Raw genomic sequence first — 71,007 nt, 5'->3', positions numbered from 1 at the left:
TAGAGTTTCTTAGGAAAATTAAGGTATTTAGTAGAATTTAGTTTTTTTTATTATTTTTCTATGTATATATATATATATATATATATATATATATATATATATATATATATATATATATATATATATATATATTTTTTTTTTTTTTTCTCTCTCCTCGCTCTGACTCACACTCCTGCACAGTAGGTGGCGGTAATGCACCTTAAGTTGGTTGCCACCCGCCATTTAAACCGGAAAGGAAGAAGAAGAAGAAGGACTGGGGAAGTCGCCTGGCAGCTAGCTCTGGAGAGAGCTATGTGTCATTTCGGTGATCTCCCCCTCATTTGGCTAATTCAGTGTAAAATGTCTTCCTTGTTGTCATGTGTGTTTATTTCAGGTTCCAGGGTTATGGAGGTTAAATATTATCTACCAGATAATTGAAGAATGCAGGTATACAGAGCAGGTGAGGAGAAAGCTTTGAGGCTGGAGCAGAGTGGGGGCTGGTTGAGCCACACACATGGACATGGGGCCTGGTTGAGCCACACACACATGGACATTACAAATAATCAATTTACTCTCTCTCTCTCTCTATCAAAGGGTGTGTCGTCCTTTAAGGTAATATAGGATGAAATCAAATTACCTATCAGTGTCTCTTTGTGTTCTTCATGTGTCTCCTGTTTGTAGCCCTTTAGATCATTCCTCCCAGGTCCTGTGTTCATTCAGTCATCCCCAGCCCCTCCAGGTGTTCCTTCACGTTCTGTGTCCTTGTAGCTCCAGCCTTTTTTGTCACCAAGTCCCTCCTGGTTTTCTTCATGTCTATTAGTCTCCCCACATTAATTTCTATAGGTCTTTTATTTCAGTTGTGCGTGTGTGTGTGTGTGTGTGTGTCCTTCCCTCAGCTCGGTGTGTGTGTGTGTGTGTGTGTGTGTGTGTGTGTGTGTGTGTGTCCTTCCCTCAGCTCGGTGTGTGTGTGTGTGTCCTTCCCCAGCTCGGTGTATGTGTGTGTGTGTGTGTGTGTCCTTCGCCAGTCAGGTCTGGTGTCCTCCCCTGCTCCTTTCTGCTCCTCTCAATTAACGGTTTGACCTGTGCCAGTTCCCCACACACCTGCTCCTCATCTCCTATCACTCCTGCCCCAGTGTATAAAACCCAGTCCATGTCTCAGTGTTGCGTCGGTCCATTGTGGTACTCTGTCAGTCTTCTCGTGTCTCTAATGTTTGGATCTCTAGTTCAGTAATTGGACATTTTTGGATTTTTGGCTCCCAGCCTTTGGATTTGGGTTCTTCCTAAATAAAGGATTTTTCTTAATTTTCACTCCTGCCTCGTGTCATCCTGGGTATCTGCATTTTGGGTCCTAACCATCCTCCTGGCTCCTATCGTGACAAACATTAGCGTAGATCCCACCACCTGTCAGCAATAGAGGAGCAGTAGCTTTATTCTGAGTTCCTCCAAAGTTGCTGAACTCCCAGTTTCAACAGCCAATCAGGGATTGTGTGGGCGTGGTCAGCAAAATTTTTTTGAATAAAAGTAACAGCCCCCTGAAACGGGTCCATTTAAATCCATTTAAAACTCAAACTGAAAAAACAGAATAAATATCTAAATACAAAACTTGTTGAGGACAAAATTTTCCCTTTACTCACCAACAAACAGCTCAACAAAATATTCTTTTCTGTCTTTTGGAAAGTAGCATCTGTATCTTCCACCGTCAGAGAATCTGACTTCTGAGAGCTTCAGTGAAGCGTCTCCATGTTTCAGTTTAGAAGCCGACAGCGATGCTCGTTCATTTCTATGTCCATGCTCCCGGCCCTCGTGCCACACATGCACAAATGTGTGTCTCAGGTCCAGTTTCTCCCACTTCACCGTCATCAGAGAAGCATCTTTAGGAGGCTTCAGGAGGCACGGCAGCAAGACGTCATCACCAACCATCGCTGTTATGGTCTGAGGCAGATCCTTGACCGCAGATTGACCTGCAACATAAAATCTGCTGTTTTATAACTTGAAATGAATCATTTGTCCACAGCCCTTTAAGAAAGACTGAACTAAAGCTGGCTCAAGCCGGATTGGTAACATTTAAAAGATACTGGTTTGGACTGCTTCAACGTACACAACATAACAGCTAGCCACATGCAGCATGTTGCTCCAGCAGAACTGGGCTAATGCTAAGAGTTGGTTCTAATAAAACTTACCTGTCCAGGTGTGGGTCAGGAGAAGAATCTGAAAAACCACAGCAGTCCCAGTCTGAAGGTTTAAAGATGACTTCCCTGGCTGGTGGCCCATCCTGGAGACCGTACTCTTCAATCAGACACGTACAAAACTATATCAGGTTTAAAATGAGCCACAGAAGAACTGATGATGTAACCAGGAACTAAACTGCACACATTTATCATCAAATGATCTAAATGTGTTTCTCAACACAAAACCCTCACATTACCTGAATCAGCAGGTTCTTTCTGATGCCTCTTATAATAGTTTACTAAAAATAAAACCGTGTTTAAGACCTCTGCAGCAACGACAGACAGAAAACTTCATGGAAGGAAAAATTTCCTTGTTTCTTATCAATCGTGTTCCTCAATGCTCAAAGTCCTCAGATAAAGTAAACGTCGGTCAGAGCTGTGGAAGGTTTCTCTTTTGTTTTTCAAATGAAAACGCCAGTCTCCTTTTAAACCCTGGTAAAATTAAAAATAACAACCAGATCCCACTCACCCTTGTACGCATCACTAAATTCAATTCATTTATTTATATAGCACCAAGTCACAGAGTCGTCTCAAGGCATTTCACACAGTGAACGTTCCAATACAGGTCAGTTCATTAAGCCAATCAGAAAAAAGTTTCCTATATAAGGAACCCAGCAGGTTGCATCAAGTCACTGACTAGTGTCAATACTCAAAAGAAGGAAATTAAATTAATTCTAAAACAAGTCACTTAACCCTGTAGGAACAAAGTAATGCCCAACGCTAAAAGCTGCCCTAGTTCAGGCTCTCCAGTTAATAAACTGTGTGAAACAAATGTGAAAGAAAAAAACGGTAAACTGGACGCTACCGGAAAAGGTTGTACAGATAGATAGATAATCTTTATTGACAGACTCTTAGGTCCAGATAAAATACATATAAAACAACAGATCAATGAAACAAAATAGATAAGTAGAAATAAAAAGATAACAGCATAAAATTGAATAAAAATCTAAATGTAATTAAAAACACCCTGTCGCTCTGATTATTATATTTGACTCTTAAATAAAAAATACGATCACTGCTATATTTTACTCCAAGGCTAAAATGAAAGCAGATGATTCTGTAGGAGTAAAGATGAACAGATAAAATACAAGCTGTGAAGTTGAAAATAAAAGCTAAACAAGAAGTTATAAGGGGTTCAAGTATGAAGTCAAACTAAGAATTCAAAAGAGAATGGTGCATTTGCTGTGTGTGTGTGGGAGTTCAGTCTGTGTGTGTGTGTCAGAAAATGCCTTTGAAGAGTATACTGGAAGTCTGTGTGTGTCTGTCTGAGCACAATCTGTGTGTGTGATGGGGCAAAGTTGGTATACGGTACTGACATGGTTTCCTAAATAACGGCTTCGATAATTGCTTTCAATATCAACCTGATTCTGATTGTAGTAACAATTGTCCTCAAAATAACGGGGGTTTTCCACCTGAGTGAAGTTGCCCCCCCACCTTCTTCATACCCAACAAAAGTGGTATCAAACGTTTGTGCTACGTTTGTGCTACGTTTGTGCTACGTTTGTGCTGCTAAAATTTTCGTTTGTGCTGCTTTCATTTGGAAACCAAAAGTTTCTAAAGCTCAACCAGCCCCTTTCTTTAATATAACATTTTAAAGATATTAATAAAATTCCATCCATCCATCTATTCGCTTCCACTTATCCTTCTAAGGGTCGCGTGTGGCCGATGGAACCTATCCGAGCTGTCACAGGGCAAGAGGCAGGGTACATCCTGGACAGGTTGCCAGTCTGTCACAGGGCCAACACAAGGGACAGACATCCATTTACACTCACAGCTATGGGCAATTTGGATTAACCAATTAACCCATCCCCACAAGCTGCATGTCTTTGGAGAGAACCCACGCAAACACGGGGAGACCATGAAAACTCCACACAGAAAGACCCTGTAACAGTGCTAACCACTGTGCTGCCGTAATAATAACATTAAATAACATTCATGAAGAAATTTAAAGGGGCATGCCAGTAGGTGCGTATCAGTTTATAACTAGATAAGGTATTTTGAGCCAATAAGCTGGTTGTGGATCACTGACTACCATGTTTCTTACCATTACCTTACTCCATCTAGTGTGATACCAGCAGGGTATATGGTAAAATGCTAATGGTTGTTAAAACATTAACCTAATAATATGTGAACTGTAGCTTTTAAGTCAAATGCTAATATTAACAAAAGTGCTGTCATTTGCATGTGGGCTGTCATGAGCAAGTTGTATAAAATTAACATACACAGGAGTGCACTTCAGTGATTCAGCAAATCTGAACTCAAAGGCTCCAAACAGCCTGCAGAACTGTGAATCTTATGTAACTGTCAATGTTACCTGAAAGGGCCAAACTATATATTTTTTTGCAAAGTCAAACTTCTGTAGCCATGGTCACAAAGGGCTATTAAATGAGTGGACTATTAAACACGTGTGGGATTGACACAGACACAGATTTATCTCAACAGAGCCTAGATTTATCTACAAGTATTTTGATGATGAGCTATGAACATTGACTAAATTCATTTTTATACCGATCAAATGAATTTTGAACTAGATCTTGTTAAGGATAAACTGGTACAACTCTGCCAAAAAAAAAAAACATAGCGACCTGTGTTTGGTTTGTGATCACAAGGGGGTGCTATCACACACATTCTACTTCTGAGAGAAAAAAACAAGAGTTGAAGAAAACATGTGCTAGCTAACTTATCTGCATTTTTAAGCTAGATTCCAACAGCAACAGCAATCATCAACACTTCAATTCACTACGTCAAAACAGTGTATCAAAGTAAGTAATTTTATGTCCACTTAAAGATGTAGAATTAAAGTTATAACCAAATCATAGCGGTATTATATCACATTTTTAATTTTTGCTTGACAGATGCCAAAGAAATCAGTCGTGGATAAAATTGCAGTATTTGAAGTCCTTTGCGCTTCTAAAGAAGAAGTCATAAAAAATGGAAAATTTTTCAACTCCAAGTGATGACATTTGGCAAAATCTATGCAAACAACTTGGTGAAAAGATGACACCAAAAGCTCTTTACACTTTTGTTAAATTAAACAGACACAATGTATGGGCTGCTCTGGATTACAGTGATGAAGAGACTGACTGACACAGACACCAGTGACAATGATAATGATTTTGAAGAAAGCAGCTCTCCTTTTCAAAACAAAGATGGCAAGTGTCACATTGCGGGTGTGGAGATGATGGACCAAGTGTGGTGGAGCAGATTAGGAGGTACAGATGCAGGCTTCAGGTAAAGTAAAATGGTTTTACTGGTGGAACGGGAACGAACAGTACAAGACAACGATGACAAAAAACTACAATGATCTGACAAAGACTGATAAAAGGAGGGAGGTATAAATACACAGGGCAAATGAGGAACACATGGGCAGGTAAACAAGGGGCAGGTGAAAACAATAAGGACTAATCAAGGGCAGGAGAGAGACACAGTCAGGGAGGCAGGGGCAGACCGTGACAGCAAGACGTTCAATGTGGAGCTCCCATTTGAACAGTGGATGCATATGATTCCATACAAAGTCACATACAAAAAGAATACTTTCAAGAAACGGGAATACACCCATTTTGAAGCCAGGTACATGGAGTCATGTTGTAAACCAGGGAATCTGGAAAGAGGTTAAAAGTACATGCACCATTACTTTTAAACGAGCCAAGGTGTACCCCAGAACTGTATCTTGTTTTATTAAAATCAGAGGCTTTTGCAAAGAGCGTAGTGGCCAGCTGTACATTACATGTGAAAAGGAACCTGAAAATCACTGCCCAATGGTGCTGAAGTGTGTAATGGCAAACACGGATCGATCTATGCACACTGGCTTTTCTAACCCCCAAATTCCACTACCTCCGCTCCGCTCCGGCACAAACTCCGGAGCAAAATCGGTCCCGTTGTAGTCAATCAGAGCAATTCCACTACTGCGGCCAAGCTCCGGCAGTGCCTATTTTCGCCGGACGCCGGAGCACCTCCGCAGTCAACGGACAGGAATCACAACAGCCCAACAGCAAAAGGAGCAAGCACAATTTCCGTTTTTCACAATAAATCGATAAACAAAAGGCGTTTTTTGTTTCATATGCACAGGTTTAACAACTTTTAACAACTATCAATGGCGGCTGAACTTTAAATGCACAAAAATAAGCCATAAATACAGTTTCCACTATCAAAGTAGTCACACTTTGTTGATCCAAACACTGCTGATCTCTCAACACAAATGATGAGCAGATTAAACAGTTTATTTCGATGCTTCTCCCACACAACGGGTGTTTGGATCTAACTTCTGCGTTTATTGCTCGGACTGTATCGCAAGATCGCGAGAATCCCACGCATGCTTGTTTGCCCCCCTCAGGTCTCCGCACCGGAGCAGAGCCGTTGTAGAGCGGGTACCAGTAAAAATTGAGTTTGGAAGCGAGCGGCTGCGGAAGTCGGGGGCGGACCGGAGCGGAGCGGAGGTAGTGGAATTTGGGGGTAAGATAGCCATGTCCGGAAGTCTGAGGGCAAAAGTAACAAAGGAACTTTGTGAAGGCAGACTGCAGCCCCATGTGTGGAGAGGATCAGTGGCAGCAAAGCTGATGGATTTTGGTGATCCAGAGCCAAGCCATCTACCAAATTTGACAACTCTGCGCAAAGCCAAACACGAACAAAATCAACTAGAAGTTGCTCATAAAAACCCAATACTGTCTCTCCACTCATTAAAATACAGTTCCCATCACAGTGGAAGCATTTGGGACATTGGATTAGACAAGTTCTTCTGTCACTACTGGAGTCAAACTCAAATGCTGACGTACAAGACTGCAAAGCACCCCATAGTCATCTTTAATGCGACTGGCTCAGTTGTAAAAAAGCTTCTCAGGCCTAATGGTTTGTCTGAAAATATCTTCCTGTATCAAGGTGTGTAAACAGGAAGCTACAACTCTCACGTCCCTGTGGTGCAAATGTGGTCAGAGACATGATGTCCAGGCAATCACAAGATGGTTATCAGAGTGGATTCATGCTGGAGCACCAATCCCAAAGGAGGACATCTGTGATTTCTCCTTAGCTTTACTTGGTGCTTTAGTTAAGCCTTTATCACATCATTCAGATTTGAAGAGCTACATTAATGAATGCTTTGGTGTTTTGCTTCGGAAAAAATCCTACAAACTACCACCATGTTTCATCAGAGTGGATGTGGCACACGTCATCAAAATGATTTGCCAGTGGGACTGTTTGAGAAAAAAGCCTCGTCAGGTGAGGGATTTCTACGTGCGATCAATGGCACAACTTGTCAAGTCCCAATCCTTGGAAGAAGCAAAGGTCCTAATACGCAGCATTGCTATTGTGGCATTAAGTGAGACAGAAGGCTGTGACAGTTTTGGAAACCCCATTATGTCAGAAGTGTCCAAATTAAATCTGAAAAGAAAAACTGCAGATGAGACTTTGTCTGTTTCTGATGACAAGGAAGAAGAAGACATTAGATTGGATCCATGCACAGAAATAAACACTGACTTAAGGCAGTGGGTGGTGGATATTTGTGAGGGGAGCAGGTGCCATGCTGAAGTTCATGGTGATCGAGACAATATGCACTATCTACCTGAGCTCGTCCCACACCTAATTAGATTGGGAGGATACCTACCACTTTGGACTGGAGTAATGGTTCCCCTGTTTCAGAGCGAAAAGCTCACTGCAACTTCAGCTAATGTTGAAGCAGAGTTCAAGAACATTAAACATGGTCTGTTCAAACATGAAAATCTCCCTATAAGGATAGATAAATTTACTGCACGTCATCTTGGTTTCATTGAAGGGAACATGCGGATCTGTTCTGCAAAACAAATACGGAAAGAAGCAGAGGTTGCCAGACAGGATGGTACAGTAAAGCGTCAGGATCCACACAAAGCCTTTGTGGAGCAGGAAGTGGATGATATCCCCTCTCAGGAGCCCAAAATCGACACAGACATGGACAATGAAGAAACAGCAGCTTTGGAAAACTGGGGAGGCCTTGCAGTTCCGCCAAAGAAGAGGAAATTGACCTCATACCTCTCCCCTTGTCCTGAATGGCTCCACTCAGATCCAGCTGTGAAAAAGAAAAAAAGTAAAGCTAGGGCTATTAAAAAATGGAAATAATCAACAACCAGTAAAACTTGGCAAAGGACAATACTGTGTCACGAACACCTGTGCCTTTGATGCCTTCTGTCAAAGTATGTGCCGCACTTTCTGCGACAGTCTTACTGCTCAAAACATGTTGAATAGTTCAGAGGAGAATAAAGTATTCCAGCTTGTGAAATCCCTTGCTTCAAAGGGTGTCACTCAACATGCCTATTCATTGAGGGCAGAGGTACTGAGCTCAATATTCTGCCCCGTTCAGTTGAAGACTGGTGTTCATCGTGTTGATGAACAGTGCCATGTGTCCACAGTAATTAAAAAAACAATGACAGAAAATCCAAGTGTTCACTTCACAAGACCGTGTTCCTCCCAGTACTGCCAACTTTACACACCAAACACAAGGCAAATACCTTTTGTTTCCATTGATCTGTCAGTCCTCTCAGCTCCTGGCATAGCTCGCCTTCAGTCTGCTGTTGAACAAGGGCTCAACCTTCCAGAATCACCATGCCTAAGACCAATCAAACGTCCTGATCCATCTCCAACAGCATTTAAAACAGATTCATCAGGAAAGCAACTTTGCACAGGGACTGTTTGTCACAGTTACAGCCTGAGAGAGCTTGTATGGATTGACACAGACCTTGGAAAATGCTCTACAGAAACTGTGGGACACTGTTTACACAGTCCAAAAAGGTTTTTGCTTACTGAATTCCCATCCACTCTGCTACTTGAAGGAGAGAAATTCACACTGAAAGCAGTCATTACATTTCAGGAGGGCCCAACACCAGAAACACTCGGGCATTATATGACATTCAGGACCCCGTATATCTGGGAGATGTATGATGACCTAAGAAAGTATGTAACCAAAGCATCTGAAAACGCCAGCGTATGTCTGCACGCTGTGCTCTACACAAAGGAATGATGGCAAAATTTCATGAAAGAAAGTCCTTTTCTACTTTGTGAGTTAGATGATGGGAATAGCTTTTATTTTTCAGCTATTGTATTAGACTTGTGAGGCTCACACAGTTCCATGTATTTACCTTTTCTAACAGGATACATATATACTACATTGTTCTCGTAGTTTTGTATTTTGTTACCAGCAAATAAAGTTTTTTCTCCAACAGAATGCATAAATTATTTTAAATGCTATATTTAGCCTAGTTTTTAAATAAGTTATAGCAGTTTGATTACTAGGTTTAAGAGTGTGATCATGAGGAAAAAATATCCAATGCTGGTTAATATCTCATATTTTTACAGTAAAGAAAGGGGCTGGTTGAGCTTTAGAAACTTTTGGTAATATCTTTAAAATGACAGCAGCACAAGCGAAAATTTTAGCAGCACTAACGTAGCACAGTTGATTGACACCAGTTTTGTTTGATTCCATTAATGGGGGGGGGGGGGGGGGGGGGGCTGGTTGACCTCTGATGACCTCCAGAAATTTTTATTAATATCTTTAAAATGATAGTAGCACAAATGAAAATGTTTGCAGCACAAACATAGCACAAACGTTTGATACCACTCTTGTTGGATTTGAAGAAGGTGGGGGGGAGCAATTTTGCTCAGTTGTGTTTTCCCGGTTTATTTCACCTAACCAGTAAACACAACCTAGCTGTGCGCATACAATTCCCAGCATGATCACTCCCAATTCAGCCAGGAGCCGAGAGACACGGTTACTGTGCCCTGCGCTGAAAAGGTCTTATTAATTGAGGCCTTTTGATGGGAAGTGGAGGTTAAATAGGTCGACAAGTTTGTGATTTGTTTGTTTTGCTATTGAGTACAGCTGCTGAATGTTTTTTACTTCATCTGAGTCTCTCCGTGTGGGTTTCTGAAAATCCAACCATTTTCTTTCTGTCTTGGTCACTATTCACTGAGGTGCACGTGTAGAGAATTATTTTGTAAACTGTTAAATGTTGCTCATTAATACTTGTTTTGAATTGTTTTGTTTATACAAAGATGAAGGAGAATAATTCGTGAAAGGGCTGCCAAACCCAATGATGTTGATGTACCCATTTGACTGATGTCCCCCTATCTAGACTTTGAATGATGATTTTTAGTTTTACATTTTATATACAATGATTCTTGGGAAGAAATTATCAGGATTACGATTACCATCTGTAATAGCCAAACGTAGTATGCAGCTCCACATGCTGTGGTTTCCCTTCATCAAGTTGTTTCATCTTTATTTTTCTTGGTTTGAGACTTATGATCTTTGTCGTGAAATGCTTGATTTATACCGCATTGGCCCCTATGATTATAGAGATGATCGCCTCTCCTTGTTCTATCCTTTCCATTTTCTTTAAGCCATGCCTAATGAAGCTTTCATAGGTGTGGTGGTGAAAGTAGATAAAATTGTTTAAATTCTGGTATTAAAATAATTTGGATTAAAAAACTGTCACCTTTGGTGACCCAAACAAAACAAGGAATATATATACAGTGATCCCAGACCTAATGACTGTTGTTTTGCATTTCATTGTCTTGTATTGTTGTTTTGTTTTTGATTCTTGGTTTTGAATCTTTTTCTTTGACGTTTAAAGCAGAGTTCATCTGATGACAAACCTCACCCGGGTGAACATGAGACTGGTCTGGCAGTACCTGTTTGATTTCAAAACTGCATTTTGAGCATTCAAAAAATATGGTTTGTCATCACTTGAATCTTTCTGCCATCTTTCAATATGTAGATATTTGTCCAAACCTCCGATTAGTGGATCCTGTGATATGTTACATATGATAAGTTATACGACACAGCAGATTAAAGCTGCTGTGGGTAATTTGCATTTATTAATTCAGGTCTTTTTATTCTATCAGCCATGAGGCTGAAGCAAAAATCTGTAAGGTTTTTGAAATTAATTGTCAAACAGATAAAAGTAAAGGCCTTCAAGTAAAAATGGAGTTTGTACGCTTGAAACTCACTTGGCCAGTTGATGTGGTTTCCTGTGCCCTTTTTTGGATTGTAAGCATCAACATCGGCCCATGTAGACACGAGTGGATTTCTGCTGACCACAGCCTACTCGGCTGACCTTGCCCTCTGGATAAACGTATGTGGTTTCTGACTGAAATGCTTAATATTTTAGAAAATTGAAGCTCTATTATAAATCTCAATCTCAATAGGTTTTGGCTGAAGAGTGTCATTTAGCTTACTGAGTGATTCGATTGTTTCGTAGCAAATTTTATTGTTTTTCTTTATAATGTAATTGAGTGTAATTATGGCAAAAGAACACATCACTGTTTCCTCATCTGAAATCAAGCAGGTGGACACAGCTTGAGAATCATCAGTTATACTGGCTGTAAAGATCCATCGAGCCCGTTGATTATTAGATATAAATGACTGCAATCTCGTGATTTAGAAGACTGGAAAATCTTACAAACCATGAATAAAGCCAATTTAGGTATTCTGCAAACAAACAAGTTTAGAATGAATCTGTATGTGTGTCTGGCAAATGGAATTGTATGTAAATAAATTATTTCTTCTGGAAAGAGGGAGCAGAAATTATGGGATATTTTTGTTGTTTTGACTAAATCCCTGCTTTGGAGTAGATCAGCTCCCACTTTTTTATCACGAGGACTGCACGAAAGCCCATTAGACAGTCCTCTGCCCTTGACTCGTCATCATTGTTTTGTTAATCGCTAGACAAGCATTATTTGGTCACACTTGTCCTACATGTCTCTTGGATTTGGTCAGTAGTGAGATGACCTGATAGCTTCTTTGTGGTGGTCACCTTAACCCTTTGATGCATGAATAATAAATTCTTCAACCATGATTTTTTAAACTATTTTTTTCATTCATTTTTAGGTGTGAATGAAACAAATTTCAACAAATATTTTTTGTAATATTTTGATAATTTTCAAATAATTTATTACATGTCCAGCTCAGTGGACAGTGTGCATTCAGAACATGAAATATGTTGGCTTGACTTACTGAAGTCCAAATGGAGGGGCTCAAATGCAATAAAGTCTTCAACAGCTGTGCTTAATAGAAAAAAAATAAATAAATAATTTTGAATACCTGTCCACTGTAGTGACCTGGTTACAGATGAATGAGTCTTTTCTTTAATTTTTATCATTTCTTTGTTTGTTATTTTCTTTTGTTGTGGAAAGCCTTTAACCACTTTTAGGGTGGTGTGTATTTAAGGTCACCTCCAGTTGTTCGGTTTTGATCACTCACTGTCGGTAATGAGTTTTCTTTTCTGTTGACCTGTTGTTGATTCAAATGTTGGATACAAAGCGATTGGATTATAAGGCCACTGGAGATGATAGTTTTGGTCCAATGAGAGAGAGTGTGTAGGCTTTATGATGTTTTTGGTTTGTTATTGATTAGGGAAGCTGAAGGGTTGTTTTTTACTACGGCTTCTCTTGTTACTGTGATGTAAATCACTTTGTGTCTTTATTGTTAGTATCCTTTCCATGGATTATGGTTTTACGTAGTTTCTTAGATGATATGGGTTTTATTTTGGTTTGGTTTATTTGGTTTTGGTCTTATGTACACTGTGATGCACGACTCTGCCCCCTGTTGACGTGTTGTAGTAATTGCCAGTTCCTGATTTCTTTTTTCCTCACACGTGTGTGTGGGGCCTGATATTAGCATCGGGTGGGGCAATGTTTGTATCTGTGTTTTGTTTCTGGTGAGCCCTACTATACCTCATGCCTCCACAGGGGGGTGATAACTGGGCTGATAACAGTTTCCCCACATTATTACTAGGTCATCGCATTATTACTCTGCCTGGAAGGAAGTACCTTAATTATTAGATGATTGTTGCTGAAAACAAGTCAAATCAACAGTGATCTCCCAGAATTTTCTTGTGCTTTATTGCCACAGGTCGTGAAACCAGGAGATTGGGTTCTGATGAAGGTTCTGAAGCAAAACAGAGTGTATATGTGTATGAGTGTGCGTGAATGAATTTCATGTCTAAACATATCATGCAGACTTGGTTGATCTTGGTTGTGGTCATGCTGTGGTTTTCCATAATCAAATGATTTAAGTTGATAACAGTTCAAAGTGAGTAACTCCACTACCTGTTATGTTGATCCAAATTCAGTTTTCCTTTATTTTTCAATTTCTAGTGATTTTGATAACTTTTGAAGTTAAATCTTTTGAAAACTGATTTCAGTTCATTTTTATGCTTCAGTTATTCTCTAATCCTAATTCCTTGTGGGTACATTCACATGTAGGGATTACTAACTTCTAGGGATGAGCGAGTACACCACTATCTGTATCTGTATCTGTTCAACCATCTAAATTATCTGTATCTGTATCTGTACTCGGAGTGGGCGTGGTCTAACCTGGAAGTGGGTGTAGTTTAACCGGAAGTGGGTGTGGTTTACATCAATACGTTATTTTAAGTCTGATCAGAAGTTGCTATGTGTATTGTTTATTTGAAAACTATTTACAGAGCAGCCTCAGAGTTGAGATTAAATGTTTTTGATCACAATAGTAAAGAAACTATTACAGAACAAGTTTTTCAATAAAATCAGAACATTAATATTTAAGTGCATGAATTAAGAGAGAGAGAGAAGAAAATATCTTTTCTATAGCGCCTCTTAAGATAAAAATCCCGAGGCGCTTCACAAAAACAAAACATGTAAAATAGAAAAAAGAATTTAGAAAATGATTAAAATGCATTTAAAATGAGCAAAAAATAGACAATTGTGATTAAAAAATGTAAAGAAAGAGAGAGAGTGAATAGGAAAGAGGGAGTGGATCCTGAGGAAGAGGAGAGAGAGAGAGGAAAAAAACCCGACCAGAGAGGAGGCAGTGACTGAAGCAGCATGAGCCGTTTTCAGCTCTGTCTTGTCAAATGCACCATGTACGTTACAAAAAAAGTAACTTTAAATAACTTTAAATTAACTTTAAAAAGAAGCAAACTGAGGAAAACATAGGGAGTACTGAAGAAACGTGAACAGTGAAGCAAGCACAGAGAGATCCGTTACTGACTGTGTTCGAGATGAGCCAGTTCTGCGCAGATTAGATCACCGGTGATAAGCGAGCAGTGCATGCCGGTGAGATTTGTGTCCAACTTGACGCCGACTTGCTCTGACGTCATGCATACGTAGGCAACGATAACCTCGTGAGATCAAGGCGGCCGCAGATTTTGGAGCAAGGCGCTGCAGTTGCTCTCCCTCGGCTGCAAAACCTAGGGGATGACGGGAAACACCTGGCTCTCACCTGATCTAAGATCTGATTGGTTCATATTTTGATCCAAACATCCGGTGGTAGAATGCGAAATGTTAGTTGGTCACATGTATTCTGTAAATCATGTTATGTTGATGATGACAACTATATAGGCCATAAAGAGAAAGGTGTTTTGCTTTCTTTTGTCATGTTTCCTATGACCACACTGAAGCTACAGCTGCTAACCTTTACTTATTATTACAGTCATGCCTTCATATAGAATATATGATATCCACAAGCACGTGAGGATGTGTTTCAGCTGCTAACAGGCACCAGAATTAAAATAGAAAATTGAACAAGTGTGAATGCTAACGCGATATCTCCATCCATCGCCACCCCCGAGCTACACATGCAGGAAATTGTGTCCGACTTAAACGCCGGCTTTCAGCCACTCCCCCTGCTGCTTCCGTCTGCTCTTGTCTATTTTCCAGGCGAGGCGCAGCTCAACTCGAACACGGCCATTCTCTGTGTGTGTGCGTGGATGGACCGGACGCGGACTGAGCTGTGAGCTCCCGGCTGCAGAGTTTCGTGTCCAGGGAGGGGTGGGCGCTCCATGTGACTGGCCAATCACAGAGCATGAAGAGAGTCAGTTACCCAATGAGGATTTTCCTTCAGCACGATGACAGATATTTACGAGTTTTACTCGTTTCATGATCGTACTCGTCAAAAATGCTTTATTAGAATTGATAATCACAAACATAATATTCACTGTTAAAAACAACTGGTCAAAGGTACTATAAAAAACAGAAATGTAAATCAGTACTAAAATGTAAATCAGTGGTTAGTAATCATGTTCATGTTAATGTACCCCTAAGGAATTGTGATTAGTAAAGAGAAAAAAAAAACAAAGTTTTGGACAACAGTACTATGTGGCCTAACCCACTCACTGTTACCTGGCCGTTTACCTGACTCCAGGAGCCCACAGCACGTCCGTCTCAACACACCTTAAGTCTGCACGTGACGTATAACATGGAAGACAACCATGCACTCTCACAAACAAACAAATTTGTGTTATCAGAGATAGAAATCTGTGGAACCAACGGGATGTATTTATCACCCCCCTTTTGAAGTCAGTGGATTGTTGTTGTTGGTATCGGCCAAATCTGTGGGACCCTTGTGCAGTTTGATATGGTCCCTGTGTACCCATTTGTAGACGGGCGCCTTGTTTTTGTCGGCGATCTTGATCTGATACACGACCGGAGAGATCTTATCTGTAATCAGGTATGGACCCGACCATCTGGGCAAAAGTTTCTTAGCCAGCTTCCCCGAGCATCCTTCTTCAACAGATTAGTCAGAGGTCGTGCCAACTCAGCGTAATGTTCCACGAACTGACGCGAGTAGTTGCAGACCCCCAAGAAGCTGCGAAGTTCGGAGACGTTCGTCGGAGGTGTGATGGTGGCAACACCCTGAATCCTGCCAAGCTGAGGCTGCACTCCCTGTGGTCCCACAAGGAGGCCAACGTACTGAACTTGCGACCTGCACCACTGTCCCTTGGCGAGAGAGATCTTAGCACCCGCCGCCGCGAGCTGACCCATGACATGGTCCAGCTCGGCCAGGTGGTCATCCAACGTACGCCGACGAATAAGAATGTCGTCGACATAGATGAATGTCCCACGCTCTCGAGCATCGGGGCAGGCCTTGTTCAAGAAGATGTTGAACTCAGCTGGCGAGTTGGAATAACCAAAAGGACACCTGGTGAAGGTGTACTGCCGGTTGGCAAAGGAGAAAGCAAATTTGTGTTGGTCCGATTCGTGGACGGGAATCGTCCAAAATCCAGACGCAATGTCAAGGGTGGAAAAGTACTTAGCATCTTTCACTTTTGGAAGCTCCTGCTCCAGGCGTGCCATAGGCCACCTAGACAAGGGGACCTGTTTGTTGAGTTGCCGGTAGTCAATGGTAAGTCGCCACTTACCATTAGGCTTCAGTACCGGCCACAACGGAGCCGAGTAGGTGCTGTTGCAGGGTCGAATGACCCCGTTAGCCAAGAGGCTGTCAATGATTTCCTGGACCGGTTCTATGGACGCCAGGGGAATCTTGTATTGCCGCACAAAGGACCGCGGTGCATCTGGCCTGGTAGGAATCCGGACTTCATGGATAGTGGTCAGACCACAGTCCAAGGAGTCAAGTGAAAGAAAATCCTGGTACTTTAGCAAAAGTTGTCTTAGCTTGTCTCGCTCGACATCGTTGGTGAGGGCATCTGCTTGGTCGATGACCTTCTCAATCTGTAACAGAAGTTCCGGGGGTCTACCCGGTGGCTTCGAGAGTGGCGGTGAGGTCGAAATCGCGTCCCCCCGCGAAAGACTTGCCACAGAAGGGCGTCCGCCTGTGTCAGGCCGCGGTTTGTACGGCTTTGGCTTCCTCACACGTGCAAACAGTTGTCCGGACGCACAGCTGATTCTAGCGTCAAGGCGTTGGAGACAGTCCAACCCTATGAGCATGGGCATCCTCATCTCCTCGCTGATGTACACGAGGTGTTTAAAGGACATGCCTCCTATCGAGATGTTGACCTCAGTCGTCGCAGCCGCGGACGAGGGAGCGCCATAGAAAGCGTCAATATCCTTTGGGCCCGAAATGAGTGTGGGGGGTGAGATGTCCTCCCCCCTTTGTTCACATATGCTGGTGTAAAGAGCTCTGCTGATGAGCGAGATGTCCGCTCCTGTGTCTAATAATGCGACACAGCGATGTCTCTGATTTACAGTGACCTCCACCGCGGGCCTATTAGATCCCTTTCTCACGACCAGAGGTGCAAGCAAAATTTTCTCAGTCATGGCGGTAGCAGTAGTGGTACTGGGGTCGTCATCCGCGGGTTCGTCGCCTAACATCGCCACGGATGGAATGACCGGTGAGGTGTTGTCACTTTCCTTTGAGGTGTCGTTGTTTTCTTGTGAATCAGAACCTGTGAAAACATCAGCCTGCAGCATTTCAGTCTCATTTTGCGGCTTCTCAGGCAAACACGGAGTCTCTGACCGGGTTGCCTGAGAATCACGCACAAATTGTTTGACGCCCTCGACGTCTGTCTGAAGATTGCAGATCATGTTCATCATGTTAGTCATCATTGGAAGGAAAGTGTTTTGCATCATTGGCAGGAGAGCTCTTTGCATCGCCGCCTGAATTTGGGATGTTAATTGCATCGTTTCCTCTGAGTCCATTTTCCAAAAATAGTAAATAGTCTTTTATTATTTACTAATTTACTCTTCGATTTCGTTTCTATTTAGATGTGTATTTAGAAATAACCTTACCTGTAGACTTATTAAAGAATTAGTTACAGGGAAGCATGGCTGTTGAATGAATATTCTGTGCAAAATTGTTCAATAATGCCAAAAATATCATTGTCAGTTGACCTACCCAAGATGGCGGGTCGAGCTACGTGTCGGGCACCTAAGATGGCGGACCGCCGCGCATGCGTCGTCCGACACCCGGCTTTGATCCCCGTAGCAATCGCACGATCCTAAACACCGGAGCGTTTTGTAGAACCGCCGCTAATGTTACCCCAAAGTACTCCGTACCGGAAGGTTTAGCGGATTAAAGGACGCAGAATCGCTGCGTCGGAACGGCTTGAAAGCTTTGCGGGACGCGTTCCCGAGCTTCTCACCGAGAGTGGCTAGTTAGCTCGTCGGCTAATGCTAGCGAACGCCCTGGAGCGACCAAGGTCTCAAAATTGCCTCAATCAACCAACGGGCATCTTGCTCCGTGATTAAAAGGGTTTCAACAGCGTACGCAATCTGGATGCAGTATCGCCCAGCGGTAATAGCCCGACTTATAGCGTTTACCAAGCAAGTTAAGCTACGGTAGGTGCTAACGAGTATTCCGACAAAGAACAGCGCGGATTCGGCGCTTATTGAACGGAAATAAATTTCCGACGGAGTCTTCTGTCTCCGATTACACAAATGGATGCACACAGTGTCACAAACACCGCGACAAACAATAAACAGACGGTTCCAACGTATTAAAACAGGAGAAATGTTTACCCTCAGATGAAGGCCTCAAAATGGCCGTCAGCACACGTCAGCACTTAAGGTGTTTTGATGAAACAGCGCCTCCTGTCGGAGGGTGATGAATGTGCACCCCCCTTTCTGAGAGCTGAATGAGGAAATAGCTCGCTTTTCCTCTCCCTAACACACACTGAACAAAAATCCCCCCCCAAAAAAAATGTCTCAAAATCGGCACAAAGTATAATAAACTGTGCAGATATCAAGCTAGGCTCGCCATATGTAACGGAATTGAAGTGATGTAACTATCTAGAGTTGTATTTTAATACACTGTAAGTAGATCACTTTTTATAAACAGAAGAATAGGCTGTTTTTATCATCAGGGAGTTTAATTAAACACTCTGTATTGACTTTGAGACAAGAAAAGAGAGAGAGATGGGATCGTTTGAGAATCTTTAATTTCTTAATTATAAATTCTAAACAATCTACCAGGACTAACTCTGTGATGGATGAAAATGGATTTGGATGTTGTGTTGGTGCGTGTGTGTGTGTGTGTGGTTGGTTCAGACTCCTTAGGCTGACGTCATTGAATCTGGTAGTCTTTGTTATGACTAGATATCACGAGGCTTATAAAGTGATGACATGAGCCGCTATTTTGCCGTGTACGTACCCAGTGGGGGCCTCCCAGGTAGATCAGGAAATGCCAGGTCTGGAGACCTCGGATGTGCGCTGGAGCTGTCGGCGCAGCGGTCGCAGCGATTCAAAGCCCGTCTGGAGGGTCGACCCCGGTACCAATCGACGGCGTCAGCAGGTGCTCTTATTTTGAAAGGACGTCGTCTGGTTGTTAAATGACGAAAATCTCCAGCTTCACAGTTTTTAGTTTAAAGAAGAAAACACATCTGGCCAGGCTGTGCTTTTCTTTAGGATGATGGTGACTAGAACTGAAGTCAAAATGGAACTAAGCTTAAAATGGCGTTGCCTTGTTTTATATCTCTGAATTGTTGATAAGTTGTAGTAAAGTGGATTGGACACTTTAAGTCAACACCAGATTCTCCTGCGGCAGCCGAAAGCTCTGATTGGTTGGAACAATGTGTCATGCGTTTCTATGGAGATGAGGATCAGTATGTCTGTGCAGTAGTCCTGTTTTCATTAAACATAACTCATGACATATTTATTTCACAGATCATTCACTTGATTATTGTTGATCAACATCTGGTTTGCTTAATAATTTTAATCACAAATAAAGTACTTTGATTAAGTAAAGCTTCTTCTCCTCCTTCTGGCTCTTCTCCTGGAATGTAAACAGTCTGAGGAACACCCGACCTTGGCTTTTCTACACGGTGTTATTGTGCACAGGGGCAGCTGTGTGGAGCTGAAAATAATGAACTTCATAACCTTACACCGGATATTCGTCTGAAACAAGTATCCGGCTCATCCCTACTAACTTCACTGATTTACATTTTTTGTGCTCTTTGACACTCACATATCTATCTTTTTATAGACTTTTACTACAGTAATTAAGTGATAACTTTTTGGTTAACTTTGTTAATTTACCTCTATGGGCTACATTCATTATTGCCCTTCATTTTGATAAAATTTTTACTTAGTGCTGTGATTTTTCCCATACGCAGTATAGGGTTTTATTACTTTATTCTTTTTGCACCACTGTTTCCAGTACACGTAGTGTATTGCACCCATTTCTTCACTTAAAATGTTAATTCACATAATTGCTACACATAGTACATGCAGGAACTCACAGTGCCCGGTTTATTTTTGTTTCTTTGATTTGCATCAGACGCAATCTTCGTATGTCTACCCTCACGTGCTTGTGTCTGCTCTTCTCCTCTCCTGACCTTCGCCATTGGTCTTCGCTATCTGGAGGACCTCTATGCTTCGCTGCCTGATGCTGCCTGCTGCCTGGAGCTCCGGTTCGTGGGTCTGGACGTCCTGATCCTGCTGCGCTGATGGGTCTCCTTAAAGTCACCTGGGACCTGATTCTGCCTGCTGGTTGTCCTTCTACATCCTGCTCTGTGTGGGAACACAGAGCTGCTTTATCCTTTTGCAGTCCACGTTTGGGATTACTAATTATTAATGACCAATGATCAGTTATTGAAATAGCTACCTTCACAAGGATATACAAATACAATGGTCCACAGATTGTTGACTTAAAGAGCAAGTAACGTCTAAATTAACTTTTTTTTGCTGATGAACTGTATAAATGAGTGTCTAATAGTGTTTTAAATGTGTGTATTCATTATTTTAGCATTTTGGTGCATTTTCTTTAAAAATTAAAAATTCTGCCTAAATACCACAGTATAGCTCCACCTTCAGCTTAAAACATAGAATTTGACTCATTTTGAATAAATTTTAGCCAATGGCTAAAGAGTAAGATACTACGTAAACCAGTAGAGTACTACGTAGCAGCTTTGTGTCAACGTTATAAAAGCATCGAGAGTCTCGGCCACGCCTTGTGGCAAGTTGGGAGTTGGATTTGCAAGCGAGCGTAGGAGGTAGGGATGAGCGAGTACACCACTATCTGTATCTGTATCTGTATCTGTTCAACCAACTAAATTATCTGTATCTGTATCTGTACTCGGAATGGGCGTGGCATAACCCGGAAGTGGGCGTGGTTTAACCGGAAGTGGACATGGTTTACATCAATGTATTATTTTAAGTCTGAAATTGATATGATTGATCAGAAGTTGCTATGTGTATTGTTTATTTGAAAACTATTTACAGAGCAGCCTCAGAATTGAGATTAAATATTTTTGATCACAATAGTAAAGAAACTATTACAGAACAAGTGTTTCAGTAAAACCAGAACATTAATATTTAAGTGCATGGATTAATACATCTGAACTCATGCAGTAGGAACTAGGAAATATGAAATGCTAGAACCAGACACAACTTTATATATATTTTTATTTTAATTTGATTAAACAGATTTTTTTCTAAACGTTCTTGGCATTTTGCCCCACACAAAGTTAAACAAAACAATGTTGATTAAGGTGTGTGTGTGTGTGTGAGTGTGTGAGTGTGTGAGTGAGTGAGTGAGTGAGTGAGTGAGTGAGAGTGAGAGAGAGAGAGAGAGAGAGAGAGAGAGAGAGAGAGAGAGAGAGAGAGAGAGAGAGAGAGAGAGAGAGAGAGAGAGAGAGAGAGAGAGAGAGAGAGAGAGAGAGAGAGTTCAAAAAAATGAAAAACGCGACCGGAGCGGAGGTAGTGACAACAGCACGTCAGCTCTGTCTTGTCAAATGCACCATGTCAGTTACGAAAAAAGTAACTTTAAATATTCAACCGAAAAAGAGGCGAGCTGAAGAAAACCTAGGGAAAACAGAAAAAACGTGAGCAACAGTGAAGCAATCACAGCGCGATCCGTTACTGTGTGTGTGTGTGTGTGTGTGTGTGTGTGTGTGCGTGGATGAGCCGGCCGGACTGAGCTCCCGGTCGGCTAGAGACTAGAGTTTTGTAAGTAGGGAGGGGCGGGCGCTCTATGTGACTGGCCAATCACAGAGCGTGAAGACAGTCAGTTGCCCAATGAAGATTTTCCTTCAGCACGATTACAGATAATGACTCGTTTTACTCGTTTCCTGCTCGTATTCGTCAAAAATGCGTTATCCGTACCGGATACTCGTCTGAAACGAGTATCCGGCTCATCCCTAGTAGGAGGTTAGCGGTAGTTCAGCATTAGCATATAGCATTAGCATATCCTAGTCTTTAGCGTAGCCTTTAGTGTTATACATACTTATTTAGTGTTAGCTTGGCTGTTGGATAGTGTAGTTTAGTTAGTATTTGGCTGTTAGTGTTATTAGGAAAGTAGTTCAGGTTTAGTGCTCCATATCGTGTTAGTATGCTGTGAGAAGGTGTAGTGTAGTATGGTTGCGGTGGCTCTGTGGGGTTGCACTCCTTTCTGCTGGACTTAGAAATTAGGCGCCAGTGGTTGCGTGTCTGGAAAACATTCAGCTCCCGCCAGGTGCTGTAGTTTGCAACCAGCATTTTACCCGCGATTCTGCACGTCTCCGTTTGAAGAGGATGTGCCCACCGTGGCTCTTCCGCGATTTAGATGCAGCCCACCGACTCTGCTCCCCCACCATGACGGGCTCCAGTCTGAGGTGAGTAAGCTAAATAAAAGTTTTAACATCTTCTAAAGACAATTTCCTACCTAAATGCAAAGTTTGCGAGACGTGGTTCACTCCATTTAGCTAATATCAGTCTGCACTGCCTTCGGGCAGATTTGTCAAGTTCACAAAATGTGGAACGGGATGTAAGGTTAGAATCAGCGGCGAATCGGAACATGTCTCGAAGCCCTGGCCGACAAAACGGTCCACATGACTATTACTGTCAGGCTCAGAGAAAATTCGGGTTGTTTTTGTGTCAGTCCGCAATTCTGCAACAGTGACTCTAACTAACGCAGCACTAGTTGACAGACATCATTACAGCGTGAAATCCAGCACAGCGTGACCCGGTTCCGTGAGGAATTCTGTTCAGGAGTTCGCATTTCAGGCTCTTCACATCATATGTGTCTGACTTTTACGTTATAATAACATCACACACTAGGAATGTTATAAAGCGCCTATATAGGACAGTTTCTTTTGTATATTATCTGACTTTATAAACAACAATGTGCTTCTATTTTTTTTTCAGGCTAAATCTACCCAAGACATTGGCTGTCAGACTGATTTAGTAATCTGCAAGAATGCACTTGTCCAGGCTGACGTGAAGCGTTACCCGTAGCAAAGGTGAATTATTTTTAATAATCTTCTACGTAAACATTTTATTATCACCTTCTAGTTTTAATTTGTTTTACAGATTGTTACACGTGATTTTATGCTCATTTAAACTTTTATAAATGTGCTGCTTCTTTGTTTTTATAGAGCTCACAGCCTCAGTGTGTCTTGTGACACAGGGACCATGACGGAAATTCATCTTCCAGAAGGTCCCAGAGCAGCGTCCACACCCCTGAAAAGACCTAGATGTGAGGTACCTGCTGTTGATTCCAGCTTCCACCTCAGTGACAGTGCAAGCTCAGTGAACTGTTCAAGGTAAAAAAATTAAAACATTTCTGAATTTTTAAGATATTAACAATTAAATAAACGTATGTGATTACATCATGACATCATGACGGAGGCTACTGGTTCTGCCCCTGTGACACTTGGTGGTGACGAGTGAGCTGATTCACCTGGTAAATAACTTTTACATTAAATATTTTGTTTTTGCTATCAAAAGTAAATTAACTAATAACCTGCATTATTGCAGGACACTCAGCAAAATATGGACTCTACACCATGAGGCAGGCACACATTAATACTCTATAAGAGCACATAAGGTGAGCAACACCACATATTATTATTATTGTACACTGCCCTGGATTTGTTTTCTTTCTGCATCTCATCATTAGCCTGGCTGATCACCTGATAACTCCTGTCATCTGGTTATGACAGCATGAGGATGTCCTCACACACCTGTAACCTATCAGCTCATCTGGCAGAATAGAGAGAGAAGAGACAACACCACATCTCCTGTTCCTGGAAAGCCTTCAGCCATCCTTCGATGACTGAGAACCTCCATCAGCTCTGTCTCCTGTCTGCCTACAATTATTATAATAAATATTGTGTTTGACAAGTTTTTTGTGCTGCCAAATATCTAATTTAGATTCCAGTTTTTATATTTTAATGGATATTTATAAATTGCATTAATTGAATGATCACATTGCATGTTTAACTAGCTCTATTGTGATGAATTAAACTAGCACCTCACTGTTAAAAGCTTGTTTTATTTTCAAGCATGTTTGAGTATTTATGGACATGAACAAAAGCAGGAAATATATCAATTGAGATTTATTTAATTAATATAACAAATAAAGGGGAAATGAGTCATTGAAAGGCACATTCTTCTGGAAGCTCCTGATCCTGACGACACCAGCGGGAGACCAGCTGCAGACACCAGAGGATCACCTGCAACCAAGAGCAGCTAGTATCAGTAAATAAATAATGAAATCAGGGCAGTTTTAGTGGGCTGAACACATTACAGAATAATTTTCTCATGGGATATTTTCATAACTTTATGCAGGAGACTGTAGCTTGAGCCCAGAGCTCCTGGAGAGCTATCCAGCACATTTCAGTGGATGTTCCTGCTTTAACAGGTTAGATTAGCTGTTAAGCAGCTCAGCTATTTGTTGCTGATTAAAACCAGGTGTGTTGAAGCAGATAAATCTCTAAAACATGCTGAATACTAGCTCTCGGGCCGTGGAGCAAAACCCTGCAGCTAATCTGATGCTATGGCTAACGGCTACTTACCATTCAGAGCTGGTTCTGTTGGGTCGGTTCCGGTAATTTCAGGCAACTCACAAGCTCAAAACAATAAGGCTCAGGTCCGCTTGTCTCCTCCAAATAGACTTGGTCCCTTTCTTCTCGAGTGTCTGGGTAAGGAGGGGGAGAAACGTCCTCCACTTCTAATGACTGCTCAGAGTGAAGGGAGCTAGCATCGTCTAGTTAGCCATCGTCTTCGTCACTGCCGCGGCTCCGCCCTCTCGGTCCTCCAGGCAACGCCTACTAATGTTGCAGTTTTTAAAATTGATACGTGGGTGGAGAAGGACTCTGAGGGGGACATTACCACGTCTTTAACCAACTTCCTAAGGATATGATTCTGACTACTCACCGGCGTGGGGAATGCTTCCTCACTCCGTCTGCCTTCATCTGTAAAATTGAATGTGCCTTTCCTCAAAGGAGTCCTTCATGCTTTCTGAACGTTCAACGTCAGGTGGTTTCTGCGACCGCCGTGCCATTGACCATGGGGGGTCTGTAGCGACATGAATGGCCTCATTTGTGACCCAAAGGTCACACTTCCTCAGCTGGGTCAAGCTGTCCTGGCTGCACTTCTGTCTACAGATTATCTATCACAGGAGACACAAAGTCTGCTGTAAACCATCTTTAATCTGACTGCTGTTCCATCTGCAAGACGAAGGACACTTCAAGATTTAAAGAATCGTTTTTAATAAACTCTTTTCACTGTCTATTACAAGGTTCATAAATAATCATCAAGGTTCATTATAAATGTATTTAATTACAGAAATGAATTTTATTCTTTGGTTAATAATAATTATTATTTATGATAATCAGTCTTGTTTAACAGTGACAAGAAGATCATGTGCACTTATACACACCATGCAGGACACAGAAATCAGGGTTAAACAGTGGCGGCTGGCCAGTAGAGGGCGATAGGGCGCCGCCCTCCCAGTTTCCCCTGTGTTTTTAATTTTTATTTTAAAAATAAATAAATAAAATTAACAATAATCACATATTCTAAGTTAATTGTGTGTTTTGTAACAAAAATAAATCATATATGTATATATATCTATATTGGTCTCTGCCGATCTCTGCCGATCTCTGCCGGTCTCTGCCGAGCGGTGGAGGCTGTGTGCTGTTTTTCAATCGCCCAAACAGGACGGGACCAGCTGTCCAATTGCTGACAAGAAAATCAAAGGGTAGGAATGGGAATGTATCCAATCAGCGTCAACGTTGTTTCAGAACGTTTCAGAAGCATAATGGGCGATAGAGCTACCGCCAAGGCTTTCGTTGGTGTTCGGTAGAACTCGGAGAGTCTCGACTCCAGAACGTTTTGACGGTCGTGACGCAGACGTAGACAGTGCGCCTACAACATGGATACCGGATCTCAGCAGCCACTGAATTCAGTTCGGTCTTCTCCAGTATCCGTTCGAGAGGAGAACTATGGTGGAAAAACTTAATATCAAAGAGCTTGGACCAGATCAGCCCGACGTAAAGATAAGCCAGCAGGACAAGGAGAAGGGTAAACTGTACACACGACGCTTCTCCCAAAATTGGTACACCAGGAAGCAGTGGCTAGCTGGATGCAATCACGCTAATGCGTTATTTTGCTTTCTGTGTTTGTTATTCAAAACGGCTGGGATCCACAGAAGGTGGATGTGGAACTTGTGTCTCATTGGGGACTCCATTCATTCTCTGACTGAGGAATGCAGCGCATCAGTGCAGCAGCCAACAAAGAAACGGAGGACGTTTGGACAGGGAGAACAGCAGCTGGGTGCAGAGGTAAGCTGTACATTACATTTCTGTAAACAAGACAATCAGAATCAGAAATCCTTGGTTGTCCCACAAACCGGGACATTTGTTTAATAACATGTACATTGTTTAATGTGCAATAACTGTAAAAACTAATTTCAACACACATACCTATTATACATATTTAATCATGTAAATGTGTATTTCAAGTAAATTTGTACATACATCAATCTGATTCCATTTTACTTGTTACACTTCTGCTGCAGCAAACAACTTTCCCAGCTTGGGAAGTGGGAAATATGACATTTGTAAGAGGATACTGATGACATTATTTCCTATGAAAGTGTTTCCACTTTCCATAAGTCCTAACAGTGTAAATTTCTGGCATTTTGTCTAAGTGGTGTTTACTACCATTACTGTAGCAGTGACCTGCTCATAATTTTTCGTGTTCACTCAAATGTTGAAATTAAACAAAATGTTTTTGTTACTTGCCTCTTGCATTGCCTATTTACCATTTATGGTCGTGTTATTTTATGTGCAATTTAATGCAGTATTTTTCAACCTTGGTCTGCAAGGCAGTGTGCCAATAGTCAGACACACCTGGATTAATCAGTTTGTCCAATGATGTATGACAGAAAATAAAAGAGCTGTGCTTAATTCAGGAAATAGTGAAGTTGTGCACAAAGCTCAGAAAGCACAAGTTTGTTTAAAAAAAAAAATAGCACAGCCCCACCAAAATATTTTTCACCAGCCGCCACTGGGGTTAAAGGTAACTGCACTCACATGTCTTTGTTCCATAACACCAGAGCTTTCTATCTTGGGAGGGCGTGTTCTGAGGTATGTTAAGTCCTACCCTCTAATATGTAAAAATCTAATTTGTTGAATAAGATTACCGGCCGTCTCTTAAAACCTAACTCCTCAGTTCACGTTCAGTTCTTGAGCTCACCAAAATTCTCTCCGTTGCAACGAGAGTCCAGAGGATCGGGTCAGCCGCTTGAAACTTCTACTAAAGCTTTTCTGTCACGCTGATAGAATTGCTTCAACAGAAACGCCATCTGCAGCACAAGCTGATGCAAAACTCCTTCATAGTTGTTGATTTTTGAGACGCAACCAGTTTCTTCAGTCGTTGTGACCCGGAGACATCTCAGGACCGTTTTGGTCGCACTACGGTTCTTCTACCCACCTCGTGCTTGGGGGTCATCATCTACTCCTGACATCTTGGATCCAAAAGGGGGTCTTCCTAACTGGGTGAGGTAGACACTTCCGACAGATTGCGTCTGAATGCCTGTTCTTGTAAGAAATAATTTAGCTTAGCTGCAAACCAAATTCTACCACCCAGAACTTGTTTTTCTCTCTCTAAGATAAAAACCTTCTGAGACCTACATTCACACATCCAAACACACACACTTCATTTTTAGTTTCATCCAGACACAGATTGCTGTAATACCAAGTTTTAACCCTTACCTCACATTAGAGCATTTTTTGTGCTCTAAAGACTTTAACGTTAGAAAATTTAAACGTTGGGTAAGGGTTAATACCAAAGCTTTTATAAATTGTCATTTATGAATTGTCTTTTAAATTGTCATCTTTAAATTGTTAGTAATAAATTCTTAACTTTTTAAACCTGACGCTTCTTTGAATAAAACACAGAGTGGTGTATATTTGGTCACTGAACGAGCAAAGATCTCTTGAGATCTTCTGAATTAATAAATAAACTTAGCTAGTAATTCAAATCTCTTAAATTAAATATTAATCTTTTGATTAAATATAGACCAAGCCAGTTGGTGTATGAACTTCTATCGATTATATAAATATCCGTGGATATATAAATATAAGTTTCAGTACCAATTCGTTTGATCTTTCTCAGAATTTAACAAAACTGAATAGCAACAGCTTACATTCTAGTTATGTAGATTAACAACGCTACATTACTGACAGGAAGCCTGATGAGCTGGGATTGTCCAGGTGAATATTCATGTCTCCAAGGACCATTGTGGGACAGTCGTGCTCAGGAATGGAGGAGAGCAGGGTGTCGAGTTCATCAAGAAAATCTACGAGTTGACCTGGTTGGAGATATATGACAACCAAAAAGAAGTTTTTCGGTACAGTTACCTGGATGGCATGGTATTCAAAGGAGTTGTATTTAGTGATGGGTAGCAACTGACTGTATATCCATTTGTTGGAAATTAACACGCCCGTTCCACCACCTCGGCCAGATGCACGAGAAGTGTGGGAGAAAGTGTGGTTAACTGAGAGAGCAGATGGGGTAGCATTGTCACATGGTTTGATCCAGGTCTCAGTGAGAGCCAGTGCATCAAGTGACACGTGGTTTGCATGTGCGGTAATGAAGTCTGCTTTGTTTACAGCTGATTGGCAGTTCCAAAGTCCCATAGACAGGTGATGGTTTTAGTGAGCTGGGGTTTTGAAGGTTGCAAAAGAGGTTTGCTGTGTGTGACCTTCCTCTGAAGACAGTGATCACAGGTATAGGTTAATGGCACATTTTGCATGGTGTTGATGGATCAGCGTCTGGGTCGAGTTTGTTTGCTCTGTGGACACGCGCAGGTAGACACGTATGTCTTTACTCCGGAATGTAAATATAATATATATGGGGTGAAATATATTTTCAGCCAAAAAGTCATGCATTAGAGGGTTAAATCATTTATTTAGTTTCTTAAAGACGTGGACGAATGAAAAACAATTTTAATGATTATATCTGATCATAATCAATCACTCTGAGTTTTTCATGCAGGCTGAACATGAAAAGAGTCGACACCTATCTGCTGCATTCATTTCTGATAGAAAACAGATGGTGAAACTCTAGGATTAGAAAGACCTGACACATCTACATCACACTGTCACGCAAACATTCATGGACTCACCCATTTTTTAAAGTAGGTACCAAAACCAGAAAGCAGTCATTTTGATTTAAACAAAAACTATAATAATAACATCAATAATAATAATAATAATAATAATAATAATAATAATAATAATAACCTTTATAAAAAGAGATACTCATTTGACAAAAGAAGTAAAATTGGAGAAGTTGTTTATTTTTCTTCCTAATTGGAATTCGTTATTTTTTCATCTCCTTGTTTATTTCCTCTCTTTTCTTCTTTCTATTCAACCTGATTTTGATTTTCTTTTTTTCCACTGATCATTTTTTGAAGGTCTAACTGTATCTCTTGATAACCTTTCTTTCTTTCACCTAGTTGAGCATTGTGCTCCATCACTATTTCCTTCAGTTTGAAGTCTAATCCAGTTTTTATCTTTTTATTGACGTTTTGTTTTGTTTCTGTTTCTGTGTCTGTGTCTGTTTCTGTGTCTGTGTCTGTTTCTTCTTGAAAGTCTTTAATCTTGTTAAATTCATCAGCATCATTCTGTGCCGCCATCATTTGGATTGTAAGTTTCTTCTCCAGCTCCCTCAGATCTTCACGCATTTGTGCTTTAAGGGCATCTAGTAGTTCCTGCTCCACTCTCATCAGCTCTCTTTGCTCTTCAATTGTTTTTGTTGTTTCTTTTTTCTTTGCTGCAGAAACTAAAAGTTGACAAAGTGTAAGAATCTATATATGTGAAGTAAAGATTAAACCAACATAAATAACAGAAGAACTTCTTCATCATAAATAATGTAACATAAAATCATTTTAGAAGATCAGATGAAACAAGTTGAACTCACAGAGGTGTCTTTGTCTCCAGACCAGAACAGAAGCTGAAACCAGGAACAAGCAGCAGAACAGCACAGAGAAGCTGATAGAAACAGAACAGCTGGACCGGACCACAAAGAAATCATCTGAAGCACAAACAAGAATAAATGTGTTATTTGTCTCCATAAGTGACCCGTTGGAGACTTCATGTCCGGGTCTTCTACCTGGAACGTGGACGTGGGTTTCTCTGCTCTGCTTGAGGTCCTTCTGATGGATTCTACAGGTGATGGTGTTGTTGGGGCTTTTCTGCACAGTAACTCTGCTGCTGACAGCAAGAAGACCATCAGAACCTCTGGTTGTCTCTGTAGGTCCAGCTGAGAGGACGTGTCCCTCAGCGTCCAACCAGAGCAGCTCTGGTTCTGGCCACCAGGTTCCAGAGCTACAGTCCAACATCACTCCACTGCTAGCTTCATCAAGTCCTGCTAACCTGATCTCAGGTGAGGACACCGACCCTGGTGAGATAAGAGGTGGAGGTGTTAGTCAGTGTCTGACCTGCAGCAGAGACACTTCACTTTACAGTGTCAGAGAGAAATGTTGTGAATACATAAAACTATCAATGACGAGATCAGAGACCAATCAGGAGTCTAAAAGATAAAATAATTATTTTTAAGACAAATATAGAAATGTAAGAGGCTTTGTTTGAGTTTGAAGTGGACGTAATATACAAAAGTCACCAAACGTAAATATAAACCATGTATCTGTTTTCTGTCAGTGTTTGATTTCAAGAATTATGTGCCTAAGATTACCCATCTCAATCATGTCTTTATTGTGATGTCACAATAAGGAACATTAGCGTAGACCCCACCACCTGTCAACACCAGAGGAGCAGTAGCTCTATTCTGAGTTCCTCCAAAGTAGCTGAACTCCCGATCTCAACAGCCAATCAGAGACTGTGTGGGCGTGGTCAGCAACATTTTTTTGCATAAAAGTAACAGCTCCCAGATACGGGTCATTCTGGAGGGTACTAAAAGTGTCAAAAATAAAGATGAATGTGTTTGCTTCATATGAGAAGTGTTGCTTCGACCATAGAACCATTATTACTTATTTAAAAAACGGTGGAATAAAAATCCATTTAAACCTCACACTGAAAAAACAGAATAAATATCTAATTATAAAACTTGTTGAGGACAAAATTTTCCCTTTACTCACCAACAAACAGCTCAACAAAATATTCTCTTCTGTCTTTTGGAAAGTAGCATCTGTATCTTCCACCGTCAGAGAATCTGACTTCTGAGAGCTTCAGTGAAGCGTCTCCGTGTTTCAGTTTAGAAGCCGACAGCGATGCTCGTTCATTTCTTTGTCCATGCTCCTGGCCCTCGTGCCACACATGCACAAATTTGTGTCTCAGGTCCAGTTTCCCCCACTCCACCGTCATCAGAGAAGCATCTTTAGGAGGCTTTAGGAGGCATGGCAGCAAGACGTCATCACCAACCATTGCTGTTATGGTCTGAGGCAGATCCTTGACCGCAGATTGACCTGCAACATAAAATCTGCTGTTTTATAACTTGAAATGAATCATTTGTCCACAGCCCTTTAAGAAAGACTGAACTAAAGCTGGCTCAAGCCGGATTGGTAACATTTAAAAGATACTGGTTTGGACTGCTTCAACGTACACAACATAACAGCTAGCCACATGTAGCATGTTGCTCCAGCAGAACTGGGCTAATGCTAAGAGTTGGTTATAATAAAACTTACCTGTCCAGGTGTGGGTCAGGAGAAGAATCTGAAAAACCACAGCAGTCCCAGTCTGAAGGTTTAAAGATGACTTCCCTGGCTGGTGGCCCATCCTGGAGACCGTACTCTTCAATCAGACACGTACAAAACTATATCAGGTTTAAAATGAGCCACAGAATAACTGATGATGAAACCAGGAACTAAACTGCACACATTTATCATCAAATGATCTAAATGTGTTGCTCAACACAAAACCCTCACATTACCTGAATCAGCAGGTTCTTTCTGATGCCTCTTATAATAGTTTTACTAAAAATAAAACCGTGTTCAAGACCTCAGCAGCAACGACAGACAAAAAACTTCATGAAAGGAAAAAGTTTCCTTGTTTCCGTGTTCCTCTCAAAGCTCAAAGTCCTCAGATACAGTAAACTTCAGAGCTGTGGAAGGTTTCTCTTTTGTTTTTCAAATGAAAACGCCAGTCTTCTTTTAAACCTGGTAAAATTAAAAATAACAACCAGATACCACTCACCCTTCTACGCATCACTAAATTCAATTCATTTATTTATATAGCACCAAGTCACAGAATCATCTCAAGGCACTTCACACAGTAAACGTTCCAATACAGGTCAGTTAGCCAATCAGAAAAAAGTTTCCTATATGAGGAACCCAGAAGGTTGCATCAAGTCACTGACTAGTGTCAGAGTCTTTGCAGGCATCCTTATACTGAGCAAGCATTTAGTGACAGTGGAGAGGAAAACTCCCTTTTAACAGAAAGAAACCTCCACAGGATCCTGGCTCAGTATAAGCAGCCATCCTCGACGACTCACTGGGGATCGAGAAGACAGAGCAGGCACACACACACACACACACACACACACACACACACACGCACACACACACACACACACACACACGCACGCACGCACGCGCGCGCGCGCGCGCACGCACGCACGCACACACACACACACACACACACGCACGCACGCACGCACACACACACACGAACACACATGCACATGTGCATATATGGTTTATGAAGCCACTACAACTTTTTGGTGGTTGACGAGGACACACCTTTCCCTACATCTGATGAAAACGAAAAGTATGTCAAAAATTTTGATTTTACCCATAGAAGAAAAGTCTCACTTCAAAAATAAGAGAAACATACCAGAACAAACATACATTTCACATATGAATTTCCACAGGCTTATGAAGACTTGACAACCTGGTGGTTTATGGAGACAATTAGGGTTTATGAGGTCTGTTTACAAAAATATACAATTCTGACTGGTTTCTGGTTTAAGGGGACATTTAAACATTATGAGACCAGTATACACATTTATATATAACATTCAAACTATTAAGGAATCAAAGAGGAAATAGAGGTTTTTGGGGGGAGACAAGGCCGCAGAAGTACCAGTGGTCAATTGACCACTTGGGGCTGTGACCATTTAACTCAGAGAGAGACAGGCATATTCCAGGATAAACTTCAAAAATCTTTATTCAGAAGAGTGCATAGGTAAAGCTAACATTTCTACTAATGTTTCTGTTCAGAAACCTCAACCTCATGCTACCTAAATCTCAGTTTTTGTTTGTCTTAAGCCTGGTTTATGCTTCTCCGTCAGCTCCGCAAGGGACAGACACGCACGGATTGACGGAAGCATTTTGCTCTCTTACTTCTCCGTCTCCTGGAGAGTGTTGCAAAGCAATTGCCCGGCAGGACAACAGAGGGCGTAGCGCTGTTCTGTGGTATCCCGTCATGTATCGGTCCAAGATCGTGTGTTTATATTGTGTTTTTTGTGTATATAAGAGACTTTTAACACGGACATATTTGTCTCTCATTCTCCCACCGCTTCATGCGCTCCCCACCTCTAAACCCACGTTTCCTGTCATTTCCGTCTACAAATAAAACGCTTGCTGCACATTTTTTCACTCCTCCAGTCACGGGAGTATAAAACGTTCATGTTTTTAGTTTTTTCGCGAGGCATTCTTCAAGCTTCTCCGTGTCTGCCGCTAGTTATCTTCGGCTCTCTTTGCAATGGCGGCGCTGTAAACAACAGCGGCGTCCTGACCAATCACAAGCTTGCGTAATCCGTCTCGTTCGATGGATGTTTAAAAAAGTGGGCTCAACTCCGTACGTACTTGCGTGCCCTACACAAGGACGGATAATGGTGTTGCGTGTCTCCGCACTGACGCAGACGGAGAAGCATAAAGGCTTTAGTTGTCCTATGTCCTGTCGGTGGTACATCACATGTAAGGGTGTCCTTCCACAATAGTATTTCCAACACCTGCTCCTCTGTTTGCCAATGTCTGTGACATTCACTGAGCATGTCATCTGTAGAGGTCTTATCCTTGATGGTACTTAAAGAGCTTGGCTGTTTCATCTTGGATCATAGCTCTCACACTAGCTAGTCCTCTGACTCCTTCCTTACTGCTAGCATACCGTTTCAGGGTGTTGGATTTGGGGTGGAATGGTCCAGGCATGGTTAGGAGCTTTTGTGTCTTAACATCTGTGGTTTGTAATTTTTCTTTTGGCCAGTTAATTATTCCTGACAGATATCTGATTACTAGCAGGGCGTAGCAATTTATTTCCCAAATCTTGTTCTTGCCCTTGAGCTGATTTCTTAGGACTTGCCTTATTTGTTTTAAAGAGCGGATCAATTGAGCCTCGGAGTCCTTCTCCACCCACGTATCAATTTTAAAAAATGCAACATTAGTAGGCGTTGCCTGGAGGACCGAGAGGGCGGAGCCGCGGCAGTGACGAAGACGATGGCTAACTAGACGAAGCTAGCTCCCTTCACTCTGAGCAGTTGATAGAAGTGGAGGACGTTTCTCCCCCTCCTTACACAGACACTCGAGAAGAAAGGGACCAAGTCTAATTGGAGGAGACAAGCGGACCTGAGTCTTATTGTTTTGAGCTTGTGAGTTGCCTGAAACTCCCAGAACCGACCCAACAGAACCACCTCTGAAAGGTAAGTAGCCGTTAGCCATAGCATTGGATTAGCTGCAGGGTTTGTCTCCACGGCCCTAAAAAGCTAGTATTCAGCATGTTTTAGAGGTTTATCTGCTTCAGCACACCTGGTTTTAATCAGCAACAAATAGCTGAGCTGCTTAACAGCTAATCTGACCTGTTAAAGCAGGGAAATCCACTGAAACATGCTGGATAGCAGCTCTCCGGTAGCCCTGGGCTCAAGTTACAGTCTGCTGCATAAAGTTATGAAAATACCCCATGAGAAAATTATTCTGTAATGTGTTCAGCCCACTAAAACTGCCCTGATTTCTTTATTTATTTACTAATAACAGCTGCTCTCTCGGTTCTAGGTCCTCTGGTGTCTGCAGCTGGTCTCTGCTGGTGTCGTCAGGATCAGGAACTTCCAGAAGAATGTGCCTTTCGATGACTCTTTCCCCCTTATTTGTTATATTAATTAAATAAATCTCAATTTATATATTTCCTGTTTTTGTTCATGTCCATAAATACTTAAACATGCTTGAAATTAGAACGAGCTTTTAACAGTGAGGTGCTAGTTTAATTAATCACAATAGAGCTAGTTAAACATGCAACAAAAATGTGATATTCAATGTAATTTATAAATATCCATTAAAATATCAAAACTGGAATCAAAATGACACATTTGGCAGCACAAAAAACTTGTCAAACACAATATTTATTATAATAATTGTAGGCAGACAGGAGACAGAGCTGATGGAGGTTCTCAGTCATCGAAGGATGGCTGAAGGCTTTCCAGGAACAGGAGATGTGGTGTTGTCTCTTCTCTCTCTATTCTGCCAGATGAGCTGATAGGTTACAGGTGTGTGAGGACATCCTCATGCTGTCATAACCAGATGACAGGAGTTATCAGGTGATCAGCCAGGCTAATGAGATGCAGAAAGAAAACAAATCCAGGACAGTGTACAATATGTGGTGCTGCTCACCTTATGTGCTCTTGTAGAGTATTAACGTGTGCATGCCTCATGGTGTAGAGTCCATATTTTGATGAATGTCCTGCAAAAATGCAGGTTATTAGTTAATTTACTTTTGATAGCAAAAACAAAATATTTAATGTAAAAGTTATTTTCCAGGTGAATCAGCTCACACGTCACCACCAAGTGTCACGGGGGCAGAATCAGTAGCCTCCTTCATGATGTAATCACATACTTATTTAATTGTTAATATCTTAAAAATTCTGAAATGTTTTAATTTTTTTTTTACCTTGAACAGTTCACTGAGCTTGCACTGTCACTGAGGTGGAAGCTGGAATCAACAGCAGACACCTTACATCTTGGTCTTTTCAGGGGGTGTGGACGCTGCTCTGGGACCTTCTGGAAGATGAATTTTCATCATGGTCCCCGTGGGTCACAAGACACACTGCGGCTGTGAACTCCATTCTGGCTGGCTATGTAAAAACAAAGAAGCAGCACATTTATAAATGTTTAAAAGAGCATAAAATCACGTGTAAAAATAATCTGTAAAACAAATTAAAACTAGAAAGTGATAATAAAATGTTTACATAGAAGATTATTAAAAATAATTCACCTTTGCTACAGGGAAGGTTTCACATCAGCCTGGACAAGTGCATTCTTGCAGCTAAATCAGTCTGACAGCCAGTGTCTTGGGTAGATTTAGCCTGAAAAAAAAATAGAAGCACATTGTTGTTGGGAGTTTATAAAGTCAGATAAAATACAAAAGAAACTGTCCTATAAAGGCGCTTTATAACATTCCTAGTATGTGATCGTTGTTATAACGTAAAAGTCAGTCACATATGATGTGGAGAGCCTGAAATGCGACCTCCTGAACAGAATTCCTCACAGAACCGGGTCACAAGCTGGATTTCACGCTGTAATGCTGTCTGTCAAGTGCAGCGTTAGTTAGAGACACTGTTGCAGAATTGCCGACTGACTAGCTAAAGGAAGTGAACCACGTCTCTCAGACTTTGCATTTAGGTAGGGAATTGTCTTTAGAAGATGTTAAAACGTTTATTTAGCTGACTCACCTCAGACTGGAGCCCGCCGTGGTGGGGGAGCAGAGTCGGTGGGCTGCATCTAAATCGCGGAAGAGCCACGGTGGGCAGCCTCCCTCTTCAAACGGAGACGTGCAGAATCGCGGGTAAAATGCCCACAGAGTCACCGCAACCATACTACACTACACCTACTCACCAATACTAAGACGATATGGAGCACTAAACCCGAAATACTTTCCCAATTACACTAACAGCCAAACACTAACTAAACTACAATATCCAACAGCCAAGCTAACACTAAATAAGTATTTATAACACTAAAAGATATGCTAAAGACTAGGATATGCTAATGCTATATGCTAATGCTGAACTACCTCCGACCTCCTACGCTCGCTTGCAAATCCAACTCCCACTCGCCACGGGGCGTGGCCGAGACGCTCGTTGCTTTTATAACTTTGGCAGGGAGCTGCTACGTAGTACTCTACTGGTTTACGTAGTACTTCACTCTTTAGCCATTGGCCAAAATTTATTCAAAATGACTCAAATTCTATTTTTTCAGCTGAAGGTGGCGCATTACTGTGGTTTTTAGACAGAATTTTTCATTTTTAAAGAAAATGCACCAAAATGCTAAAATAAAGAATGCACACATTTAAAACACTATTAGACACTCATTTATACAGTTCATCAGCAAAAAAAAGTTAATTTAGACGTTACTTGCTCTTTAAGTATTTGGTTGTGGTGTATTTCCTTGCAGCCTCATTGAGGTTGCCATTTGCTTGTTGGACACCAAGGAATTTGTAGCTGTCCTCAAGGTCTGATTTTGTTCCTTCTGGGAGTGAGACCCCTCCTGTATCTTCCCTTCCTTTGTTTTTATTTTTATTTTTTATTTTATTTTATTTATTTATTTATTTATTTTTTTGTCCTGTCTGGCTGTGAAGCAAACAGAATTGATGTCTGAATGCTGGTAACAAGCCTTACAGATTTACTCTCAGGTGGAGCATCAAAGCGTCTGCTTTTAATGTCACGCCTGATACTTAAAACTTTATTGTTATTGTTTTTGAATGCTTTGTAATTCTGACCAGACACGGAGACAGAGGTGAAAGAGAAAGGAAAAGACAAAAGGTGGGGAGAGGAGGGAAGAGGGTGGGGGGTTCACAAAAATAAACAATAATGAACAAGAGTCTGCTTCTAGACCTGCAGAAAGAGACAAGAAAAAAAAAGAAAAAAAAAATGGGACACAACAACAATACAACAAGATCAAGCCATCACTGTGTCATCTTGATGAAGAAATATATAATCAACATTCTTTAACTGAACAGTCACACGATAATAAATCACAGTGCATTAAGTGCCCACCATAGTCTTAAGACCTGTGTTTAACGTGCCCAAGCCCATACTTTTGAGAGCACCATGTGAGCATCTGTGTGTGTACACGCGCTTGTATATGTAAGGTTTCTCTATAGGAGCGTCCAATAGAGAGTGTGAGGGACCACAGATCTGCCCCCCAAAGATGCGTAGGAGACGGGGGGGAGCTCCAAGTCCCAGAGATCCAGGCGCTGCCCCAGAGCACAGGAACCCCAAGGAGACTGCAACCAAAAAGGCCCTCGCCCCCCTCGAGAGGCACAGAGGATCCCCCCGGGGGGCCACAACCAGCAGCCGGCAGAGTCCTGGGAGACATCAGCGGCAAGCCCTCAGGCCCGCCCGCAGCCTCCCACCCCCTAGCCGGCCGAGCCCGGGACCCAGCGACCCGGGACCCAGGGGCGACCACCCCCGCCGGGGACCCAGCAGAGCCCATGGACCCAGACCCCACCAGGCCGCCACCGGGATTGATCAGGCAGACGCCAAAAATCTTAAACCCCCTGACCCGGGAGCCACAGACCAAGGCACTTCCCTTCCTTTGTCAACTTTCGACCACACTTCTCAAGTCCAGATGACATTCCAGTATCAGTGCTGTAGATCCTGGTGATGTGGATCAGTGAGTCAATGTCTCACTCGCTCTTGATATACAGTTTTTTGTCATCCATGTAGAGGAGGTGGCTAATTGTGGTTCCATTTTTGAGTGAGTATTTCAGACTTATTTATGGGACAATAACTACATTTAAATGGTATCAGGATTGGATAGGATAGCTTGTTGATAGCTTGTTGTTTATAAAAGGCAGCTAGGGGCTCAAAGAGTGTACAAACCTTGTCAAACAAGAAAGTCATACTGACATATTATGACCTTTTTTTGTAGAAGTTATTAAAGAGATGAATGCATGCAAGGGGCCCTGTGGCAAAATTAAGACTACAATTACCAACAACTTGCCTCCCCCCCCTCCCCCCCCCCAGCATAAAATGGTACAGTCCACCTGGCCGAGGGGCCCATAGCAGGCGAAGCCAGCTCACGCAGCAGTCAGACAGCAGAGTCTGCCAAGGCTGCCGTAAAAATATGTTTGCAAAAACAAAGTCTGGGTCGAAGACAGAACGGAAAGAGGACAGGCAGAAGAAAGGGTGTCAGTATGTCACACAGTTTTTCTCAAAGAAAGGTGGGTTTGGTTGAGTGGTTAAATTCAACCTGTTTGCTAGCTCTGATATCCACAGTGAGAGGAACAACGTTTCATCTAATTATGGTAAATGGGTTGTTGTCCTTGTCCCTACCAGAATCAGTAGCTGATGATATGTCAGCAGGTGTCCCCTCACAACCCAATGAACCTCAAGGAGTTGAGCAATGTAGCATGTTAGCTAGCAGCCTCATTTAAGGGGGTCTGTTGGAATCTCTTAAGGCTCTCTTCTCTATCAATACTATTACAAAGGAATATAAAAAGGCTATTTTTGGTGATAAACACATTGTTTTTCCACATAATGATAATTATATATATATCAGTCAGTAAAAATGTATAGATTGTATTGGATGCTGGGCAGGTTGAAACATTGTTATTTAGTCTGTTAATGTAACATAAATTACTGTGAGATTATTACTGTGAAGCACCTTTTTGAAGGCACCATACAAGAAAAAAAAACCTCTTCATATACTAAATACCTTGAAATGAAATATTTCAAATCTGACAGAATTATGGGAGGTTTTACAAGATGTAATTTGTTTATGTAGCTTTTAGAAAACAAACCAAAAATCAATAATTTCCAAATAATTCATCAGAGAACAAAACTGAAACAAAAGCTATTAATAATTGTAATAAATAAACTTAATATACCATTGAACACAATAAAAAATGAAATCTAGTATTGATGATGGAGAACTACAGCTAGTATCCTGCAGGAGTCTGTGCTGCATTTTCCCTGTTGTGCATTAATTTTAAAGACTGTTGTAACTTGGATAAAGGTTTTGTCACAAATGATAGCCTATATTGTAACACATATCAATTTCACTATGTACAGAGCCTGGACCTTTCCAATGTCAGGTTTGGTCAGGACAAAGTATATACGTATTCATGCAAAGTTGTCCAACTTAAAAATTTTATGTAACCCTAACTGACTCCGGTTTGATCTGTGTGCTTATTCATTTTGTGTCTACGATGAAGCCGTGGAGACTTAATAAAGAAGTCACCTTATGAGCAGTGAATCCTTAATTTTTGTCAGTCATACAAAAATACTCGATTTCAAGAGGAAAGACAGCTGAAAATGTAGTTATGTAAAGCTTTGACACAACATGGAAATTTAATTAGTTATCCAAATTTGAATTTTATCATCAAATAAAATTTTAGAATAAAAAACACATTTTAAGGGAGTGATATGGAAAAGGAGATGAACACCTTTCAGCATGTGCATTTCCTGCTTTTTCCAGCAGTGATATTGCTAATTCTGTTGAAGGAAATTCCCTGTTTAATGAGAGACAGCTGGTGAAAATGATATGTAAATAAGTAAGAATGCATGTAGACCTACATAATTAAGCAAAACTGAAACACTAATATAAAGTATATATATATATATATATATATATATATATATATATATATATATATATATATATATATATATATATATATATATATATATATTCCCCTTCGAATCTGGGAGGGTGGAACTCCAGCTCCAGCTATGGACGAGCCCCCAGGGGGCCCAACTTCTACATGCCCAACTTGATATTGTCGGCTTGATGAAGTGAACAGCCTGTTTCAACAGTGGAAGAAGCCTGGGTGGGAGGGGAGGATGACATTGCTGCAGCCTGTTTGATCATGTGATGGTGATATCCGATGGGAGGGGTGGAGGAGAGAGGCCGACACCGGCCACAGCACATGGTCGCACTTCTGCGACTGGTGTGTTCCTGTTGTATGGTGACTGTTTGCTGCCTTTGTTTCTGGGACACACATGCAGGTGGAGATGCAACTCTTCATGTCCTGGAAGAGGGAGGCCACCAGAAGGACCTGCGTCTAACAGCCACAGTTCTACTGACACCTGGATAGACTGAGAACTTAGATGTGCATCATTTGAATAGAGTTCACAGTAAAATGCAGTTAAAGATCAGCAAAAAGAAGAAATATTTGTAGTTGCTTATGAGTTGAAGGGATTGGCAGCTTGATGACTGCTTTCACAACGCCATGCTGCACATTCAGCGGCGTTTGTTCCGTCTTGCTTGGCAGTAATATTGTCTTATAAACGGCTATTGTGCCTTGGTGTAACGGAGAGAAGCGTCATGATGACGTGGGGAGTTGCTGCCGAGCCCCGGCAGGCAACTGCATTAAAAGTGAAAGTAAACACGAGCCGCAAGTTTTGCTTTTTGAACTAAATCAGCTAAGATGGCAAACTGGAGCGCTGCAGAGCTCCGTGAGCTTCTCTCGGTTAGAGCTGGAGCTCAGATCGTCAGAGACTGCACGGGGACTGTGGAGGACAGACACCCTTAGGAGCGGCTTTGATCTAAAAAAAACGCAACTTATGTCCAAGATAAACGCAAGTCCACGGCAGCGCAGGGACCGCCCCCATACCCCTTTATGCCGCCATCACTTCATCTTTTAGAAATAAGGACAGGAGTGCACCACATCACCACCACCGTCTGTGTGCACTAGGACAGGTGGGGGAAGGGTGCTCCGTTACCTTATCAAGGTAAATCCTGTTCCTCTTCAGCCTCACTCTGACTTAATCAGTCACCAAACTGTAATAAAACCAAAGGTTGTCCACAAGTCCTGACCTGTTTTAACTCTAAATGTAAATTTGCACTGATTTGGTGACATGTAGAAGGGTGAGTGGGATCTAGTTTTCATCATTTTTAATTTTATCAGGATTTAAAAGAAAGTTGGTGTCGAAACAGAAAAACGAAACCATCCTCAGCTCTGACCGAAGCGTTTCTCATCTGAGGACTTTGAGCTTTGAGAGGAGCTCGGCTGATAAGAAACAAGGTAAAGTTTTCTTTTCATGAAGTCTTTTTTCTCTTGCTGGAGTACGATTGCACGAGCTATCGCAAAGACCCAACCGATCCAGGTAATGTGAGGGTTTTATGCTGAGAAGCACATTCAGATCATTTTGGGCCAAACTTATGCAGATCAGTTCTATGGTTACATCATCAGTTGTTCTGTGGCTCATTTTGAACCTGACACAGTTTTCTTCGTGTCTGATGGAGCAGTCAGGTCTCCAGGATGGGTCACCAGCCAGAGAAGTCATCTCTAAACCTGCAGACTGGGACTGCGGTGGTTTTTCAGATTCTTCTCCTGATCCACACCTGCACAGGTAAGGTTAGCATGAGCTAAAGGCTAAAAATAAATATATATGATTGGGGGCAGACTAAGACATGAGCCTTGGTTGTCCGATCCCTGCGATCTAAAAAAGCTGATTTTCATTCCAGGTCAGTCAGAAGACCTGGATCCATCTCAGTCGATAAGAGCGATGGTTGGAGATGACATCACATTACCGTGCTCACTGAAACCTCCTAAAGATGCTTCTCAGACGACGGTGGAGTGGGGGAGACTGGACCTGATGCCCAGATTTGTGCATGTGTGGCACGAGGGTCAGGAACATCTGGTGGACCAAAACAGGGCCTACAAAGGACGAGCTTCAGTGTCGGCTGGCCAACTGAAACATGGAGATGCTTCACTGAGAATCTCAGATGTGAGGCTGACTGACAATGGGAGATACAGATGCTACGTTCCAAAGGACCAAACAGAAAACTATGTTTATCTTCTTGTTGGTGAGAAAACTGTATTTTTATTCTGATATTTTATCAGGATTTTTAGCAGATGATTTGTACTAAACTAGAAATCCTTTAAAGTAACACCAAACAGGTTCCAGCGAATCTGTCCTGCTGACTAAAACCGGAATAACCGTCCTGCTGCTGTAGAAACGAGCTAACACTAAGTCTTACTAAATAAGCCACAAATGAAACCGATCCACGATGTTGGACAAAAATTTTATTACTTACACGTTCAGGAGCAACATCAGCCTGTGATTTCCGCTTCCTTTAGCTTCCTTGAATGAGTGTAGTTTGTGGAGTTTGTGTGGAGTTTGCCTCCAAAGACATTACTCTCCGACTTTTACTTCCAGGCTCTGCCATGATGCCAACAAAAACGGAAACTTCTTTTTTCTTCTTCTTCTGTTTTTTTTTTTTGGCAAACTGAAAAAAGCTAATTGCTAGCCTGTTATTAGCTATCAGCACAGAAAATCTCTAACAACTATTAACCAGTGCCCTCCTTGGGCACCTACTCGCTCCACACAACGGTGGTATCTGGCCAGCGGAGGGCTGCAGGGTGCTGTCTAGTGATGGGATTTATGGCTCTTTCATGGGAGCCGTTCATTAGTCGGTCGTTGACCTCAAAGAGCCGTTCAAAAGACTGGCTCCTTTGAATGAAGTGAAGCCAAGAGAGCGGGGCTGGGGGGGGGGGTATTAAGAGCAACGTGTTCCTGCGGTCTGCATGAGGGCGCACGGGGTTGGTTAGGGTTTCTCCTACGTCCGTCAGAGCGGTGGGTGGGTTTGAGCGAGTGCACCTTACCGACTTCCGGGGAGGTTTGTTGCCAGAAGACAAGATGAACGGCTCTCTACAGGGACTCGGCTCTCATCGTTCAGTTTGAAAACCCGTTCAAAAGATTTGATTCGTTCGTGAACGTCACATCACTAGTGCTGTCCTATGTGAGGTTGGTAAAGTTTCTACCGACTCAATCACTGCACCCGTCCTTAATGAGAATGTAAAAACTGCTTAGTGTCACTTTAAAGCTGTTGCAGAGGATGCTTCTGAACTTTAGGAGAAATCCGGCATCTCCAGATCTAGAAAAAATGTGCATGAGAAAGAACGCTTAGTTATCCTCGTGCACGCTCTGTTCACAAGTAGTTCCCAGCCTTACAGCACTTCTTCTAGCAGTAATCTGAAATCAATTTCTCCAAATAGCATGCAGAACTTTAGCTTACCTGTCGAGCAGAAAACCGGCGACAGAGGCGTCTGCAAGGAGCCAAACCTTCACTTTCAGCGCACGCTATCGTTGAGAAGAATCTCCTAAAAAACTCGGGTCTTATTTTTCACCTCGGAGGATTTTATTTTCTTATCGTAAACTCCGAAGACTCTTTCTCTCTTGCAACCCTCAGTCATTTTTAAAAGGACTGTTGGGTATTTTTATGTCCTAAAATGAACCACACAGGGAGAAATCAGTAAAGTTATGTACGCTGCATGCAGCAGAGAGAGACCGATCAAAAGCCTGTCAGGCCTTCGTCCTGAAGCTCTGGCTTCCTCTGCACGACAGCTGGTTTTATTGAAACGAAGAGAAAAAAGAACAAGGACCTATTCGTCATAGCCTACGCTAACCAATAACAACGTTGCTTCTGAGCTAAAGCTAACCAATAACAGCTTTACTTCTACCTAAGGCGGGGCCTTCTGAAAAGGAAGTCTCAAGTTACAGGAGTGGCTGCTAGGAGCCAAAAACTGCTGAGTCACTCAGCCTGCAGGACTGTGTTAAGCTGGGTGGACACTGTGCAACTTTTTCACTCGTAGCACTCAGCTTCAGCTCAAACTGTACGACTTCCTCGCAGGGCAGATCTCACGAGTCATGCGCTCACACTGTATGACCCAGTTCTCGGATGCGACCTGACTGCTCACACTGTACGTCTGGTAGCAACACGTCGGACCTAAAAATATGCTAAAAATAGCAGTTTTTACTCAACACGTCAGACTTTTTTGTCTTGTTTTTGCCTGTTGTCCTTCGGGAGTGCTGCAGGAGGACACACAGGGATTTATGGGGGCTGGATGAGGAAAATGAAATGAATAAAGTAAATCTGTGTTTTGTGATCAGTTTAATTTGACATGAACACGACAAACGCTTTCTTGAAAATCCTTGTCATTGTGTGTATAAAAAACGTGAAGAAATAAAAACGAACAACGTGTGTTATTAGGGAAATAGCGGGTGAGCGGTGTTGATGCATGATTGCGCATGCGCCGTGAGCGGTTCTGGTACTTTTTGGGCCGCAGCTGCTCGCAGCGCCGCTTCAACAGTGCGATACCCTCACGAGGGACGAGCAAAATATCAAACAGGCCAGAAGTCCTAGCGGGCTCACGATTGCTGATCGGTAGCTGGTCACGTGGTGTTAATTGCCTCTCGTAACCCCCTGTACACTACACGACGCTCAGCTCAAAACTCGCCCCGATCTCGTGGATTCTCGCACACGTGGAAAATCGGCTAAAAAATGTGAAAAAGTTGCACAGTGTACGCCCGGCTTTGCTAGGCAGAGAGTTGCCCAACCCCCACAGACAAACATCAGGTTGCATTCCAGAGAAAGGGAGAAGAGGGAAGAACTCTGTGGATTAACATATGATTACATAAAAAGGAGCATTTAAAAGAGTAATATAATAAAAAAAACATCAAGGACCCAGTGAGAAAAGCGAGGAATGAGGGCTTTCACCATGGGCGTCGCACCCGTGGGGGACGTGGGGGATTCATCACCCACACTTTTCTTATTGAGATCGTTCAGCACCCACACTTTTCCAGCCGTTTTGCTCACCTACACACCAGTCTGGTTTCTCTACCTCGCACTCACTCTGTTTGCCTCATCTCCTTCTTCCCCTCCCTCTCCTGTTTCTCCTTGAAACCCGACATCGGGAGAAACCTTTTAACAACGGTAGTTTTTGCACCTTTACTGTTCCCTGCTTCAGCCCCCTCCCCCTGCGCAGTGGCTGCAAACTCACTGATGCGCCTGCAGCCTCTCGGAGTTCCTGCTGCTCTAAACATTAAAATAATTATTTCATTTTCTGTTCCTCACTTCTGATTACCTTCAATGGTGTCTGTTTGTTGCAACCAACAAGTACAAAAAGGAGCTTGTTTTTATTTGACTATTTTTCTGTCCTGTCTCTGTTTATTATCTTCCTGCATCTCCTCTATTGGGCCATTCCCATCTGTACCGGGTCGGCCCGGGCCGGGTAGCGTAGGTTGTTTACATATCTGGGTGGCCTGGTATTTTTCCGGGCCAACCAAGGCTCATTCTCAGCCCTCTTCTCGAGGGGGTCTGCTTCAGGCCGACCAGGGCCAACACACCCACTGCTGACAGCAGATTCACACCTTCCATTAGAGCAAGCCTCTGATTGGTGGGTAGAATCAGCTCACATGGGCTTAAGACAAGGATGTGTGGAATCAACCGGGCCAGGCTGGGGCTGACTGGGGCTACCCGGCCCGGGCCGACCCGGTACAGATGGGAATGGCCCATTAGTCCTAGCTACCTGGCTTCATATGTAATCACCTCATGAGTTACCTTTGAACTGCAGTTCAAGAAGATCTACTGACAGCAAATATAATGGAGTGTGCGCTGACCGCACTGGTGCGGTCACCGGAGGACGACACAGGTGATGCTCTCCGCACCGCAGCAGCGAAACGCATCAGGCACAAATAAAAGACAGAAAGCATGAAAGGATATGAGCCGACATAAACGATCGCGTGTTAAGTTTGTTTTTGAGGTGGCGACACTTTGATCATGTTACTGTGGCCGTTCTCAGGATGCATTTGTCAGGAGCGCATCAACGATCAGAGCTCTGCGCCAGTCAGCTCTAAATAATCCCAGCAGTGTCCACATAGAAGATGTAATATCAGTAGAACCAGGATCGTTTCGGCCTCCCACTGGGTGTGTTGACGGCTTCAAGGAGCTCCCTAGCGCACCCGTAATTCGAATCCTGCGTATAGCACAAGTTTGTCGCGTGAGTTGCCGGATCCTAGCAGACAGTTGCCGGACGGTCGTTTCAAAATACGATAGTTCCCGCGTCTTGTTCCGGCAAGATCTGGCTCAAATGAAGCCCTGATTGGTGAATATTAAGCATGTTTTTGGAAGGACTTTGTTACTGTGAATCATGCGTGGACCTGTTACTGGATTGAGGTTGATTTTAAATTGACAGCTGATGACATCCACAGACAATATCCCCCACACTTTTGAAAAGCTTGCAACACGCCTGGCTTTCACGTGTCACAAATTGCGACTAATTGCGACACTGATGACGGTTATGTGGGTCAATCGTCCCGATGAAACACCTGGAAAAAAAGATCCTCCGCTTTACCTTTAACATCTCATTTTATTGTAAAAAACATGACCTCTACCGGTTTGGAGTTGGCAAGAAAACAAGAAGAGACAAATGGGATGATCAGAGAATTACTGACTAACTTAAGGGAGAATCAAGCTAGCAGAACAATGCTAATGGTAACGAAGTGGATAAAAGGAATGAAGGCTGTTTATTTAATGTTCTTTAATATTTGACCAAATATGGATTTAAAAATGTACAGATGAATGTCTGGAGTTGGCTTCTTCTCCATGCTTGTGTGCGTCTTTGGTTTTCTCCCCAAAACTTACATGTTAGGTTAACTTTGAGTTAAAAGCATCTCCGATTTTGATTACAACATGTTGCCATATTTAAAAAAGAGAGAATGTGCAGGAATCTCTAAAGACAGCATTTATATCAAATCAGAAAATTGTTACCATGAATTTTTTCTGTAAAGTGAGGTGTCTCTGCTGCAGGTGAGACACTGACTAACTCCTCCACCTCTTATCTCACCAGGGTCGGTGTCCTCACCTGAGATCAGGTTAGCAGGACTTGATGAAGGCAGCAGTGGAGTGATGTTGGACTGTAGCTCTGGAACCTGGTGGCCAGAACCAGAGCTGCTCTGGTTGGACGCTGAGGGACACGTCCTCTCAGCTGGACCTACAGAGACAACCAGAGGTTCTGATGGTCTTCTTGCTGTCAGCAGCAGAGTTACTGTGCAGAAAAGCCCCAACAACACCATCACCTGTAGAATCCATCAGAAGGACCTCAAGCAGAGCAGAGAAACCCACGTCCATGTTCCAGGTAGAAGACCCGGACATGAAGTCTCCAACAGGTCACTTATGGAGACAAATAACACATTTATTCTTGTTTGTGCTTCAGATGATTTCTTTGTGGTCCGGTCCAGCTGTTCTGTTTCTATCAGCTTCTCTGTGCTGTTCTGCTGCTTGTTCCTGGTTTCAGCTTCTGTTCTGGTCTGGAGACAAAGACACCTCTGTGAGTTCAACTTGTTTCATCTGATCTTCTAAAATGATTTTATGTTACATTATTTATGATGAAGAAGTTCTTCTGTTATTTATGTTGCTTTAATCTTTACTTCACATATATAGATTCTTACACTTTGTCAACTTTTTGTTTCTGCAGCAAAGAAAAAAGAAACAACAAAAACAACTGAAGAGGAACGAGAGCTGATGAGAGTGGAGCAGAAACTACAAGATGATGACCTTAAATCACGAATACGGGAGCTGGAGAAGAAACTTACAATCCAAATGATGGAGGCACAGAATGATGCTGATGAGTTTAACAAGAAGATTAAAGACTTTCAAGAAGAAACAGAAAAAGAAGCAAAACAAAACAAGAATAAAGAGATCAAAACTGGATCAGACTTAACACTGAAGGAAATAGTGAGGGAGCACAATGCTAAACTAGGTGAAAGAAAGAAAGGTTATGATAAGATACTGTTAGACATTCAAAAAATGATCCGTGAAAAAAAAGAAAATCAAAATCAGGTTGAGTGGAAAGAAGAAAAGAGAGAAAATAGACAAGAGGAGATGAAAAAATAACGAACTGGGAAGAAAAATAAATAACTTCTCCAATTTTACTTGTTTTGTCAAATGAGTATCTCTCTTTTTATAAAGGTTATTATTATTATTATTATTATTATTATTATTATTATTATTATTAATATAGTTTATTTTTTATCAAAATGACTGGTTTCTGGTTTTGGTACCTTCTTTAAAGGCATCACGTTGGGCATCAAAACCCATGCCGAAATATTTTTTCTTTATTTAATTCAGTTATATATATATATATATATATATATATATATATATATATATATATATATATATATATATATATATATGTATGTATGTATGTATACAGGGAGTGCAGAATTATTAGGCAAATGAGTATTTTGTCCACATCATCCTCTTCATGCATGTTGTCTTACTCCAAGCTGTATAGGCTTGAAAGCCTACTACCAATTAAGCATATTAGGTGATGTGCAGCTCTGTAATGAGAAGGGGTGTGGTCTAATGACATCAACACCCTATATCAGGTGTGCATAATTATTAGGCAACTTCCTTTCCTTTGGCAAAATGGGTCAAAAGAAGGACTTGACAGGCTCATAAAAGTCAAAAATAGTGAGATATCTTGCAGAGGGATGCAGCAGTCTTAAAATGGCAAAGCTTCTGAAGCGTGATCATCGAACAATCAAGCGATTCATTCAAAATAGTCAACAGGGTCGCAAGAAGCGTGTGGACAAACCAAGGCGCAAAATAACTGCCCATGAACTGAGAAAAGTCAAGCGTGCAGCTGCCAAGATGCCACTTGCCACCAGTTTGGCCATATTTCAGAGCTGCAACATCACTAGAGTGCCCAAAAGCACAAGGTGTGCAATACTCAGAGACATGGCCAAGGTAAGAAAGGCTGAAAGACGACCACCACTGAACAAGACACACAAGCTGAAACATCAAGACTGGGCCAAGAAATATCTCAAGACTGATTGTTCTAAGGTTTTATGGACTGATGAAATGAGAGTGAGTCTTGATGGGCCAGATGGATGGGCCCGTGGCTGGATTGGTAAAGGGCGGAGAGCTCCAGTCCGACTCAGACGCCAGCAAGGTGGAGGTGGTGTACTGGTTTGGGCTGGTATCATCAAAGATGAGCTTGTGGGGCCTTTTCGGGTTGAGGATGGAGTCAAGCTCAACTCCCAGTCCTACTGCCAGTTTCTGGAAGACACCTTCTTCAAGCAGTGGTACAGGAAGAAGTCTGCATCCTTCAAGAAAAACATGATTTTCATGCAGGACAATGCTCCATCACATGCGTCCAAGTACTCCACAGCGTGGCTGGCAAGAAAGGGTATAAAAGAAGAAAAACTAATGACATGGCCTCCTTGTTCACCTGATCTGAACCCCATTGAGAACCTGTGGTCCATCATCAAATGTGAGATTTACAAGGAGGGAAAACAGTACACCTCTCTGAACAGTGTCTGGGAGGCTGTGGTTGCTGCTGCACGCAATGTTGATGGTGAACAGATCAAACACTGACAGAATCCATGGATGGCAGGCTTTTGAGTGTCCTTGCAAAGAAAGGTGACTATATTGGTTGCTGATTTGTTTTTGAATGTCAGAAATGTATATTTGGGAATGTAGAGACGTTATATTGGTTTCACTGGTAAAAATAAATAATTGAAATGGGTATATATTTGTTTTTTGTTAAGTTGCCTAATAATTATGCACAGTAATAGTCACCTGCACACACAGATATCCCCCTAAAATAGTTAAAACTAAAAACAAACTACAAACTACTTCCAAAAACATTCAGCTTTGATATTAATGAGTTTTTTGAGTTCACTGAGAACATGAATGTTGTTCAATAATACAATTATTCCTCAAAAATGCAACTTGCCTAATAATTCTGCACTCCCTGTATATATATATATATATATATATATATATATATATATATATATATATATATATATATATATATATATATATATATATATATATAAAGTGGGTCCACGTGGTAGGGGTGTGGAGTTAGCACCACCTCACCCTTACCACGTGGGCCTCAAAGGATAAACCATCACTCCTGCTCAATGGTCAACTTTCCTCACGGCGTCACCCATAAGGACGGAGGGAGAGTTAATAAACATGTACTGTGTTTCTAACCCATTTGCTTCCTTACAAAATAATAGTTTATGGTAAGATAAACTAAAGAAGTGACAGTTTATTTGAGAAAAAAAAAAATATATATATATATATATAATGTAATAATGTAATAATATTATAATGTAATTTTGAGTCACATTCCAATGATGAATGATATAAATGGAAACCGTGTTCCCTCACCCGGACATGGGTCACCAGGGCCCCCCTCTGGAGCCAGGCCTGGAAGTGGGGCACATTGGCGAGCACCTGGTGGCTGGGTTTATCCCATGGAGCTCGGCCGGCTACAGCCCGAAGAGGAAACGTGGGTCCCCCTTCCCATGGGCTTACCACTCATGGAAGTGGACAAAGGGGTCGGGTGCAGTGTGTGACAGGTGATAGTCGAGGTCGGGGACCTTGGCGGTCTGATCCTCGGCTACAGAAGCTGGCTCTTGGCACATGAAATGTCACCTCTCTGGCGGGGAAGGAGCCTGAGTTTGTGTGTGACGTTGAGAGGTTCCGACTAGATAAATTCGGATTCAAGGAATGGCTCTGGCTCCGGAACCAGTTTCCTTGAGAGGGGCTGAACCTTTCAATCCGGATCCACTCTGGAGTTGCTCCCATGTGGAGGGATGCAGGGGCGCAGATAGTATTTTAAAAGTGGGGGAGACAAAGTTCCAATGTACCCTCCCCCAAACACATACACACACGCGCACGCGCGTGCGCGCGCACACACACACACACACACACACACACACACACATACACAAACTATTGCAAGCGCCTTAACTAGAGCTCAGTCAGTTTGTGTAATTTCCTCCAATGGTTTACCTAAAAACTAACTTTTATTTACGTGTTTGAAGCCATTATGCAGTGGAACGCTGGCAACAAAGCTCTGCCTGATCAACACTATAAATGATAAATGATCCGCACTTGTATAGCACCTCTCAGAGTAAGGACCCCCAAGCGCTTTACACTACAGTGTATCATTCATCCATTCACACACACATTCTCACACTGATGGTGATAAGCTACGATGTAGCCACGGCTGCTCTGTGGCGCACTGACAGAGGCGCCTCACTTTAAGAGTCGCCTAAAAACACACCTTCTCCGCTTGGCGTTTCCTGAACATGTTTGATTACGCCCTCTTTTACGTTGAATTTCTTTCACAGTTTTCATTGGTTCACTCTATCCCTTGTTTTACCCATCTGTCCTGTACTAGAATGTTTCACCTTTTTTTGTAATTTGTATTTTGTAATTTGAATTGCTTTTATTTTTGAATTGCTTTTATTTTTTATTTATTCACTATATTTGTACATCTACTGTACCATGTTCAGCGCCTTGGGCTTCCTGACAGGGTTGCGGAAGACGCTTTATAAATAAAGCTTTGATTGATTTGATTGATTGATTATTCAATTCAGTCATTTGTTATTCTCTCAATCAATTACTAACCAAAACCTCATGCTTATGCAAAACATTAAATGATTTTCAGCATACCAATCTTTACAGAAAACAAAAAAGCCCTAAAAAACTGCTCATAAAATATATTAAAAAAAGCAAAATTCACTTCTCATTTAGAGCAGTAGTTCCCAAACTTTTCAGCCTGACCAACAGACGTTCCTTCGTATTTTTACGTTATTTAGAAATTTTCATCATATTTCAAAAGTTTTTATTTATATATAAATATATAAAGCTCTTTTGAAATTTTATATTTTACTTTTTTTATGATTATGTGGCACACTTTGACTTCCATACATAACGCATCGGCATCTGCCTCTTTTTTACGTTTTTTTTTACCTTGTCGCTACGTCTGTAACGTTTGCGTTGTTTTTACCATCATTTCTACATCCATCACGTCCCAGAGAAGGTTAAACCAACATCAAACCCAACGTTTGGAGCTTGTAAACTCCACACACCTCTCGTGCAGCACCAGCTGTCTGATGCTGCAGCAGCGTCAATCTTCCCGGCTGGATGAGTGAATTTCTTCATCAGAGTCAATATTCTGCTTCACAATCAGAGTCAGTCATTACCAGTCAAAGTGATCAGTCAACAAAGACCAGACCTGCCGGCAATTATACGTTTTAATATTTGCGCTCTTCATGCTCCACGCATCTCCTCCTCTCCCTGACTGGGAGCCTCTTGGCGGGAGGCATTTTTCAAGCTCTAAAAACTCCCAAACTTTGCTCAGCCTGAAGGTTACACATCTCCACTATCTTCTGGTGTAAAGTAGTAACTTCATGAGTGATCATATTTGTAGATGAGACTTGTTGAAGTCAGCAATGAGGCTTTGGCGCTTTTAACGAGTAAGTCCCAACACTGACAACAACGTACTGAAACTAGAACCAACCTGCATAAACAGACAGATCAGTCCCGCCTACTTACACTGTTGGTCTTTTTAAAATATGCAGTAATTGTTGCTTGCCTTTTTCGCTTCATCTTGCATCCTAGCAGCAACCACTTTGGCGCCTCTGGAGTTATTGTTTGCTTACGTCATGCTGCATTCAATGTAATTGGAAAAAGGAGCTTCAAGCGGGGGGCGAATCAGCGTCGATCTGAATCTGGGGGGGACCAGATCCCCCCGGTCCCCCACCCTATCTGTAAGCCTGGGGGGATGGGTTCTGACTGTGGTCTGTGCTTATGCAACAAACTACAGGTCAGACTACCCACCCTTTTTGGAGACCTTGGAGGGGGTGCTTGAGAGTGCTCCTTCTGGTGACTCCCTCGTTCTGCTAGGGGACTTTAATGCTCACATGGGCAACGACAGTGAGACCTGGAGAGGTGTGGTTTAATCTGAAGTCGAGTGGTGTTTTGTTATTGGACTTCTGTGCTAGTCATGGATTGTCCATAATGAACACCATGTTCAGACATAAAGGTGTCCATATGTGCTCTTGGAACCAGGATACCTTAGGTCGCAGCTCGATGATCGACTTTGTCGTTGTTTCATCTGACCTGCGGTCGCATGTCTTGGACACTCGGGTTAAAAGAAGGACGGAGCTGTCAACTGACCACTATCTGGTGGTGAGTTGGCTCTGATAGTGGGGGAGGATGCCTGTCAGACCTGGCGGGCCCAAACGTATTGCGAGGGTCAGCTGGGAACATCTGGCAGAGTCTCCTGTCAGAAGGAGCTTCAAATCCCACCTCCAGCAGAACTTACAAAATGTTCCGGGGGAGGCGGTGGACACTGAGTCTGAATGGGCACTGCTCCGTGCCTCCATTGTTGAGGTGGCCAACCGGAGCTGTGGCCGCAGGGTTGTCGGTGCCTGTCGTGACAGCAACCCCCGAACCCGCTGGTGGACACCGGATATTAGGGATGCTGTCAAGCTGAAGAAAGAGTCCTATCAGGTCTTTTTGGCCTGTGGGACTCCAGAGGCAGCTGACGGGTACCGGCAGTCCAAGCGGAACGCGGCTCGGGTGGTTGCGGAGGCAAAAACCAGGGCATGGGAGGAGTTCGGTGAGACCATACACACACCAGGGGGCACACTCTGGACCTTGTTTTTACCCTGAGTCTAAATGCTGACGGTGTTTGTCCTGAGGACGTTTATATTTCAGATCACCATTGCATTTTCTTTAACTTGTCAGTTTCTGCGTCCCCACCTCCTGCTCGCCGTATGGTTAGTTCTCGTTTTCTTAATGAGAGCACAGCTAGCAATTTTTCTGCTGCTTTTGATCCACCCTGTTCTTCTGATAACGACCCAGATTCCTTAACTTCCCAGTTTAACGAGCACTGCCTCTCCATTCTGGACAACATCTGTCCTGTCAGAACCAGATCAGTTCCTGCAGTGAACCCTACTCCCTGGTTTAATGACAGCCTTCGCAGCCTGAAGCGCCAACGCAGACAAATTGAGCGTTTGTGGAAGAAAACCCATCTCCACGTCCATCTGCTGCATCTAAAGGATCTTCTGACATCCTTTAACTCTGCAGTCAGAGATGTGAGGGTTTCCTATTTCTCCAACCTGGTGTCCCAGAGCAAAGGGAACCCCAAGGTGCTGTTTAACACCATCAGCAGCATCGTCTCTCCTGCCTCTCCTACAGCCTCCATCCACTCTGTTGCAGACTGTGAGAACTTTCTGTCTATCTTTGTGGACAAAGTCAATAAGGTCAGATCTAGCATCTCTCCTTCAGCCTTATCGCTGCCTCTCCCGACTCCAACCAGGCCCATCATCCTAGATAGCTTTGCTCCTGTTTCTTTGCCTGAGTTAACCAAACTAGTTAACTCTATGAAGACCTCTGCATGCCCCCTCCACATCTTACCCTCATCTTTGTTTAAAAGTGCTTTTCTGTCCATCGGCCCCAGCGTGCTCTCTATAATTAATGCTTCTCTGGTTTCTGGTCAGGTCCCTGCTTACTTTAAGAACGCTGTAATCCACCCACTTCTTAAAAAAACGAGTCTTGACCCCTCTCTCCATAGCAGCTTCAGACCCATCTCTAAACTTCCGTTCATCTCCAAGATCTTGGAAAAATTGTGGCTAAACAACTCACAGCTGCTCTTGATGAACATAACATCTATGATAGCTTCCAGTCAGGTTTTCGTAGAGCTCATTCTACTGAAACAGCTCTTCTTAGGGTCTCTAATGACCTTCTGACTCACAGTGATGCAGGGGACTGATCTGTTCTGGTCCTGTTGGACCTGACTGCAGCCTTTGACACAGTTGACCATCACCTGCTACTGGAGAGGCTGAGAGACTGGGTAGGCCTATCAGGATCTGCTCTGGAGTGGTTCTCCTCTTATCTCTCTGAGCGCTCCTTTTCTGTGGCCGTATCCAAGTTTAGGTCCTCCACCACCTCTCTTACCCATGGTGTCCCACAAGGTTCTGTGCTGGGGCCTCTGCTTTTCCTCCTCTATCTGCTTCCTCTTCAGCAATCCTGAGCTCCTTCAAAGGAATCTCCTACCATCTTTATGCAGATGACATCCAACTGTACATCTCCTTTAAGCCCCATGAGATGTCTAAGCTGCAGCTGTTACACACCTGCTTAGACTCTATCAAAACCTGGATGGCTGGGAGCTTTCTTCAGCTGAATGAAGATAAGACTGAGATCCTCATCTGTGCCTCAGACAAGCTGGTTCCCAAAGTCAGAGACTCTCTTGGTCAGCTTGCTTCTCACACCTAAGCTTCCGTCAGGAATCTTGGCGTGACCTTTGACCCAGCTCTCACCCTGGATTCTCATGTCAGTTCTCTTGTTCGCTCTTCCTTCTTCCATCTCAGGAACGTTGCTAAGCTGAGTCCCATTCTGTCTCGCTATGAACGTGAGACAGTTCTCCACACCTTCATCTCCTCACGCTTAGACTACTGTAACTCTCTTTTCACGTGTCTGAGCTGAACCTCCCTGAACTGTCTACAGGTGGTTCAGAACGCCTGTGCTCGGCTTCTGACCAAGTCCTCCAAACACACCCACATCACCCCGCTTCTCCTCCAGCTTCACTGGCTGCCAGTCAACTTCAGGGTTCATTTCAAGATCCCTGTTCTGGTCTATAGGGCCTTACATGGACAAGCACCATCTTATTTTGGTGATCTTCTTTGTCCCTACACCCCCAGCAGGTCCCTGAGGTCCAGTGATCAAAGCCTACTGGTTGTGCAGCACCAGGCTAAAGACCAAAGGTGACAGATCATTTGCTGCTGTGGCCCCCAGACTCTGGAACTCTCTCCCCCTGAGCCTGAGATCAGTGGACTCAGTGGTCTCCTTCAAAAAGCAGCTGAAGACTCACTTGTTCAAGCTGGTTTTGTATGACCTTCTTCACCACTCTCTCTTCATTCTGCTCTCCCCACCAATTCAACTTTCCTCAGGATCCACTAATTTCCCTCTTTCCTATTAACTCTCTCTCTCTTTCTTAAAAATTTTTTCTTTTAAATCGCAATTGCTTATTTTTGCTCATTTTGCATATATTTTTAAACATTTTCTAAATGCTTTTTTATATTTTTACATTTTATTTTTTGTTTTTGTGAAGCGCCTCATGATTTTTATCTTGAGAGGCGCTATAGAAATGATATTTTCTTCTTCTTCCATGGAGCAAGACTTCCATACGGCTTCAAGAAGATTCTGGTCTACCATCCGGCGACTCAGGAGGGGAAAGCAGTGTGCTAACAACACTATCTATAGTGGGGACGGTGTGCTGCTGACCTCTGCTCAGGACGTTGTGGATCGGTGGGCAGAATGCTTTGAAGACCTCCTCAATCCCACCGACACATCTTCCAGTGTCATGTTCTGTGTCCCATTGTTCCCCAGCCCTCCAGTTCCCACTCCAGGTTCTCCTTTTGTGTTCTCTTAGCGCCCTCATGTGTCCTTTGTCTGCATCTCTGTTGTGTGTCTTGAGTTATAGCCACAGCCTCTTGTTCCCCAGTTCATAGTTTGTGTGTGTCAGTATGTGTATGTGTTTGTGTGAGTTCTTCCCTTAGTCTTTAGGTTTAGTTTTGTGTTTTATATAGTGTTAGGTTTATCTGCCCTCCACTGGTTCTCTTCCCCATCCAGATAATTGTTGTCACCTGCCTTCCCTCCAGTCTCACTCCACACACCTGCTTCCTGTTTCCCTAATTGCTCCTCCCTGTCTATATAAGCCCTCCTTGTCTCATTGTTCTTGTCGGTCCATTGTTGTTTGTCAGCGTTATTTGTTCAGTCAGTCTGCTCGTCCCTCTTGTGCTTTTTGACTCCCTGGATTTTTGGTTTTTGGCTCCCTGCCGTTTGGATTTATTTTTGTTCTTCCTCCAAATAAAGGATTTTTACTTACATATCCACTCCTGCCTCTTGTCATCCTGGGTTCTGCATCTTGGGTCCTAACCTCCTGCTCCTAAACGTGACATCCAGTGAGTAAGCAGAGTCTGGGGACTTTGAGTTGGGCTCCTAAATATCTGGTGCTGAGGCCACTGAGGAGGTTAAAAAGCTCCTCTGTGGCAAGGCTCCAGGGGTTGATGAAAACCACCCAGAATTCCCTACCCCAAAATTCCACTATCTCCGCTCCGCTCCACCCCCGCTTTCCGCTGCCGCTCGCTTCCGAACTCAAATTATACTGTACCCGCTCTACAACGGCTCCGCTCCGGTGCGGAGACCTGATGTGCGCAAACAGGCATGCGTGGGATTTTCGAGATCTTGCGATACAGTCCGAGCAATAAATGCGGAAGTTAGATCCAAACACCCGTTTTGTGGGAGAAGCATCGAAATGAACTGTTTAATCTGCCTATCATTTGTGTTGAGAGATCAGCAGTGTTTGGATCAACAAAGGGTGACTACTTTGATAGTAGAAACTGTATTTATGACTTATTTTTGTGCATTTAAAGTTCAGCCGCCATTGATAGTTGTTAAATGTTGTTAAATCTATGCATATGAAACAAAAAAAATGCTTTTTGTTATCGATTTATTGTGAAATAACGGAAGCTGTGCTTGCTCCCTTTCCTGTTGGGCGGTTGTGATTCCTGTCCATTGACTGCGGAGGTGCTCCGGCGTCCGGCAAAAATAGAATCGATCCTATTTTTGCCGGATGGCGGAACGGCGGGGGGCGCACTGTGCCGCATGGCCGCAGTAGTGAAACAGCTCTGATTGACTACAACGGGACCGTTTTTGCTGCGGAGTTCGTGCCGGAGCGGAGCGCAGCGGAGCAGAGATAGTGGAATTTTGGGGTTAAGGCTCTAGATGTTGTGGGGCTGACGCGGCTCTGCAATGTCGCGTGGACATTGGGAACAGTCCCACTGGACTGTCAGACCGGGGTGCAAGAAGAAACAATTTAATAGATAAATATAATTAAAACTTTTGTCTAATACGTTTTTAAATAAAACGTGTCAAAAACTTAAATATGTAATTATTATTTTATCAAATGATTACTTTATGAGGGTAAAATTCTTTTCTTCTACAGTCTCACTCTGACTTAATCAGTTAACCTGTAATAAAACCAGAGGTTGTCCAGAAGTTATAACCTGCAGCTCCAGATGTTTTTACTTCATTGAAATAAAGGACTGATTTACTGATCACTTTCCACCTTCTACTACTTTCTTCTGCAATTTGCTCTTTAACTGTATTATTTCCTGTTATATTAGCTGATAACTTTTTTTTCTCTAAGTGTTTTTCTCCCCAGAAGAAGCTACAATGATGTTCTGCTGAGCTGTGGTGCCCTCATGGAGGGGGCCATTGTCTTGAACACTGCTGCTCACCACTTAAACATTCTCCTTCTCCTGATTGTACCTTCTTTGACATTGAATGTGCTACTACTAGTTTACCTGTTTAATTATAGATTCACTAGGATAAATACAATAAAGTTTATCTCTCGCCAAATAGAATATTTACTATGAAATCACAATGTAACCATAGAAACATTACTTGCTATATACGTTGTGTGAGTGTGTGTGTGTGTGTGCGTGTGTGTATTTGTACATTGGAACTTTGTCCCCCCCAGTTTTAAAATCCTATATGCACCCCTGCATCCCCCCACATGGGAGCAACTCCAGAGTGGATCCAGAATGAAAGGTTCAGCCCCTCTCAAGGAAACTGGTTCCGGAGCCAGAGCCATTCGTTGAATCCGACTATTTCTAGTCGGAACCTCTCAACGTCACACACAAACTCAGGCTCCTTCCCTGCCAGAGAGGTGATATTCCATGTGCCAAGAGCCAGCTTCTGTAGCCGAGGATCAGACCGCCAAGGTCCCCGACCTCGACTACCACCTGTCACACACTGCACCCGACCCCTTTGCCATTTTTCAAACATGAAGAGGGAGTGAAGTAAGTTTCTTGTATGGGGTGACTTGCTCTTTAATCAGAAGATTGGATATTTTTAAGGCAGGGATTTCGATGACACCTTGTAATACCTGAGAGACAAGAGAAGAGAGAGAGTTTTTCAAACGTTTAAGATGGTTTATTACTAAATAATTTTAAACAATTTAAAGAAGACTAACTCTCTAATGATGGATGTTCTGTTTGAATGAGGTGTGAGATGGATGGTGTGTGTGAATGAGTGTTATTATCAGAACCCTCTTATCAGGAGAAACAAAGTCTGAGTGGGATGATGTTTTGCTCCTAACTTATCAGAGTAGCTTCATAACCACATGAGACGCCATTTTGTCGCATCCACATACCCTCAGAATTGAGACCTCGTACAGATCCAGATGCCAGGTCCACGACCCTCCGCTGGTACGGGAGCCGATGAAATAGCGTCGACAGTACGACAAACCAGTCTTTGGATAGTCTCCAGGTAAAAGCGACAGGTGTTTCACAGCGTCAAAAAGGGGACCCTCCTTGGGTCAGTGAGTTCAGCTTTTATTCTGAAAAGTACCGTTGCTTGGTTGGTAACAAACAACAGAATTTCCCAGCTTGATGGTTCTCAGCTTAAAAAGAGAAGTACAGAATGGCCGGTCCGATACTTCACTTAGCATGTGGTGAACTCCATGGGATCTTGAGAACTGAACTTAAGAGGAAGTTGGAACCATTTTATTAATCTGGATGTTTTTGATTCTGGACGAATCAAAGCCGGCAGATTTATAAACACCACAGAGACTATGCCACGCTTCAGACTAGGAAGGTTCTGATTGGATCAGTACAGCAATGTGTCATGTGATTGTTTTCCTTACGTGTGTCAGTGTGTCTAGTGAACTAGATTAAGTCATATTGCATATTAAAACATATTAATCATAATATTGTGATTTCACAGATCGGTCACATTGTATTAATGACTAACAGTTGTTTTGATTAGCTTTATTGAAAATAGAGTTCTTTGATTTAATAAAAGAGAAGAGTCTTCATCTTCTGTCTTCATTGCTGGAAAGTAAACAGTTTAGAAGCGAATGCATGACCTTGAGGCTGTTTCATGCACTCTGGCGCTGTGTCAGAGGCAACTGTGGAAAATGTTAAATTGCCGTGAGGAATAGCTCCTTCATCACATTACAATGTATATATACATACATATATTATATTATATTATATATATGTATTTTTTTCTCAAATAAACTGTCACTTCTTTTATTTATCTTACCATAAACCATCATTTTGTAAGGAAGCAAATGGGTTAGAAACTGTCATGAACTCCTCCTCCTCCTGACCTCCTCTGCGGGCCGGGCTGACGGGGCACTCCATTTCCCAGCATTCCCGTCACTGACGCTCTCGGTGACATCACCCCGCGGAAGCTATATAAGGAACTGTCACCGCTGAGCTGTCATTCAGTCATCATCTCATGACAGACGCCAAACCGAACCGATCCAAATCTAACCCAAAACCAATCCAGGAAAGTGATCTTTCCACACTGTCTAATCCCCACCACGACAGCACCCTACCAAACGGAACCGCAGTACAGCCTCATTGTCTCATGTGCGCCGTACTGCCGTCCTTAGAGCAAGCTGCGTGTTCTGTTCGGACCAAACGCCAGCCTCTCCGTGTCTGGGTCACACAGCCACGCTACATTACCTCCGCTACACTCCAGTTCAGCACACCGAACCTGACACGATGACTGAATCTAAAGTTGACCCAGCGGAGGTGGCACAGCTGCGTGCAGAGGTAGCACAGCTGCGCAGCCGATTGGAATGCTAGGAGGTGGAAAATAACCAGCTATGTGCTGTGGTGGACCGCCAAGCGTCCAAACTTGACTCAATCACCGAGCTGATCATCCAGCTCTCCACGTCAGTCCAACGCCAGACATCTGCCGCTCGTGGCAGCGAAGAGCCCAGTCTGAGCCTCCCAGACAAATGGGACAGGACTAAGGGCTCACCATAGAGCATGCTGGCTGTTCTAGCCATGACATTAGAGTGTCAGCCGGCACGCTACCCGACGTCCTGCTCACGTGTCGCCATGTTAACCTCCCGGCTGACGGGGCGAGCCGGTGAATGGGCGGCGGCTTTGTAGAATCAAAAGTCTCCCATCTGTAATGACTATGAGGTCTTCGTGAAGGAGATGAAGAAGGCTTTCGTTCATCCCAGCAGCGAGATCTCGGATGAGACTCGTCTGCTCCAACTCCGCCAGGGCTCCCAGACCGTGGCTGATTACACGTCACGCTTCAGGACGACAGCTGCCCATTTGACCTGGGGCAATGAGACCATGAAGGCCGTTTACCTGGAGGGGCTGTCCCCTCGTATCCGTGAGGGCATGATCGGACACAACCTGGACCAGGCGGTGGACCTTGCTCTCCAGCTGGATCGCTGCATCCTTACCCGACCGAGCAGCAGGCCGGTTCTCCCTCACACCAGAGCGTTTCCCCGTCGTCAGGAGAGCCAACCCACGGAGGAACCTATGCAGTTGGGACATCTGCCCCCCGAGGAACGGGCGTGGCGGTACCAGGAAGGACGATGTGCCTATTGTGGGGATCTGGACCACACCCATTTAACGTGTCCCCGACGACCGGGAAACGATTCCTCCGGGTCGGTGTAGGAGCTGTTCCACCCGGAGTTACCACTCATCCAGCTCCACATCACACCACCCTTCCGGTCTCACTCCAGTTGGACCAAGGACCGGTTTCACTGGTGGCTCTCCTCAATACCGGCGCCACTGAGTGCTTTATCGTCCAGGGATTGGTTAGCCAGCTCCACATACCACTCACCCATCTCCACCACCCCATTCCTGTTACCTCAGTGGATGGTCGTCCGCTAATGCCATACCCACTCACTCACCGCACCCAGACTCTCCGCATGACCATTAACGAACACGTGGAGAACCTCCACTTCCTGGTCATCCAAGCCCTAACGACCCCTCTCATCCTGGGTCACTCCTGGTTCCGCCGCCATGACCCTCACATCTCCTGGTCTACCAGTAAAGTCACGGCTTGGGGTGCTAACTGCCGAATCCACTGTACATCTCCAAGATCACAGTCTAGGGCGAAACCACCCAAGGATGTGGATTTGACGCTGGTTCCTCCCCAATATCATGACCTCGACCGGGTCTTTACAAAGGAACCTACCACCAAACTGTCCCCTCATCGACCTTATGATTTGGAGATCAAGCTCCCGCCCGGAACCACCCCGCCCTGGGGTCGGCTGTTCTCGCTCTCCCTGGCGGAGACCCGTGCTATGGACTCCTATATTAATGAGGCTCTCCAGAAGGGGTTCATCTGTCATTCCACATCTCCTGGGGCTGAGGGTTTTTTCTTTGTGAAAAAGAAGGAGGGGGACCTCAGGCCCTGTATCGATTACCGAGGGCTGAACAAGATAACCATCCGGGATCGCCACCCTCTTCCTCTCATGAGCACCGCCTTGGACGCCACCTCCCAAGCCACACTATTCACGAAACTGGACCTCCGCAGCGCTTATAATCTCATCCGCATAAAGGAGGGGGAGGAGTGGAAAACCGCACTATGAATACCTCGTCATGCCCTTCGGCCTTTGCAACAGCCCTGCGGTCTTTCAACGCTTTATCACCGATGTCCTCAGGGACATGCTGGGTCGTTGGGTTTTTGTGTACTTGGACGGCATCCTCATCTATTCCCGCAATGCTGAGGAACACACCCAGCATGTTCAGGCCATTCTGTCACGCCTCCTGGAGCACAGACTATTCTGCAAACTGGAGAAGTGTGCCTTTCACCAGGAGTCCACCTCATTCCTGGGGTTCATCATCTCCTCCCGGGGCTTAGGGATGGACCCTCAGAAGGTGCAGGCAGTAGCACAGTGGCCACTACCCACAAGCCTGAAACAGCTGCAGAGCTTCCTGGGGTTCTGTAACTTTTACCGCAGGTTCATCCGCAACTACAGTACCCTTGCGACACCGTTAACCTCTTTAACCCAAACTTCCAATCAGCCTTGCCCTTTCCGCCTGACCCCAGAGGCTATCACAGCTTTCCATGGGCTGGTCCGTCGCTTCGTGAGCGAACCCATCCTCCTCCACCCGGATCTTACCCGACCCTTTGTCGTGGAGGTGGACGCCTCCGAGATGGGAGCAGGAGCCGTACTATCACAACGGGGTTCGGATTCCAAGCTCCACCCCTGCGCGTATTTTTCCCGGAAGTTCTCTCCTACACAGCAGAACTATGGGGTCGGGGACCGGGAACTGCTGGCGATTAAGTGGGCCTTGGAGGAGTGGCGGCAATGGCTCCTAGGAACCACCGACCCGTTTCTAATCTGGACCGACCACCAGAACCTCATACATCTACAGACCACCCGCCAACTCAACCCTCGTCAGGCCCGGTGGGCTCTTTTCTTTGAACCATATAACTTCCATATCGCCTACCGACCCGGTTCCAAGAACCTCAAGGCGGACGCCCTTTCCCGTCGCTACTCACAAGATCCCAAACCTCCTGAGCCCTCGACCATCCTCCCGGCCGAACGGTTCTTGGCCGCCCTACAATGGCCGCTGGAGGACTCCATCCGGGCTGATCCAGCACCCCCAGAGACGCCTCCCAACCGCCTCTACGTACTAGTCATCTGTCGTCAGGAGGCCCTGGAGTGGGGACATAGTTCAAGGCTCGCTGGACACCAAGGCCAGGCTTGCACCCTCCAGTTTCTCCGCCGCGCTCTCTGGTGGCCCACCATGAGGAAGGATGTGCGCGAGTACACTGCTGCTTGTGAGACGTGTGCCCGGTCCAAGTCGTCCAACCAGCCTGGGACCGGGGACTTGCAACCGCTCCCGGTGCCCAAACGGCCGTTGTCGCCAGTGTTAATTTTGACAGGAAATTTTAATTTTATTTTAGTCTTAGTCTTTTGGCTAAAAATAAATTTTAGTCTTAGTCCAATTTTAGTCATTGGATTTATTTTAGTCTTAGTCCCATTTTAGTCGACAAAAATAACAAGTAATTTTAGTCGATAAAAATAAGCAATTTTAGTCAACAAAATGCATATATTTTTTCTAATGAAGTAATTTCCTACTTTTGTATAGAGCACGGAAAAACTAGTGTAATTTAATACACAGGGTCCAAACTCTTAACCACCACTGATCAGCTAAGAACATAGAATATTTGAATAAAAAAATGTATGAGATTTCATACATTATATATATATACATACACACACACACACATAAACATCTGTGCGGGCTCGGGACTCGGATCATATTAGTGCAAACCAGACAATGTGAAAATTATAAACAGCCAACAGCATGCTTCACTTTACTGGTCTAGTCCTGGTTTAGAGCGCACGTACAGCGAGCGGCTGCGACCCAAAAAGTACCAGAACCGCTCACGGTGCATGCGCAATCATGCATCAACACTGCTCGCCCGCTATTTCCCTAATAACACATGTTATAGTCATGAAAATACGGTACTTCCGAATTTTTATCCCAACATGACAGTGTTGATACAGTTTTATTTGCCTGTATATTACTTTTCGGGTTGTCACGTGTACAACATTTAAGTGGATTTACCTCGGAGAAAATGGCGAAGTGGCCATTCTGTAGATGCCTCTTCAGATTCGTTGTGTTCTTTCCTCGGAACGACAGTCCACACTCTCGGCATGTAGTTTTGGTAGCAATCTTATCATAAGAAAAATGACTCCACACATCTTCTCTTCTTTTTCGCCCAGCAGTTAACATTTTCCTCTACTCCTTCTTCTTATGCCGTCGATATATTTAGTGAGCTATGTTTAGCATACCGCTAGTTGCCTTGGCCGGGCTCCCCACAGCCAAGAAGATGGCGGAACTCCTCCTCAACCATGTGGTGAGGCTCCACGGGTTCCCCAAGGACGTGGTGTCCGACAGAGGGCCCCAATTCATCTCACGCTTCTGGAAGGCTTTCTGTCGGTTGGTCAGCGCTTCCGCCAGTCTGTCATCAGGTTATCATCCCCAGACTAACGGTCAGACGGAACGGGCTAATCAGCAGCTCGGACATTACTTGCGCTGCTTCGCCTCGTCCCAGCCGTCCACCTGGCCCAGCTACCTCCTATGGGCGGAACTGTTGCATAACCTCCAGATGTCCTCTGCCACGGGTCTGTCTCCCTTCGAGACGTGTTATGGTTACCAGCCCCCTCTTTTTAACCATCAGGTGCCTGAGGTGGAGGTCCCTGCTGCTCAGGCTATGGTCCGCTGCTGCCGTCTCGCCTGGGTCCGGGCCCGTGCCGCCATGACCCGGGCCAACACGGAGTACTCCCGGCAACATCGCCGCCGGCAACGGCCCGGCCCCGTGTTCCAACCTGGTGACCGGGCATGGCTCTCTACGTCCAATCTGAGGGTGCTGGCTGGCTCCCAGAAGCTCACCCCCCGTTTTTTGGGACCCTTCCCGATCCGGGATGTCATCAATCCGGTTACTAACCGGCTGTGCCTTCCGACCTCTCTCAGGATAAATCCTGTATTCCACGTCTCTCAGCTCAAACCGGTGGTCTCCTCTCCTCTCCATCCTCCTCCGGCCCACTGGCCTCCGCCCCGTTGTGTGGGTGACGACCAGGTGTACACCGTCCGCAAGATCCTGGATGCCCGCCGCCAGGGTCATGGTTGGCAGTATCTGGGACTGGGTGGGCTACGGCCCGGAGGAGCGCTCCTGGGAACCGGCCCGTTCATTCCTGGACCCGGCCTTGCTGGAGGACTTCTGGTCCCGTAGCCCGGGGACTTCTGGTGCCGTCCCTAGCGTGGGGGGGGGGGGGGGGGGTTGTCCTGTCATGAACTCCTCCTCCTCCTGACCTCCTCTGCGGGACGGACTGACGGGGCACTCCATTTCCCAGCATTCCCGTCACTGACGCTCTCGGTGACATCACCCCGCGGAAGCTATATAAGGAACTGTCACCGCTGAGCTGTCATTCAGTCATCATCTCATGACAGACGCCAAACTGAACCGATCCAAATCTAACCCAAAACCAATCCAGGAAAGTGATCTTTCCACACTGTCTAATCCCCACCACGACAGCACCCTACCAAACGGAACCGCAGTACAGCCTCATTGTCTCGTGTGCGCCGTACTGCCGTCCTTAGAGCAAGCTGCGTGTTCTGTTCGGACCAAACGCCAGCCTCTCCGTGTCTGGGTCACACAGCCACGCTACATTACCTCCGCTACACTCCAGTTCAGCACACCGAACCTGACAGAAACACAGTACATGTTTATTAACCCTCCCTCTGTCCTTATGGGTGACGCCGTGAGGAAAGTTGACCATTGAGCAGGATTAATGGTTTATCCTTTGAGGCCCACGTGGTAGGGGTGAGGTGGTGCTCACTCCTCACCCCTGCCACGTGGACCCAATTTATATATATATATATCAGAGGTGAAAAAGTACTAAAATTTCCTACTTAAGTTCGAGTACCAATACTTTGATAATTATTTACTCAAGTACAAGTAAAAGTACTTGCCTAAATTTTTACTCAAGTAAAAGTAAAAAGTATTGTAAACAAAATGTACTCAAAGTAAAAGTTACTTTGTTACATTTTTGTCAGCGTAAGGATGGCTACATCTAAGTAGAGCTAAATCACAATGCCAGGTCACAATTCGCTCGTGTGTGCGTGCACACACACACACACACACACACGCACGCACGCATGCACACACACACTGCAGCATGTTAGAATCATTTCAATGACAAATTTAATTACACTGAACTGCTTTTGTAATAATTTAATCTCTTATTCTGGAGTAAAATAAAGAAACAAGCTAAATCATCACATATCTGTGGCAACATGGAGCATCTTCTGAGTTCAAACACAGGGATGGAGCACCATGTTTACACCTGAACAATATCAGGATGTTTTAAATCACAGAGGCCTGCAGGTCTTCTGTTTTATGAGCAAAGTGCTGAGAATCCGCTTGTTATGAGCGCTAAACGTTATTTTGTTGCTGCCGTGCGGAGCGGTAGGGAAACACAATTCAAACACGGAACCGAGTCCGGCTACCGAACCGAGCAGAATTCTGATGACGTCACACCGGTGCGTGAAGGTGCGGGATCCAACCCACAGGAGAGGAGGTAAACAGCGAGTTGAGGGACTGAACCGATGTCTTTGAGCAAAAGTGTACACCCACACCCCCACGGTTTAGACGTGGCGCTCATGCAGGAGTCTCTTTCCGTTCCGACGCTGCTACACGTCATATTTGTAATTTATTAAGCCTATAATTTATTTTTACTCCGTAATGGATATGATTTAAAATGAAGCGAATTACAATTCTTTTTTAAAAACTTACTCAAGTAAAAGTAAAAGTACAGCTTTTAAAAACGACTTAAAAAGTATAAATATACAAAAAAGCTACTCAATTACAGTAACGTGAGTAAATGTAATTCGTTACTTTCCACCTCTGATATATATATATATATATATATCAAATTAAATAAAGAAAAAACATGTCCGCATGGGTTTTGATGTCATGAACATATTTTATTCGGGTCCATCTGTCATAGGTTTCACCCAGGGGGGAAAATCTCATTTCATTTTTGGGAGAGACAATAAACAGCAAAGTTTCAGAGTCCTATGGCATAATGTTTCCTTCAGGCAACAAACCAAATATCTGCACCTCACATTGCCCCCTTTATTTTTTTATTTGGTGAAGGAATAATAAAAGTATCACCAGAAAGGTCCCTGTCCAAAAAAGAGGGCTGAAGTGCATGTGACCCTTTGTTTGGCCAAGGAGAAATCCCTTCTTGAAGGAGAGTTTGATGATTCCCACTGCCATTGATTTGTAAATAGAATTTCGCTTTTATCATGCTTAACTTTGTGACAACTTTAAATAAAAATAAAGTCAAGTGCATGAACATGTAAAGAAGCTATTTTGATTATTTTAAGACACATTTAGTTATTATTTATGTGTTATAATTAACTGTTTTCATAAGTTGCCTCAAGGCATTTCTATGCAGTCAAGGCACTTTTGCTCAGACAATATCTTCTGACAATGTGGACATCTGCTTGGTAACAACATTCTACTCATTTAGTTACTTTGCCATTAAAACATCTACCATACTTTACAATTACAAACAAAAAGACCTTTGCTTTAAGAAAGACATGAGGAAATGGAACATCCACTGTACAAGATCCAACCATGATTTTCCCATTCATCATCAAAACTGACCTCAATCCCACAGGAAGAAAAGCTTGCCATTGATTAACAAATAGTCCCATTCGTGAGAAGGCATAGACTGAAGCAATATCTACCACCTCATTTCTGCATTAAATGTTACATTGACAATTAAATATGTAACATCTCCTTTATTGCTTTCTTGATACATGTTTGTAATTCTGAACTGAATTCACACCAATATATTCTAATTGCTTTCCCATTTCTTCTGCTTACAGACAACACACACACACAATACAATAACAAGGCAAACACTACGTCCATCATCACCTTCATAAACCCTGAATGCCTGTAATGTATGGAATTTTGTTAAACAAAGAAGATTAAAGTTGGATAAAAGACTTCCAGAAACCGTTTCTCTGACTGGAAAAACTCATCCATGTTGAAACTTCAACCAGCATGAATAAGTTAAGGTAAGAGAATATCCTAAATACATTTTATGATGGATGTATTTTGAGGAACAGCCAAGTTCCCAAAATATGGGATGAGGGTTGAGTCATTTATTTAGTTTCCTAAATCCTAATTATATGTGGAAGAATGAAAAACCATTTAAATGATTATTTCTGATCATAATCAATCAGTCTGAGTTTATCCTGCCGGCTGAACATGATACGAGTCTACACCTATCTGCTGCATTCATTTCTGTTAGAAAACAGATGGTGAAACTAGGATTAGAAAGACCTGACACATCTACATCACACTGTCATGCAAACATTTATGTACTCACCCATTTTGACTCACGACAGAGAAGGCTGTTGTTGGTTTGGAGTCCAAGAAACAGCAGAGAACGTCTCAGTGAGTTTAAGCTATCAATTAGCATTTGCAACTTCACCACATGTAAGAAAGTCCTCCAGGCATGTGTTATATGTGGAGATAAAACATCCATGTGTCAAGTCACTGGCAGAGTGGTGGTGCTGTTATCCAATCTGAGTATGTAGATGTCCAACTATCAGGAAATAATTACATGGCCTGAAGCTCATCTGTGACCTCTACCTATGTGGGTGTGTGTGTGTGTGTGTGTGTGTGTGTGTGTGTGTGTGGGTGTGTGCGTGCGTGCGTGCGTGTGGGTGTGTGTGTGTGTGTGTGTGTGTGGGGGGGGGGTTAAAGAATGTACCAAAACCAGAAACCAGTAGTTTTGATAAAAATAAACTATGGTAATAATAATAACCTTTATAAAAAGAGAGATACTCATTTGACAAAACAAGTAAAATTGGAGAAGTTGTTTATTTTTCTTCCCAGTTGGCATTCGTTATTTTTTCATCTCCTCTTGTTCATTTTCTTTCTTTTCCTCTTTGCACTCAACCTGATTTTGATTTTCTTTATTTTCACGGATCATTTTTTGAATGTCTAACAGTATCTTATCATAACCTTTCTTTCTTTCACCTAGTTTAGCATTGTGCTCCCTCACTATTTCCTTCAGTGTTAAGCCTGATCCAGTTTTGATCTCTTTATTCTTGTTTTGTTTTGTTTCTTTTTCTGTTTCTTCTTGAAAGTCTTTAATCTTCTTGTTGAACTCATCAGCATCATTCTTTGCCTCCGCCATTTGGATTGTAAGTTTCTTCTCCAGCTCCCGTATTCGTGATTTAAGGTCATCATCTTGTAGTTTCTGCTCCACTCTCATCAGCTCTCTTTCCTCTTCAATTGTTTTTATTGTTTCTTTTTTCTTTGCTGCAAAAACAAAAAGTTGACAAAGTGTAAGAATCTATATATGTGAAGTAAAGATTAAACCAACATAAATAACAGAAGAACTTCTTCATCATAAATAATCGTCGTCGTCGTCTTCCTCCGCTTATCCAGGTCGCGGGGGCAGCATCCCAACTAGGGAGCTCCAGGCCGTCCTCTCCCCGGCCACCTCCACCATCTCCTCCGGCAGGACCCCAAGGCGTTCCCGGACCAGATTGGAGATGTAACCTCTCCAACGTGTCCTGGGTCGACCCGGGGGCCTCCTGCCGGCAGGACATGCCCGAAACACCTCCCCGGGGAGGCGTCCAGGAAGCATCCAGACCAGATGCCCAAACCACCTAAACTGGCTCCTTTCGATCCGGAGGAGCAGCGGTTCTACTCCGAGTCCCTTCCGAATGTCCGAGCTCCTCACCCTATCTCTAAGGCTGAGCCCGGCCACCCTACGGAGGAAACTCATTTCGGCCGCTTGTATCCGCGATCTCGTTCTTTCGGTCATTACCCAAAGCTCATGACCATAGGTGAGGATTGGGACGTAGATCGACCGGTAAATCAAGAGCCTGGCTTTCTGGCTCAGCTCCCTCTTCCCCACGACAGATCGGCTCAGCGTCCGCATCACTGCAGATGCTCAACCAATCTGCCTGTCGATCTCCCGAT

General features: G+C 43.3%; 4 protein-coding genes and 1 long non-coding RNA gene across 14 annotated transcripts in view; 2 read left to right on the top strand and 3 right to left on the bottom strand.

The window, feature by feature from the left end:
- LOC107374613 (butyrophilin subfamily 3 member A3) overlaps window positions 1-2,905 on the bottom strand; it is a 10,267-nt gene extending 7,362 nt beyond the window's left edge. The window contains exons 1-3 of one of the 3 annotated variants that reach the window (XM_070548335.1): window positions 2,677-2,905; window positions 2,160-2,265; window positions 1,614-1,940 (exon numbers count right to left, since the gene is read on the bottom strand). In XM_070548335.1, the coding sequence (XP_070404436.1) occupies window positions 1,614-1,940; window positions 2,160-2,265; window positions 2,677-2,688 (445 nt within the window). In that variant the 5' untranslated portion in view covers window positions 2,689-2,905. Of the gene's footprint in view, window positions 1-1,613; window positions 1,941-2,159; window positions 2,288-2,404; window positions 2,632-2,676 lie in introns of those variants that run through there. The other 2 variants (XM_070548337.1, XM_070548336.1) reach the window with 2 other exon arrangements.
- Window positions 2,906-21,830: 18,925 nt separating this feature from the next.
- On the top strand, window positions 21,831-24,093 carry LOC139066204 (uncharacterized). Of its 2 annotated transcripts, none has more exons than XR_011519151.1 (5): window positions 21,831-22,471; window positions 23,004-23,098; window positions 23,234-23,541; window positions 23,616-23,685; window positions 23,758-24,093. It is a non-coding gene; the product is annotated as an uncharacterized lncRNA (long non-coding RNA). The 2 variants fall into 2 exon arrangements; XR_011519150.1 differs by having other exon boundaries at window positions 23,801-24,089.
- A 1,301-nt stretch (window positions 24,094-25,394) lies between these two features.
- Window positions 25,395-44,374, bottom strand: LOC139066167 (butyrophilin subfamily 3 member A2-like). Of its 4 annotated transcripts, none has more exons than XM_070548317.1 (6): window positions 44,059-44,374; window positions 31,795-31,900; window positions 31,249-31,575; window positions 30,264-30,551; window positions 30,072-30,185; window positions 25,395-29,933 (listed from the first exon to the last, which is right to left on the bottom strand). In XM_070548317.1, the coding sequence occupies exons 2-6, from the start codon at window positions 31,883-31,885 to the stop codon at window positions 29,515-29,517; spliced, it is 1,239 nt and encodes a 412-aa protein (XP_070404418.1). In that variant the 5' UTR covers window positions 31,886-31,900; window positions 44,059-44,374; the 3' UTR covers window positions 25,395-29,514. The 4 variants fall into 4 exon arrangements, with proteins under 4 accessions (XP_070404418.1, XP_070404419.1, XP_070404416.1 ...); XM_070548318.1 differs by lacking the exon at window positions 44,059-44,374 and adding an exon at window positions 32,040-32,568 and having other exon boundaries at window positions 25,395-29,924; window positions 31,795-31,922; XM_070548315.1 differs by lacking the exon at window positions 44,059-44,374 and adding an exon at window positions 32,040-32,563 and having other exon boundaries at window positions 31,795-31,922.
- LOC139066166 (butyrophilin subfamily 3 member A2-like) lies at window positions 41,677-48,755 on the top strand. Of its 3 annotated transcripts, none has more exons than XM_070548312.1 (6): window positions 41,677-42,061; window positions 42,286-42,389; window positions 42,505-42,846; window positions 47,672-47,959; window positions 48,038-48,151; window positions 48,299-48,755. In XM_070548312.1, the coding sequence occupies exons 2-6, from the start codon at window positions 42,299-42,301 to the stop codon at window positions 48,715-48,717; spliced, it is 1,254 nt and encodes a 417-aa protein (XP_070404413.1). In that variant the 5' UTR covers window positions 41,677-42,061; window positions 42,286-42,298; the 3' UTR covers window positions 48,718-48,755. The 3 variants fall into 3 exon arrangements, with proteins under 3 accessions (XP_070404413.1, XP_070404412.1, XP_070404414.1); XM_070548311.1 differs by having other exon boundaries at window positions 41,678-42,143; XM_070548313.1 differs by lacking the exon at window positions 41,677-42,061 and adding an exon at window positions 42,069-42,143 and having other exon boundaries at window positions 42,262-42,389.
- Window positions 48,756-69,875: 21,120 nt separating this feature from the next.
- Window positions 69,876-71,007, bottom strand: part of LOC139066165 (butyrophilin subfamily 3 member A2-like) — a 13,672-nt gene continuing 12,540 nt past the window's right edge. For both annotated transcript variants that reach the window (XM_070548310.1, XM_070548309.1), the window contains exon 7: window positions 69,876-70,338. In XM_070548310.1, coding sequence (XP_070404411.1) covers window positions 69,920-70,338 — 419 coding nt within the window. In that variant the 3' untranslated portion in view covers window positions 69,876-69,919. The remainder of the gene's footprint in view (window positions 70,339-71,007) is intronic.

This window comes from Nothobranchius furzeri, chromosome 2 (assembly GCF_043380555.1).
Source record: "Nothobranchius furzeri strain GRZ-AD chromosome 2, NfurGRZ-RIMD1, whole genome shotgun sequence".
NCBI classification, from domain to species: Eukaryota; Metazoa; Chordata; class Actinopteri; order Cyprinodontiformes; family Nothobranchiidae; genus Nothobranchius; species Nothobranchius furzeri.
This window is presented reverse-complemented; position numbering and strand designations above follow the sequence as displayed.

Excerpts from the sequence above, each read along its gene's own strand:
- LOC139066166 (XM_070548312.1), top strand. The coding sequence starts at position 42,299 with ATGGGTCACCAGCCAGAGAAGTCATCTCTAAACCTGCAGACTGGGACT. Across the intron at positions 42,390-42,504 it reads CCTGATCCACACCTGCACAG|GTCAGTCAGAAGACCTGGAT; the intron begins GTAAGGTTAGCA and ends TTTTCATTCCAG. Across the intron at positions 42,847-47,671 it reads CTATGTTTATCTTCTTGTTG|GGTCGGTGTCCTCACCTGAG; the intron begins GTGAGAAAACTG and ends TTATCTCACCAG.
- LOC139066167 (XM_070548317.1), bottom strand. The coding sequence starts at position 31,885 with ATGGGCCACCAGCCAGGGAAGTCATCTTTAAACCTTCAGACTGGGACT. Across the intron at positions 31,576-31,794 it reads CCTGACCCACACCTGGACAG|GTCAATCTGCGGTCAAGGAT; the intron begins GTAAGTTTTATT and ends TTTATGTTGCAG. Across the intron at positions 29,934-30,071 it reads CTGGAGACAAAGACACCTCT|TTTCTGCAGCAAAGAAAAAA; the intron begins GTGAGTTCAACT and ends GTCAACTTTTAG.